The sequence below is a fragment of the Amblyomma maculatum genome, chromosome 1 (assembly GCF_055883805.1).
Source record: "Amblyomma maculatum isolate TAMU_Amacu chromosome 1, ASM5588380v1, whole genome shotgun sequence".
NCBI classification, from domain to species: domain Eukaryota; kingdom Metazoa; phylum Arthropoda; class Arachnida; order Ixodida; family Ixodidae; genus Amblyomma; species Amblyomma maculatum.
In genome coordinates, this window is record NC_139344.1 from 460,434,511 (window position 1) to 460,506,599 (window position 72,089).

At 46.5% G+C, this 72,089-nt stretch overlaps 2 protein-coding genes across 2 annotated transcripts; both read left to right on the top strand.

Moving 5' to 3' along the window:
- The first annotated feature begins 6,586 nt into the window (after positions 1 to 6,586).
- On the top strand, positions 6,587 to 24,543 carry LOC146209778 (4-vinylphenol methyltransferase 2-like). The gene is made up of 3 exons (XM_084581117.1): positions 6,587 to 6,777; positions 16,634 to 16,979; positions 24,272 to 24,543. Exons 1-3 carry the CDS (start codon positions 6,587 to 6,589, stop codon positions 24,305 to 24,307), a joined length of 573 nt encoding a protein of 190 aa, XP_084437243.1. The 3' UTR covers positions 24,308 to 24,543.
- An 18,203-nt stretch (positions 24,544 to 42,746) lies between these two features.
- LOC146209779 (uncharacterized) lies at positions 42,747 to 43,922 on the top strand (the record flags this gene model as incomplete). Its single annotated transcript, XM_084581118.1, has 1 exon — positions 42,747 to 43,922. A coding segment is annotated over one exon (1,176 nt), but the record flags the coding sequence as incomplete, so codon positions are not given.
- Between the last annotated feature and the right edge of the window lie 28,167 nt (positions 43,923 to 72,089).

Consider the following 72,089-nt stretch of genomic DNA (forward strand, 5'->3'; position numbering starts at 1 on the left):
ACAACGCGCCGATGGTGGGAACAGAACCCACGACATACGAATATCGCGTCCGGTGCTCTTATCAACAGAACTACATCGACGGCTGTCCAGAATTATAATTTCTTTGGTATTAATATTGTGTGTACCCGAATTTAGAGCGTGGTCAACACCCCACCCTCCTGCATTACGGCTGATGTGGAACATCCAGTGGTATATACCGCGAGCGTCGCTTGGAAGTTGACAAACAGGGAGGGCGGAAGCTGTGCGAGAACCCTCATGCGCTATGTCTGGCTTCAAGATCGCCTAGACTGATACCCTCGCCAGCTAATAGCTACCAAATTGAAAATGAAATGAGGGCCTCGTCGTGATACACGAAAGAAGAAAGCCAACAGTCGGCTGAGCAAATTAAAGCGATAGAAAAGAGGGGTGCGTTGTTTTTCGATCTACTTTGTATATTTGTGTAAATTTTCTTTCATCGTTAATAGACTAAAGCTTCATTAATAGACTAAAGCTTCAATATAGATATGCAAATAAACAAGACTTATCATCGGTTATCATCCGTGTGTGTTATCCAACTTGTGTTGGAGTATTTGACAGAGTATTGTATATATATACGGGTATTGTATATATATGACAGAGTATTGCATATATATACTCATGGATGGATCACTGCCTTGTCGTTGGGGAGGGGATTGCGAAACTCGATGAAGTCGTGAGCTCTGCTGTGTAGGGCCACCCAAAATAGACAGGTCACGGCAGAGAGTTCTGAAAAAATATGATTCACTGGAGAAGGTAATGGCAACCCACTCCAGTATTTCCTGCCAAGAAAACCCTATGGCCAGTCACAATACAATTAATGATATGGCGCCAGAAGATGAGCCCCCCAGGTTGGAAGGCGTCCCACATGTCACTGGGGATGAAAAAAGCGCGATTCCTAGTAGCTCCAGGACGAATGAAGCGGCTGGGCTAAAGCCAAAAGGACGCTCAGTTGTGGATGTGTCGGGAAGCGACCGGAAAGTCCGATGTTGCAAGGAGATATATCACATAGCAACATGTAATGTAAGATCTATGACGCAAGGTAAACTGGATGTCGTCAAGCGAGAAATGGACAGATTGAACATTGATATCTTGGGCATCAGCGAGCTCAAGTGGACCGGAATGGGAGAATTTAACTCCCGCGACCATTATGTCTTTTATTGTGGGCACGAATCCAAGAGAAGGAATGGGGTCGCTCTCATAGTAAACAGAAGAATGGGCAAAGCAGTGCTAGGGTACAACCCCAAAAACGACCGAAAGGTTTCACATCGGATCCAAGGTCACCCTTTCAAGAAGTCTATGCACCGACCACTACTGCTGAGGAAGCTGACGTTGAGAGATTTTATTCAGACCTACAATGCCTTTTAGACCGCACCCCATCATCAGACGTCGTTTTTCTCATAGCAGACTGGAATGCTAAGGTCGGGAGTGAAGAAATATCCGGAATTATCGGCAAGTTCGGTCTTGGCGATCCAAATGAAGCTGGGCAGAGGCTAGTAGAGTTTTGTAAAGAAAACAACCTGACCGTAGCGAGTACTCATTTTCAACAGCACAAGAGGCGCCTGTACACATGGACTTCACCGGACGGTCTGTACAGGAATCAGATCGATTATATTTTTTGCCGGCAGAGATGGAGAAGTGCTATACAAGCAGTAAAAACAAGGCCTGGGGCCGATTGTGGCACCGATCATCAGCTTCTTGTTGCCAAAATTAAGCTTCGATTGAGGAAAACGCAAAAAACTAGAAGGCCTTTCAGGTATGTTCTGGATCAAATTCCATTAAAATATGCTGTGGAAGTGAGGAATCGATTTCAAGAATTAGACATAGAAGACAGAGAGCCTGAAGAGATGTGGACTGATGTTCGTGATATAATACAAGAAGTTGCTACTAAGGTAGTTCCAAAGCAAAAAAATTTCAAGAAAGCAAACTGGTTATCTGAAGAGGCTTTGCAAATAGCTGAGGAAAGGAGGATGGCAAAAGTTATGGGGGAAAGAGAAAGATACAAGGTTCTCAATGCGGATTTTCAGAAAATAGCAAGGAGAGATAAGAATGCCTACCTGAACATACAGTGCCAAGCAGTTGAGGACAAAAGCCAACTAAAGAACACAAGAGCTCTGTATAAGACAATCAAAGATATCAAATGAAGCTTCTGTGCTAACCTGGGCGTGATAAAGGATAAACGAGGCAAGGACCTCACTGAAGCCTCAGAGATAAAGAAGAGGCGGCAGGAATACACAGAAGAACTGTATAAGCAGGACCCGAATGTGCAAACCCAACCTAAGATGGTTGTGATTACTGATCTCGAGCCAGGCACCCTGAAGAGTGAAGTTGAATGGGCCTTAGCCAGCCTTGCTAAGAAGAAATCTAGCGGAATTATGGCATTCCAGCTGAGTTGCTTCAAAACCTAAACCATGACGCTGTTAACATTCTGCATACATTATGTCAGAAGATTTGGACAACCCTGCAGTGGCCACCGAATTGGAGGAGGTCAGTTTACATCCCCATTCCAAAGAAAGGCAGTGCCAAAGGTTGTTCCAACTACCGCCCGATCGCGCTTATTTCGCATGCTAGAAAGGTGATGTTGAAAATCTTCCAAGGAAGGCTGCAGCAGTATGTGGATCGGGAGCTTCCCAACGTGCAAGCTGGGTTTCGCAAGGGCAGAGGAACTAGAGACCAAATTGCCAAACTTCGCTGGATCATGGAAAAAGCAAGAGTTCCAGAAACCCATCTACTTCTGCTTTATTGATTATGCGAAAGCGTTTGACTGCGTAGATCACAGCAGACTGTGGCAAGCTCTCCAAGAAATGGGAGTTCTAATTCACCTCATCTGTCTCCTCAGGAACCTGTATGAAGGACAAGAGGCCACAGTCAGAACTGGGCATGGTCTTACTGATTGGTTTCCGATTGAGAAAGGAGTGAGGCAAGGCTGCATACTGTCGCCCTGCCTATTTAACCTATATGCAGAGTGCATCATGAGGAAGGCCGGTCTGGACGAGTCTTCAGCTGGAGTGATGATTGTTGGAAAACGTATCAACAACCTTAGATATGCGGATGATACCACTTTAATGGCAGAAAGTGAAGTGGAACTCATGGGACTTCTGATGCGCGTACAAGAAGAGAGTGAGAAGTTTGGGCTTAAACTGAACATTAAAAAGACGAAGATCATGGCGTCTTGCCCTATCAAGTCCTGGAGCATCAATGGACAAGAAGTGGAAGCTGTGACAGATTTTCTCTTCTTGGGCTCCAAGATTACCTCGGAAGGAGACTGTAGCCATGAAATTAGGAGACGCCTGTTTCTGGGAAAGAGAGCAATGGTTAGCCTTGACCACCTACTAAAGAGCAGAGACATTAGTCTGCCAACCAAGATCCGTATAATTCGTGCTATGGTCTTTCCAGTTGTGATGTATGGATGCGAGAATTGGACTGTGAAAAAGGCTGACCGCCGAAGAATTGACGCATTTGAATTGTGGTGCTGGTGAAGACTCTTGAGAGTTCCTTGGACTGCCAGAAGATCAAATCAGTCAATATTGTCGACCATAAACCCTGACTGCTCATTGGAGGGTCAAATTGTAAAGTTAAAGCTCAGTTACTTTGGTCATCTGATGAGAAGAGAGGAGTCGCTGGAGAAAGATTTGATGTTGCGAAAGGTTGAGGGTCGCCGGAGAAGGGGTAGGCAGCGAACGCGATGGTTAGATGGCATCCTCGAGGCACTGCAGATTTATTTGTGTGATGTTAGGAAGATAGTGAGAGACCGGAAAGCGTGGCGTGACATGGTCCATAGGGTCACGAAGAGTCGGACACGACTGAACGACTGAACTGAACTGAATTGCATATATATAGACACCATGCCAAATGCCAGCTGTTGTGCAAGTAACGAAGAAAACAGAGACGGAGAGTAGTATAAGCGCGCAATAAAGACGTGACCGAGAGAAGTGGATAACAACGGCACAGAGAGCATGAAAAGTAAAGTTGAAGTTACGACAAAAAGCGACAACCGTAGTGGATGAAATACGCAATCGTAGCGCAAACATTAATAGGCGTTGACGGATGCGAGGTGGATCATTCCACTCCTCGGTTGCCATTAGACAGGGTGAATATTAAAAGTTGGAGCGGACGAACAAGTAACCTGTTGTGGGTGCCAGTTTGCCAAACGATAGAGACACAGAAGGCACAGAACGTATCTCTGTGTTTGTCTTCTGTGTCGCCCTCGTTTCAAAATTCAAGCTGGCCCCCGCAATAAATATACCATCAAATTCCGAAGAGTGCCATTTTTCGAGCTGTGGACACAATTTGTTAGGGTGATATAATGCCTTGCGACTCTAGATTGTGAAGGTTGTAAAATGTCGGAACGGTTAAGATGTAACTGAAAATGGTTCAGTTCAAAGACTAATGCGATTCTCACTAGTCTTCCGCAGCACTCTAAAGACTTCCTGTTGTTAATTCTTATTGATCAGAAGAGGCTCTTCTTGCCGGTAGCGTTTATACATTTAATAAAGATGGCGTATCTTTGAACTTGTTGAAGGTTGCTTTTGCCTCTCTTGGTGAAAGTGTGCAAAGTTCTCTGCTGTACTGTAATCGAGATCTAAGCGTGTTATAGGAAAGAAGCTTTATTTGGCAGGGGAGTATTTAAGCCTATCTCTTAGTCGGACCAGTTTACGATGAGAGAAGCGCAGTAGTTTTCAATATGGGCGGACCAGTTCAAATGTTCTGTATTAGGAATGCCTAAATATACCTACGATTCAGCACCGGGTCAGGTTTATATAGTATTGGTAAGTAAAAGACGATGTTTTGTTTTTAATGCGCATTAAAACAGTTTTCTCAGGATTCAGTTTCATATCCCAAGTACCCCAACACTTCGAAACAGCATTCAGACCTTTATTAAGCAAGACTGAATCCTTAGTATTATTAACAGCCTTGAATAATAACAAGTCGTGCGCATGCAATCGCATGCAACACTTTATTTTGCGCAGAAGATTAGGTCCTGAAATAAAATAAAAAAGGAGAGGGCCTAGAAGACTACCCTGCGGGACACTGGAATTAAGACAGAGAACTTCGTAATAATTCCCCTCAAAATCCACGGATTAGTGGGCCATGTCGAGATATCACGAGTTATGGCTATATATATGTCACTGTGTTTTCCTCTCTATTTATAGGACGCACTTTTATATAAGACGCACCTAGTTGGGTATACGGCACTATGGGCCTCTGTAAACCCTCATCAAGTGGCATGGAATGGTAGGAAAGAATCGACTACGGAACTTCCAACTAGGCTTTCACCTTCACATGCTTAGAACGTCCTAAGCGTCCTCTATAATTTTGCGATATAAGTTAGTCTTCGTATTCGGTGCAGTTGTAGTCATATACTTATTGTGCTGATAAAGCATTCCAGGAAGGTATTCAAGCCTTTCTCAAAATAATTCGGCAACCATTCCCTCTGCCTTCTTTAGCCGAATATCTGTGGCTTTCTTCCTGTAAACAAAACAAAATTGCGCCCCCAACGTCAATGCTAGGATAGCGACTTACTTTCCTTCACTGTGGCTGCGCACAGCATGAGTACAGGAATTCTTCTGATCGCATCGGTCAATTACATCAAACAAGAATGAGGCAAACAAATTCCGCTGATGAAATGTCATTTCTATGTGTAATTTGATCTGGAACAGCACAACGGCACTGAAGCACATGGTAAGGAGGGGAATCAAATCCGTCCTTATATAGAACCGTATCAAGTGATGTTCGGGCGGCTCACGCAATCTTTGATATTCTTCTGACAACATAAATTATTAGGCTGTTCTGTAGTAGATCAAGTTTTATTATGCAAGTGGCAAAGATTAAGCCCAAGGGCCAAGATCCGATTTTATTGTCAGAGATCACCTGACCATCTGTCGTTCCCGAGATGCCACCTGCAGTCACTATATCTGAAAGCGCCTGAGGTTCATATTCTTTTGCGGCAAAAAAAGTAAGCGATCACAAATAACCCTATAGGGTCGTTTTTAAACGTAAATCTGCCAAAGATGTCTTCTTCCCCGACCTTTTTCACATCCTTTGCAGTTGTGTGATGATGTCAAGCTGAGAATGAAATGAAGCCTAGCTGGCTGATAAATCTGAGAAAACATCATCATGAACCTGCTGAAAGCGAGAAACAAGTTCATGCCGTCTACATTTTGAACTTTTCCAGACTCAGACTGGCAAATTAGCTAATATGTTCGATTTTTACGGCGTTCCTTGCTGTAGTTGGAAGACCTAACTAGCCTAGATCAACTTGCCATCGACGCGCTCCTATCACAATTCAGACCCTCATAAAGGTTCTCTGATTTATTTGTCTCTCCCATATTTAGCTCTTAGAAAGAGCAGTATTTTGCGACGCAAGTTTTCTTTCCGGGTTCTACTGGACAACAGCAACAAGAAACGTATGAGCAATATTACGCCTGCCGAAAGGTAAAGGAAAACAAGCTAGAAAACTCCAACTGAGCAGACTTATTTCCCTTATTCTTCCCAGTGTTTCAGATGGACATGGCGGTCAACCATGATAACTACACCTAATTACTATGCATTGCCTTTTCTGTTGTCCAGAATGCCGCAGCAGACCGACATAGTGCTGCCCGAGCACGACGAAGCCGAATTGTTCGAGGAGCGTTCTGAACGATACGTGGCTGCCAGCGGAGCCATACTGGACACGTTCAAGAATGCGTTCGAGGTTTGCAATGACCAGGAGCAACCGCAGTTTATCGATGTCGGATGCGGACCCGGCGATTTCACGTTCAAGTATGGAGCCATGGGTGGGCTGCATGCGGGGAAGTTTGTGCGCGATTTACGCGAGGGAAACAGTTGAAGCATATAGCGCAGTGTAAAATTGAAGACAAATCGGCGGCATGTCACGGAGTTTGTTTACAACAAGCTCCGACTGAAAATTTAAGTCCCCGGGTTCGTAGTGATATCCGTGGAATCGGGCAAGAAGACGCTTTCAGCTTGGATTTGAAAATATTACTGTACTAGTTTTACAAAAGGCAGTGGCAAGACGAAGGTGACCATGATCTATTTCCCGCCGCTGTCAATGACTGTCCAAAATGTGAGATCTATCAGTGGGTTCCAGATGACGAACTACGATGCCTAAAACTCCAGAATTTCCGAAACAGTATTTCGATCTTTGTGGGCAATTCTGTTAAAAGAACCCCCTATTATGAATCGACCTCCGACCATTCCACATATACATTACCCTCGCCGATCGCTAGATAAATAGCCTCGCTTGTCTACCCGCTGAATTTAGACGTTTTAAAATACAACACGCGTCACCGAGAACGAGACCGCGGTACAAGTAATCAGAAATGCTTAGCAGCAGCCCATAAGTTGTGTACGTAACTGCGCTGGTTATCATTTCCTTTGACCGCGTTAGTATAAGATGACTAGTATTTTAGGATGGATAATTTTAATTATGCTCATTATAAATTATTCTGTCTTCTGTCTGATCGGAACGGTGCAATATTTGTGGGCCTGCCAGCAGACCAGTCGCTCATACCTTGCATCTATCACCTTCGATTCTTTTATTCACATTTATTTGGGATGATTGAAATATAAAAAGGTAACGAGATTACCTTAAGTTGCCGCTTGAAAATTTTCAGGTAAAAAAGGCCAAACTAGGCAATGGCGATGTCGAACCTTCGGAGTGAGCTAACGGCTACAACACGTTGGCGTTGCCTAATCTACGCCCAAATCTGGCCCTCCGAAACTTCAAAGTAGCTTTTGATGTAATCCCGTCGGGGCAACTGTCGCGGCGCCAGGTCTTTCTCGTGCGCTCCGCCCCCATTTTTTGTTCTGTGACAAGCAAAACGTCGTCCTGTATACTCTCGCATCTATCCTCACGCGCGCTATGCGTGCATCCTCCGAATCATGCACAGCACTTTCTGCGCCACTCAATCTCGCTTGCATTTCGGCGTAGCATTTTGTTTTCTTACCTGATTACTGAGCAATTCATGGCTGTGCTCCCACTTCCGTGTCAGGTTCGCTTCTGAGTTGCTATCTTTCGCACATAGAATGAAGGGATTAACAAACAAAAGTACTAACAACGTAATTGTGTGGAAAAAAAGCGGTGGAGGAATACGTAAAACCATTTGCATGTCCTGAAACGAAGTGCTCAGTACATTTTAATACATTCTGATCGATTTCTAAACAAATATATCGCAACCAAATCCACTATTCCGTTGAATCGACCGTATTTACCTAGAAGCGACCTTCGCCCACCCAAATTTAGCTAATGCGCCTTCCCTATCATGCGGCATTTATTGTTTCTATCATAATCCAGTGTAATCATACATATATTCTAGCGATATGTGTACATAACTCTCCGCAGTTCCCAGTAATAAATCTTATCCCAATGTGATCAACCATAATTTCAACTAAACCTTGTAACTCATTCTTAATTCACCATATAATATACAATTTTTAACCTATCCCACAGTAATGCAAATTATGCCGCCAAAATTTGGTTTTGTCTGTTGGTGACCCGTGGCCACGGTGGGTCATCCGGGGTGTAGGCCTCGTCAGGTGGTTGCTTTGCCTTCCTCCTTTGAAATATGGAAATACGGCCAAGTAAAATACTGCCATTACTAATTCACGCTACTGTAACTTGATGCACTATAATCTAATTGCAATCTGTTGCGTTCCGTCACACGTCATCTCATAGGGCTAAGGCCTGCCCGCTTAGACCGATTACCTTGTACGGGCTTCAGCCACGCGTCGATTTAGAATGTGCTTCGTTTTGAAAAGCGGCTGCCGCCATAAAAACGCTGATTGACTTGGCGTAGCTTGGCGAAATATGAATATGCTGCACCAGCTGGACAATATTGGGTCGCACATACTCATTTCATTAGTATTAGTCGCAAAACTAGGCGCAATATATAAGAGATACAGTGCATGGGTATGAAGGCACGCTTTATTTAGGCAAGCAATATTCCTACATGGACGACGAAGCGGTTAATGGCGCGGGCGGAGCGTTCGCGCCAGGGCCGCTGGCCATTACAGCTCATTTCATCGTCATGTCATCACGTGGTTCTATTTCTGTTGTGTCGCCATGTTTCATCGCTTGTCATGTTGCTACCACGTTACACATGGTTGGAGGTGCGGTTCTTCCCTACTCTTTCCTTGGAGTGTCGACGCCAAGCGTGCTCCGGGACCGTCTGTCGAGAACCCGTGGAGATCGCCGCCCAACTCCGCCCCAGCCCTTCCAGCTCAGAACCGACCAGCCGCTCTCCACAGCCCCATTCCCATCCCGTACCAGGACACACGGCAACCAGGAAAAGCTACAATCAGAAACGACCGACCTCACGACAAAAGCGACCTCACGACCACTCGAGCAAAGGCAGTACACCCGCTCAAGCCGTCCGGCGTGTCCATGGGCTTTAGCCTTCGACAAACGGTGAACACTGGACCTGATACTCCGGGGACAAAGATTCATCCCACCTTCGCATTCATTGTGGTCATCATCATCATCATCATCATCATCATCAGCCTGATTATACCCACTGCAGGGCGAAGTCCTCTCTCATATTTCTCCAATTAACCCGGTTCTGTGATAGCTGCATCCACTTGAACCCTGCGAACTTCTTAACCTCATCCGCCCACCTAACTTTCAGCCTCCCCCTGCTTCACTTTCCTTCCCTTGGAATCCAGTTTGTTACCCTAAGCGACCAACGGTTATCCACTCTTCGCACTACATGTCCTGCCCATGCCCATGTCATTGTGGTACAAAGCCAGTTCAGTGCAGTCGATCAGTGGTGTCCGACTCTTCGTGACCCTATGGACCATGTCACGCCACGCTTTCCGGTCTCTCACTATCTTCCTAACATCACATAACTTCATCTGCAGTGCCTCGAGGATGCCATCTAACCATCGCGTTCGCTGCCTACCCCTTCTCCGGTGACCCTCCAATGAGCAGTCAGGGTTTATGGTCGACAATATCGACTGATTTGATCTTGTGGCAGTCCAAGGAACTCTCAAGAGTCTTCGCCAGCACCACAATTCAAACGCGTCAATTCTTCGGCGGTCACACTTTTTCACAGTCCAACTCACGCATCCATACATCACAACTGGAAAGACCATAGCACGAGTTATACGGATCTTGGTTGGCAGACTAATGTCTCTGCTCTTTACTAGGCGGTCAAGGCTAACCATTGCTCTCTTTCCCAGAAACAGGCGTCTCCTAATTTCATGGCTGCAGTCTCCTTCCAAGGTAATCCTGGAGCCCAAGAACAGAAAATCTGTCACAGCTTCCACTTCTTGTCCATTGATGCTCCAGGACTTGATAGGGCAAGACGCCATGATCTTCGTCTTTTAATGTTCAGTTTAAGCCCAAACTTCTCACTCTTCTTGTACGCGCATCAGAAGTCCCATTAGTTCCACTTCACTTTCTGCCATTAAAGTGGCATCATCCGCATATCTAAGGTTGTTGATACGTTTTCCAGCAATCTTCACTCCAGCTGAAGACTCGTCCAGACCGGCCTTCCTCATGATGCACTCTGCATATAGGTTAAATAGGCAAGGCGACAGTATGCAGCTTTGTCTCACTCCTTTCTCAATCAGAAACCAATCAGTAAGACCATGCCCAGTTCTGACTGTGGCCTCTTGTCCTTCATAGAGGTTCCTGAGGAGACAGATGAGCTGAATTGGAACTCCTATCTCTTGGAGAGCTTGCCACAATCTGCTGTGATCTACGCAGTCAAACGCTTTCGCATAATTAATAAAGCAGAAGTAGATACGTTTCTGGAACTCTCTTGCTTTTTCCATGATCCAGCGAAGGTCGGCAATTTGGTCTCTAGTTCATCAGCCCTTGCGAAACCCAACTTGCACGTCCGGAAGCTCCCGATCCACATACTGCTGTAGCCTCCCTTGGAGGATTTTCAACATCACCTTGGTAGCATGCGAAATAAGCGTGTTCGTGCGGTAGTTGGAACAATCTTTGGCACTGCCTTTCTTTGGAATGGGGATGTAAACTGACCTCCTCCAATCCTAGGGCCACTGAAGGGTTGTCCGAATCTTCTTACATAATGTATGCAGAATGTTAACAGCGTCATGGTTGAGGTTTTGAAGCAACTCAGCTGGAATGCCATCGATTCCGCTAGCTTTGTTCTTAGCAAGGCTGGCTAAGGCCCATTCAACTTCACTCTTCAGGATGCCCGGCTCGAGATCAGTAACCACAACCGTCTTATGTTGGGTTTGCACATTCGGGTCCTTCTTGTACAGTTCTTCTGTGTATTCCTGCCACCTCTTGTTTACCTCTGAGGCTTCAGTGAGGTCCTTGCCTCGTTTGTCCTTTATCACGCCCAGCTTAGCACAGAAGCTTCCTTTGATATCTTTGATTGTCTTATTCAGAGCTCCTGTGTTACTTAATTGGCTGTTGTCCTCAACTGCTTGGCACTGTATGTTCAGGAAGGCATTCTTCTCTCTCCTTGCTATTTTCTGAAAATCCGCATTGAGAACCTTGTATCTTTCTCTTTCCCCCATAACTTTTGCCATCCTCCTTTCCTCAGCTATTGGCAAAGCCTCTTCAGATAACCAGCTTGCTTTTTTGCATTTCTTTTGCTTTGGAACTACCTTAGTAGCAACTTCTTGTGTTATATCACGAACATCAGTCCACATCTCTTCGGGCTCTCTGTCTTCTAGATCTAATTCTTGAAATCGATTCCTCACTTCCACAGCATATTCTTATGAAATTTGATCCAGATCATACCTGAAAGGCCATTTATCTCCAAATCGGCTGCCTGTGTTCATCGTCACATCATGCATTGGATATCTGGCAATCGATTGGGATGATCGCTCGTTGACCTCGGGGCATGCTACGAGGACGACGGAGCGAGCAGTGGCTCATGGCGGCGCGAAGCGCTCGCGCCAGGTTCGCTGACCATTAAAGCATTTTTCATCTTCATGTCATTACGTCGTTCTATTTCTGCAGTGTCGCCGTTTTACATCACTTTCTATGTGCCACCACGTAACAATATGAACGTTTCTGTATGTACTACGAGTACACATTCTGACTCGACCAAAGAGTTCCGGTGGATTCTACCTCGTATCACAGTTGAGAGCAATCCAAGCTAGCAGCCCCTGCGAAGACGAAGCAACATCCGACATGAATATTTTTTCACATAGCGGGACCAAACTGTCAAAATAGGAGTATGATGCCCCTTTTTTCATGCAGTACTAAAACACCAGCATAGCAGTGTTGTTGCAGTGGTTCTCACTAGGAATTCAAGTATCCCGGCGGGTTCAGTTCTCGTCTCAAAAGTGCTGCCCAAGCTGGAAGCTCCTACAAGTCGGGTCATAACGTGTCGTCCTATAATGTTACACCAACCGCTGGCACAGACATGGGCGTGGCTCTCTAGGGTCGCTGCTGCTAGAACGAGGAGGCCTCGTCAATTACACACTGGATGAATGCCGAAGCGCAGCCTCTGGTGCCTAATCTCTAGATTCAGCATTTTCAGATACATGGACAGCTCTATACTGCTAGGGCAGTTTTTGTGCAGTCTAGAAATTGAAGGTATGGTATACGGGCGATACAGTCTTGAAATGAGATTGCTTTAAAAGAGGCACCGCTGTGAAAAGCCGTGAGCGACTTAATTCAGCCTACTGGCGGTCTTTCGCTGTAAAGACTTTGCCCACTAAAGTAGCGGCCTGGGTTCAGCCGCGATCAAACACTTTATTTGGATCACAGCAGTGTGCCAAAACTTCACGACAACTTCATTAACAAAATTTGGAAAAACTTGCGGAAACCTAAGCTGCACTTATAAATCTTTATCATAAGCAATAAATGAAAGGCCACCTGACCCAAAGAGCCACTTAATCAAACCTTACGAGTATGCGTGGCTTGAATCAGTATCGTGCCTGACTCATAGTGCTAAGGTTGTAAGAATGGTTCTTGTAGCATCCCCTTCTTCCGAAAGGAGAGGACCTAATCGGGCTGCCGATTCCGCCGTGTGATATGGTCGCGCGACGCTAGACAGCCCTACGTTCAATCACCGCCCAACCATACCAGCTGCAGCTAGAGCCATGTCCATGATATCTCGGTACCAACGCAGACGCCGGCTTTTCAAAAGGACGGTATATTCTACGCTATCGCTTTACAACCGCCATCGCACTGATTATTTATTTGCTTTCACAAAAAAGCAACCATGATATGTGAGTTCCTTCCATGCCCGTGGGTATCAAGGCTTAGGTCCGATGAGTGCAAAACTTGCGTCGCTGCGCGTTTTCTTCAGGGCGATAAAAGAAATCTTTGTGGACCGCAAGGAACGCTTCCACGGGTGAGGCCTGTATTTGTTACAGCGTGTTAGAAGGAAGGGGGGGGGGGGGGGGGGTCACGCCTCATGATCGGATCTTGCTGCACGCGGTGTACTGCTTTGAGTTTCTGTTCCCAGAGGACAACATTGACTGAGGTAGTAAGGCTGAAAGTTGGGCGAGTTGAATATGGTTCATTTTGAAGGTAGCGCAAAAACCAAGGACAAGGTAGAAGGCCCCAACACGCGCGCCTTTTCACAACTTTACAGTTGTGAAAAGGCGCGCGTGGTGGGACTTTCTAAACTTGGTCCTTGTTTTCTGCACTATCTTCAAAATGAATTGACTGAGGTGCTTTTGATAAATTTGCACGTCTCGTGCGTAAGTTTCGAATGATTTATTACAACTAATTGCTTCCTTCGCTGAATTTGCAGATGAATTACGTTGAAAGTAGTATAGGCACGTATATTTTCGGTTTCGGGATTCTTGCTTTAAACGATCCACCATTGTCCAAAGCAGAAGGACTGTGACCCAGAAAGCCCCAACACGTCTCAATTAATCAATTATCAGGGCATTTCTCAGGACCAGTTTTGGTTTCGACCTCTCCGACCACGAGAGCACGATTACGTCAAAGATGCGAGCGCACGCCACACAAGCACCTCTTGCTGGCAAGACTGGCGACTCGTACAGACACAATCTAAAGACGCATATGGGTAGCATTTTTCGTCTACATGCGATCGCACGTGCAAAAATAAAATCGTCGTCGAGCAGCGTTTCAGCGTAGCATAATTAGTTCTCCGATGTTGTTTCACCCGGAGGCGCGGATGTTATTGACATTTCCGAGCACTTTGATTTCGACCCGCTCGCCAGTGACACAAGTGACAAAGTAGGAACCAACAGCAGCCGCGAAAGCTTGGCGTTTGGCGTGCAGGAAATATACGCTGGTCAGACATGTTGAACAAGTATTGTAACGAGTAGAAAGCGGCAAGCACTGAACGCATCAGTTTCTCACACTGCCCTCAGCTTCGTCCTCTTTCTCCTCGGTTCTGAGCGGCACGCGGCAACATACTGACTACTATGAAGATGCTGTTCTCTCTGCCCGCTTTCCGGCGCTGTGAGCTCCAAGCTGGCGTCCGAAAAAGGAATAGTTATAGCCCCAAAAAGAAAAAAAAAAGGAAAACATAGCCCCATCAGACAACGCCACCCACCCTGATTAGCGCGATTCCCATCCTGCCCCAGCCACGCCTGCTCACGCGCTGATTGATCCCGACGCGGCAGGCCTGAGTTGCACCGGCCAAGCATGTGGCGCCATCTGGTGCTGTCAAGACAATCTGGGCACACAAAGCCGTGGCAGGCGCTATCGGCTGCGATAGCTTCCGCTGTCGGTAATCTCGCGCGGATCACTATTTATTCGCATGCGTAACAACTCTCTACAAATGACCATGAATAACAATTTAATTCGGAGGATTGTTTGACCAACACTGAGGTGCTGGTAGAGTGATTACAGCGATGCAAGCGAGCTTTTGTCCACATCCACTTCACTGCTACTGTCCAGGGCGACTCGCCTTACGTCTGCTAGCTCCGCTGCTGAAGGCGTTGCAAATCAAGGATATATCTTTTATGCCATAGGTTTCCCAGTAAAGCGGTCTGAAAGTTCAACTTTTATTACTGCGTTAACCCGCTCCGAAGCGCCGTCCGCTGCCGCTTCGATGTGAAACAAGCTAGGCACAGTGACGTCTAGGGCAGACGGAGAGCGGCGGCACAGTTCACGTCTCCCGTAGTGCCAGCGGGCGGCGCCATTGCCGGAAGCTGTGCGCTTGTGCAGGAATGCTATTCGATCCCGAGTGCAGCAGGCAGCCTTAATACTCAATTTGTTCAAGTTGCACGAGTGCGGTATCACTGAAACGAGCAAATAAATTGCTTCCCGGTTTCGGAATCACATCGGTGTGTCCGTGCGTGCTCACAAAGTATACCCAAGAATTGCGCTTGAAAAACACGCCGACCGCGAAATGGACGCCAAGTGAAGTAATTGTAACCTTAAGCAACAAAGTATGAAAAGCCATTGAGTCAAGCGAACAGAAGCGGACCGCTTTCTCTTGTGTGCCCAGTCGATACACACAGGGCAGACACGGTGAGGTATCGTGTGTCGCCACTGGTCTTTGCTTTGATGACTGCACGTCATAGTTGTTTGACGACGTCATGATGTTTACCTATATACCAGTCTATGTCACAGAGATGTCACTGTCGATTAGTTTTGAAGAACGGAGTCTTTGACTTGCTACTATTTAAAATCAAATTAAAGTCTGCTCGCTGAAAAATGAGAGGTTGGAATTACTTGGGGAGCATCTCTATATAACCAAGAAAGCAATCTTATTCCTTCTGACACTTCACCCCGCCGGGGTGGCGCAGTGGTTACGACGCTCGACTACTGTTCCCAAGGACGCGGGATCGAATCTCGGCCTCGGCGGCAGCTTTTCGGTGGAGGCGAAAAGCAAGGCGTCCGTGTGCTGTGCGATGTCAGTGCACGTTAAAGAACCCCAGGTGGTCGAAATTTCCGGAGTTCTCCACTACGGCGTCTCTCATAGCCTGAGTTGCTTTGGGACGTTAAACCCCACAAACCAACCAACCAACCTTCTGACACTTCAAATATTGGTGTCTATACTCCTTTTAGGCAGAAGCCATGTTTTCTATAGGCTGACAACGCAAACGCGTAATATCATTAAAATGGTAAGGGTCAAAGAAAGTCGTCTAGCGAAGCTTTGTTTGCTTGGTTTTATTTCGGTCAGCTTGAATTACCTTGCTTGCCTACAAGCACATCAATTGCCTTGAATTATATATTACGGCAGAATAATATAATTGAAATGAAAAGCATGCAGTCGCAGATGAAGCCATTGTTAAACGCCGATAAGCTCTCGCTGACGGTCGGCTACTATGGAAGTCATGCGTGCCTCTTTCTGTTTGTATTTTTTCATGTAGTCTATAAGGTAGATATGTCTTGCTGCCCGCCGTTCACGGCACTTGGTGCTGGCTTCTGTTTGACAAATGCCACGAATGACCCCGCTGTTGACGCCGTTCGTACGTAGACGTAAACAAATGCAAAAGTAAGTAGCTAACAAAGAATAAGTCGGAGAAATAGCCTTCTTCCTGCCAGTAGTTTGATTATCCACCGGGTTTTTGTAGCTTTCGTCTTGAAGTGCATCTTTCTTTCAAGTACGTGTTACGGCGCTAATACCTCGCGTTCTTCGCATTGAAAAGCTGGATCTCAGTGCTTTAATTTGGATTTTTTCTAATGAAAGTCGGTTTATGTTGGCACCCGGTTATTTGCTTTCGTGCGATCACTTAGCTCTCTTTCATTTTGCAGGTACTTGCTGCCTCGTCTCCCTCCTTGTCGGCGGCTGGTGGCGTCTGACTATTCCGACAATATGCTTAGGCTTGCCGCCAAGAAGTACCCACACAAGAGGGTCGAGTACATGAAGCTCGACATCGTGGGAGATGCAGATAGATTCGTGCGGGAGCAGGGCCAATTCCAGAGGGTCTACTCATTCTTCATGCTTCAGTGGGTGAGGGACCAACGCCTGGCAATGCAGAACTTCAGGAAACTAATGACACCTGGAGGAGAGTTTTTTACGATTATTCTAACATCTTCGTACTTTTATGATTTGTACAAGCTCATGATCGAGCATCCGCAATGGGGCAAGTACAAAGAGGTAAGTGTTTCTATTTTATTTGAGTGACCAACATAACAGGCACTGAGATGAGCTGAATGGCATCTATCCTTTGCGGGATGATGCGGCGCCGCTGCGTAGGAGGCGGCTTGGAGGTGACCATGACCGATTGTCGACTTTCTTTGATACAGCAGCTGCACAGAGCAACTCCACACACACATATATATATATATATATATATATATATATATATATATATATATATATATATATATATATATATATATATATATATATATATATATATATATATAGGATAAGTAAATAGACGTACTTGGTTGCTAGAGGTTACATAAAAGTGAAAAATTGCTTCATACTGTTTCCAAGTTTATTGTAGCAACCCTATAAGAAGACAAACAAGAATCATGTACCATCAGTCTTGAGAAAGGCAGGGCTCCTGCCGAAACGTCGACTACAAATAAACTTGGAAACAGTATGAAGCAATTTTTCACTTTTATATATATATATATATATATATATATATATATATATATATATATATATATATATCTAGCGTTAACTAGCGTCATATATATATATATATATATATATATATATATATATATATATATGACGCTAGTTAACGCTCATAGGTTTCGGTTAGTCAACGTAAATACTCAAGCAAGCGGACGTTTGGACAGCCGTCGATATAGCTCAGTCCAAGTGCAACGCATTGTACGTCAAGGCTGCCCCCTGTCGCCATTGCTTTTCTGCTTGTATATAGAACCATTTTGTCTGAGTATTATCGAGAGCAGCAGTGTCCGAGCTTTTCGTCTGCATGCAGCAGAGGTCCGCACATTCGCATATGCTGATGACATTGCCGTTTTCTGTGCCGACTACGAAATATTTGCAGTGTTGTCAAATTGGTGAAATACTTTTGTTCTGTGAGTGGTAGTGCGCTTAACTGGGATAAGTGTCTGAGTTTCTGACATGTAGAATAGCCCGCAACCCCTGCGAATTTCGTGGACATGCGCTGGGGAATAACCCCAGTGAAGTATTAAGGAGTGCCACTGAAAAACTACCAAGACAGTTAGTCATATTGAACCAGCAGGTTTTAGAAGTGCATCAGAAGGCCAACAGACTAAAAGGATTCGGTTGGTCTATGTTTGCACGTGCTACGATTTGTAATTTATTTCTTGTTACCAAGATATGGTATGTGTTACAAGTACTGCATTGTTCTCTTGTGAATGTACGGAGATTCCACCGTGTGTTCGCCATTTTCGTGTAGAGAAGTACTTGGGAGCGCACCCGCCGAACGAGCTTGTTTTATCGCGTCTGCTCTGAAGGAGTTGGTTTGGGCGCCAAGTGGTTAACCCGTTTATTTTCTTTAGTGATACGAAGGACCCATTTTTACGAACTGTGTGTCAGGTTAGGTTGAAGAAAGTGCTGCCAGGCTTAGTTGTAAGTTCGGCGAGCATGCAAGGCAGCATTTTTGGAATCCTTAAAGAAATGTACGTCATGTCGTGTATTGCAAGCTCGTTTTTCGTCTGAATATTTATCTACTGTGACGCGAAAAAAATCCTTAAAAGGACTTGTGCGATATCTTTCTTCCGATCCCATTGCACAGATTGTTGTACTGTGCAGATCCATTGAAGTCACTCCCTAAACGTGTAAAAAATAAGGCTGTAGCAGGGGGAGCAAAAACTTTCTTTTTTAAGTTCCATAGCAATATATTAAACGTTAATACTTATTTAGGAATTAAGGGCTTTTTGTACCTTGGGACAATAACTGTTTCACATGCCGCAAACCGGAAATTATCAAACACGTTTCATTAGACTGTTGGGAATACTTTTTCTTTTGGCACCATTCTACAACAAACAATTAAAAAAGACCTACCCGTGGATGCATTCGGAATTCGATATTTACCAATTGAAGATGATGATGGCCTATGATCATGTTATTGGGCCTGCACAGTATTCGGCGATCCAGAATGGCTTTCAGGCATGCAGACGTTGACGAGAGGAATATACTAAACTATTTTTGAAAAGCCGTTGCGAGTGTTATTGATGTTTTCAAGACACAACACGAAGCGCCTGAATGGCTTCCGAGAATGCAAAGTGTAGCTGCAAATGCTTGATTTGTAATGAATCACGAAGCCCAAATCGCGTCGTTTTAGCCCATGATGTGCGTTTGTAGAGTAATGCTGTTTATGTGTAAAATATCTGGTAATAAATTTCACAATAAAGAAAAAGAAGTCGATATAACTCAGTTGTAAGAGCCCTGGACGCGATATTCGGAGGTAGGGGGTTCGACACCCACCATCGGATCGTTACTTTTTCTTCCGCTTTGCATGTATAATTCTTTATAGCGACAATCACCATAACGCTATTTCCGGTCAAATACCAACCACAAAACATAAAAAAAAAATCGCTAACGTTTGCCTTGGAGTCGCAGACTGTCAGCTCCTTTAAACTCTTTACTAACGAGCCCCTCATTTCACTTTCAATTGCTTGCATAATATATATATATATATATATATATATATATATATATATATATATATATATATATATGCGGAAACATTTCAAGCCTGGCCCAATTGCTTTCGCTAATCGTTATTCCGGTTTCCCATCGCATAACTGAATATATTCTATGACAGTATCAAAGCTTAAACTTGGCTTACAAGAGTATACTCTGACTAGATGATAGCGACCACGACAAGTATTAATAACATGAACACGGCCAATGCTATTGTAAACCGTAACCCTTTATAGACATAACTGATTATAAATAACTTCTCTGGAGCACAAGTTAGTAGAGGAAGACGACTTGTGTCTTAACAGGCGCTAGAACAATAACATGTTACTGAGGTTAACTGCGCCTTTTAGCCTTACTTAGGCCGAATGCTATATACGGCTACATTTCTATTACGTCACATTACAATAGTATGTTCCTTTCAGAACAACCGTTGTTCGTATGTACACATTCTTCACCTTAATAAAGCATTTTTAGACATGCAAGGCGAAAAGCCATAACTACTGCCTTTTATGCGAAAGTTCTTTAAGCGTTCACGTAAACACCTTACCCTCATAATATCTAATTATCTCAACTTTTGGTTCCATCGTTTGGCTCTAGGGCTTAGCTCATTGACAGGCATTGGCGCAAAAAGCAGTTGTTGTTTTTTTTAAATACAATTATTGATTACATATGTTGGTTCAGTAGCTAACGGTATATTGATTACAGACAAATTTGTTTTAAAAGTTCAATGCATCCTACCGCGACCCCGAAGCGTGCTTGTGAGGTGATAATGGAAATAGTTCTATTTTAAATTCTTTAAAATGAGTATTTGGGCTGCGGAAACGCAGACAAACCCCAAAAATTATTTGTAGGTGGTATCGAAGTGCGATAGTTATTATTCAATGCAGGCGATACTTCTGGTCCAGTTTTTGGCTTTGCGTATAGCCTTATAAAATTCCTCTCCAATTTAAAGTCTCCCCTTACTAGTTAAAACACGGTAACGCATCAACTGAGGAAACCTTTTCAGCGCATTTTCAGAGTCGCCGTCCACTTCGTCTAGTCAAGAGCTGTGAATCGGAACCTTCCGTTCAATTTCATCTAAGTTACAGATACCCTTTCTCACTTCTCAACCACCACTGCTTAACTGACTATGCGCTGTTTTCAAGCTAGATACACCGCTACAATTCATATTGCTTTTAATGAGGTTTAAGCTCCAAAATTCAACTTGCTCCTATTCCTCCTTTGTTTAATTGAAAGTATATTGCGATGGAGGGACAGCGTAGCAGGGGACGGCAAAAAATTATGGGGCGGATGAGCTTAAGTAATTCGCAGGGGTCAAGTCGACGCAGCTAGCACAGGACCGAGTTGATTGGAGGAATATGGGACAGGCCTTCGCTCTGCAGTGGGTATAGTTAGGCTATTATGATGATGATAATTATCTGTTGTTGCGGAAGTTATTGTGAGTAATATGTGAACTGGGAATCTTCATGAGCTCTAACGGCATTCTTAAGACTAACAGGCAAAAAGATGTAGTACAAGGTTTCGTGCATAAATGTAGCTAGTGCCTTATCGTGTGACATCGAAAAAGTACCAAGTGTTTAGGCTGTCAGCCGATATAAAGTACAGCAATCGGAAGGAAATTCTACCTAGCTTGTATCTGGCTCTCCTCTATGTCATGCCTACATTGAGCGCCAATGCGGATCTGTTAACGATACACATTACGCATGGCAAGAATTTATTGGCGATAAGGGAAGCGCTTGCCTATCCTTAAATAATGTTCAACAGTTCAGTACTTTTTCTGGGCGGCCTGAACGCCATTTCAACCTCGAGATGACTTTTTCCCAGGTGTCACCCGTTAATAATTATGAGGGTATTATTAACGATGCGCCCTTCACGGTGCGCACACTCCCAGACACCCTTAGAGTGAGTGGGGGTAGCTGTTCCGGTCGCAAAGGAGATGCCCTCGACTTGCGTGGCAAGCTCAGCCGGAATTCAACTACCTTGTAGTGACAGAAGGGGGTGGTCGTTTGGTGCCCAGCGGTCGCCGGTTCAAACCACAGTAAGGATCGGAGTCAGAAGTAACAAACAAAACACAATTTGTGCACAGCAAGAGACGATACAAAGGAATACACAAGATCACTTGATATACACAGACGAGAGGTACACAGAATACAAACGCTAAGCATGCGACTACAGAATGATTCAATAACACAGGCTTTACAACAGATCAAACACGAGAGAGACATAAACAAACACCAAATTGTTCACCGGGCACTGTTGCAGTCCGACGCCTCAAGAGTCACGATGTGGCCGCCATACGAGACGAGCGCCGCTCCCTTGAAAGTCCGTGGGCTTGCCAGCAGCGGGTGATCCCCGGGAGTCCAGCCGAATCACAGGCGAACACTTCGCAAGACACTGACGAACTCACTAACTGGCTGACTGACTCAAGAAGCGGCGCGGTCGCTTTAAATAGGGCGCGCCGCGTCTGTTTGTTAACACGCGCCAAAGCTAGCGCGCACACACACATAGCTTCGCTGGTTATAGCTCCCTCTTCTCCTCCCGTCGAGCCGCGCGTCGTCATTGGCCAGGTCCCATAGAACCTTCTCGAAAGGCCTGGCACATTCCAGGCCGATGAACCACCGTCCTCCCCGGGCAATGGAAAAGAGGGTCACGGCAACACGTACAAAGCTACGCGCTCTCCCGCGCGGGGAAGGGGCTTTTCTCTCCATGCCTTCCACGCGACGCCGCGCGGGCCTCGCGCCGTGCCGGCTTGATAAAATTGGGCGCCGATTTCGTGACACCAGGTCTCTGTGCCAGTGGTTTCTTTAGGCGTGAATGATATAGGTTATTTCGTTCTGACACTGCATTCCAAGTTATAAACTTATGTATTACATTTATATCTGTCCAAGACAAACTTTATTTGTGCCATTCCATTAACATACACGTTGATTAAATGGTACTTGAAATTATACTCGCAAAAGTATTTTTTCAACGCTTAGGTGTAAGTGAAAATAATGACCAATTTTATTGAACGTGACATATTTGAAATGCGTGGTGGTACACATAAAAAACACCTAACGCCAATAATAAGTGCCTGCCTAATTCCTCTTGATTTGGCTTTGCTTCAACTGCACTGATATCAAACAGTAATGTAAAGCACTATAGATAAACAAAACAAGCCTTGAGGAGAACAGTGACGAAGCCTTAGCGCACAAATCCTGACTGTCATGCAAGCTAACGTCAATTTGGCTGCAGCAATACCATTTGGAATGGAATATCAAGAGTTTTTCAAGAGTGTCACGGAGCATTTGCCATGATATCATGAATCTGTTTTAACAATTCTTATATACAAAGCGTGGAAATAACCTCCTTGTGACTCCGAGCAAGGATTTTGTGCAAATACCTTCCCTAAAGGTTTTAGAAGATAGGCTCCTTGCGCTTTTGTACTTACGTTCCGCGATTCCATGCCCATGCCCACGTCTCTCTTATTCACAGGCTTTCGAAAAGTTCATGCCTACAATTAGCGCGTAAGAATATTGAGGAAGTACGCCAGAGACCTGGTTGGCTTTGCAGACCTCATTCCGCTGGCCTTTGAGGTTTTGTCATATCCTCCTACGAAGCAGGCGAAAGACGAATTGATCCGTGAGTCTCTGGCAATGGCACATCATAACGGCAGTTACAAAGACCACTGAAAAAACGCTTTACTTTGCGGAATATTTTAACGCTGTTCTCATGCTGATTGCCATTATTTTCGAAAATCTTTGTAGGTAAGAGGGTGGTACTAAAGGCAATAATACGCGCTTTTTTATTGAGCTGTTTTACTTGCTCATATTAACGATGCAGTAGGGACGACCGCCTCAGACTGGCCGGGAGCCTCATTGCGAGATATATTCGAAGGGAGACAACTGATGGCAGGCGTTTTTGTTTTAATAAAGTGAAGTAATTATTGTTTCACATCTACCAAGCCCACAAAACGCCCGCCGTGCTTTACTTGTAGTCGCGGGCACTTGGTTCATATTTTAGGAATACGCACAGAGCTCTTGTGAACGCTTTCCAGATTTCCTAAATATAAAAATTTATAATGGACAAAATATTTACCAGGAACAAGCTCGCAACCTTCCGGGAAATAAATCACAGTAAAACTCTAGTAACTGCATTAGCTAGTTGGCAATTTTTCGCTAATGAACCTTAGTAGCTCTGCAGAGTGTTAGTACCAATAGTGGGTAAATATGTGCCATATTAGCTCATGAAACAAAAACAAAATGCAAAATGTACTTTTGTACAGCCTTGCGGGGCAAGAAAAGCCGATGCTTTGTCTCGTACAAAGTTAACAAGGATCCGTTAGAAGCGTAGGAAGCTCAGTAGAAATGAATGCACAATGTGGCTCTGCTGGTGTATTTGAGGCTCCAAATTTGAAATATATGGGCTATTGTGAACATCAAAACTGCCGTTTTGCTTAACTCCGTCGCGATAGGAAAAGGACAATCATTTCTAACTGCATGTTTGTTTTTAAGAGGACGGGCGGAAAGAAGGCGCACCACTTTAAATGTCCCACGCTCAATAGTATTGACAAATAAATAAATAACCTTGAACTGTACTAATCTGACCCAGTTCCGTTACACCGTTACAAATGGAAAACTTGGAGAAACGGACATTGTGCTTTCAGCACCTCTCACGCATTCAGTAGTTTCCATTGTTGTGATCAATAATTTTCCACACAATGGGGGGGGGGGGGGCTTTAGAGATACCACTTTAAAATGTGGTGTGCAGGTCAAATTGCAAGTAGACGCGCTTACATATCGTGTATTATTTTTCAGGGAATTTTCTGTCCTTCAACGCAGTGTACCCTCTGATGAACGACGAAGAAAAGGAAGAGCTCCGCAGTTTGTGACTGAGTATACAGAGAAGATTTGGGCCGAAACTAATGAGGGACAAGATATGGACCGGAAGGTAGTGGTTATCCACGCACAAAAGCCTCTCGACTAGATTGAATACCTTCTCGTTGTGTCATCAAGAGTCTTTTGCGTTACTTTCAACAGACCACTTCTTTAGAATAAAGCTATGCCATGTTTAACTTTTCCGCATCTCAGAAGGCTTCGTCTGGTGATTTAAAAACTGTCATCCTATATGTGGCCTCTGATCATCCTGTGACGAAATCAAGTTCAACACGACCGTTTGATAGGCGCCCATGTATGGTATTATTACCGAGAAGTCTGCTTTGAAGTGAAACCACAATGCACAGCATGCTGAGTGTTACTGCGCATCTTTCACGTAGTCACAATATTTTTGCAAATGGTAGCTTTAATCATTCATGCCTCACGCTGGGGAGAGCAAGCTGTCGAAAATGGATATAAATAACTCATGTACGGACATGAGTTTTGTTGGATCAGTCCCAAAATCCGTCTTTGAAATTATTTAAGGTGGAAGCTTTTAATGGCTCATCACTACAGTTTGTCCATCTGTGCTTGCGTCGACAGCGAGCGTCCGCGACACCTGTCAAGATAGTAACAATGGTTGACGGGTGCATATGAAGTCAGTGATGATAGTGATATATGACAGTGGGTAGACTAGTAGTTAGCTGAGTAGGTAAGTGTAACCGTCTAATAGGTAATGGTAATTAGACGCTAGGTAATGATAATTAGATAATAAGTAACAATAACTGGATAATTTGTTAACAATGTTTAGTTACTTTGATCATTCCGACAGCGCACCGCTACTGCGCATGCACAACAGTCGGCGAATAGAATCCAAACCGAGGGCAGCGACAAGAGCAGTGAGCGGTTTTCGCCTATTCGGACTTTAGATCGTCAAAAGTGCCCCCCTCAAAAATGTTTAAGCCGTTTCATTCTGAGTTTTAAATAAAGTTTGCGTGATGGTGGAATGGTATGATACCTGATAATATAGTAATTGTCTCCGTACTCACCTTTTCCTTTTCTCACGTTTCGCTAACGTGTTTTCTTGTTACGCGATAGAATATATGGCTCGTTAGGCGGAAAAGCTGTCTTCGTATCCTAGTTGAAAAAGAGCAAGGTTTCGAGAATGAGTCGGAAATGCGTAGGAAAAATACGCACGTGCATTCATATCAAAAGCATTCTTGAGGTATTTAAGTTGGAGGCTATTCTACGATGAGAACTCAGACCGACGAAACGCATACCTCCGACTGCGTGCCATAACCCTAAGTATAGAATCCACTGAGAATTGAGGCAAATACTGCCGCTTCCTTTCCACAAAAGCCAACTTAACGAAAAAAAAAAGTAAAACACGGCGAAATGAAATGATGTCAATGGTGCTATCGCGTCTAAATTTAAGGCGACGCTTGATCGTCTCCTCAATGTTTTATATATCTTGTTTATGTGTTATGCTGTAGGTTCCTAGCATCCCTGGAATAATTGCCTCAAGAATGCTGCAAGGATTTGAAGATTAATAAATAAAGAAGAATAAAAATGTTGGATGTATTGCATGTTTGGATGAGATTACCCTGCTTCACGAAGGCGTGCACTTCGCTGAAAGTTTTGGTGCGATCCATAAACCAGAATCTTACGAGAAATGTCCCCTTTACACTCTTTTCCTGACAACCATTGTGCAGAGCCACGTTGTATTAACGACGAATTGGAGCTTACGTCATGTCGCAAATCCTAGATTGTGCTCGGTATCTCTTAAAACTTTTATATTTCTTCTTTTTTTTTGGTGTTGCACTTTACGTTATTGGCCGTGGCTTGTAGTCAGTTTGTCTCATTCTAGTAGCGACGCTCACTGTAGGCCGTGCTTTGAATATTTCTAAAAATCTGGCTTTTATTCATACTTCATGTTAAAGTAAGAGGTAATGACAAAGCGCTTTAGTTCGGCAACCACGTGGAGATACTGTCTACCACGTGTATACCCTTTTGCCTCCCCAGGCAAGGTTGTTAGGATAAACGTTTGTTCATACAAGTTGGAGAACGCGGGGTTAATGGCCCGCTAGGCTGGGTATCATGCCAGTCCAGAGAATAACTGGAGGCAGCTTCCACATGCGCTAGTTAGACGAAGTTTTTTGGGTCCTGCAGTCTAGAGCAGTTGAGCAAAGTTGCCTGCCAGGTATTTTAGATGGGAGGTTGTGGTTTTCTCTGATATGCCCACATTTTTGAATGCTGATACCAACATTGATAAAATATTTGCGCCTCCTGCACACTTTCGGATCCAATTAGTTTGCAACTTCTGGAGATAACAACATATTGACGCAATATCATCGTACTGGCGCCGCCATGTGGCAAGCTCGGGAGACTGGCACGCGCTCGTCTTGTGCACAGGTGTCGTGTCCACGGTGTGTAGATGGGCGTAGGGGGCAGCCAGAGGCTCTTCGTACATGGGATCTACCCAGCACCTCCACCAAAAATGTCACAGAAGCCAGTGAAACTGGTTCAGCAGGTTTACTTAGGATTAAGTAAAAGCACCGGCAAGATCAGGCACGGAACCGACTGGCGGGCGAGCACCGAGAACGAAGAAGACGAGCGGGTGCCAGTCTCCCGAGTCTCACGTATGCCCACGCCGTTTCATGGCGACAAGTTCGAAGACGTTGAGGACTGGCTGACCGGCTACGACCGGGTCGCTATGTTTAATGCGTGGGACGAAGAGCGAAAATTGCAGAATGTTTATTTCGCACTAGAAGACGCCGCCAAGATGTGGTTCGAAAACCATGAGGCTACCATTTCCACGTGGCAGGATTTCCGGCGGCAGCTGCTTGCAACATTTGGCAATGATGCAAGAAAAGAGATGGCCGAACTCGCTCTACAGTCCCGAGCACAGCGGCCTAATGAAAGCGTCGCTATGTTTGTGGAAGAAATGACTCGGCTTTTTAACCGAGCGGACCCGTCCATGTCGGAGGTAAAGAAGGTGCGCTAGCTTATGCAAGGCGTCAAGGAGCAGCTGTTCGTTGGCCTTGGACGTGATCCTCCACGTACTGTTGCTGATTTTACGAAAGAAGCAACAAGCATCGAGCGTGCCTTGAATCAGCGATTTGTACATTTCGATCGCTCTGCGAACATTGCTGCTGTAGACTTCCGCTTGCCAATGGCCAGAAACGACAGGGAAGCCCTTCGCGAGCTTATCCGAAGCATCGTGCGCGAAGAGCTGCAAAAGCTGCCCTCTCTCGAACAACATCCATGTGTTGGGGGCATCTCGGATATTGTGCGCGAAGAGCTCCGCCAAGCAGTGCCATCAGTGCCATCAGTACCATCACCCCAGCCGCCTGCGCCACAGATCATGACTTACAGCGACGTGTTGCGTACCCCTGCGCCTGAACAATTGGCACCCAGCAACCCTGCTCCTCCCGCACGTCCTCCACCGCAATATGCAGTTTCGACTGGTGTGCCTGAACCTCGACCACCCGTTCGCAAAGCACACGCGTGGCGCACGCCGAACAATCTGCCTTTGTGCTTCCACTGCGGCGAAGCCGGTCACGTTCTGCGCCACTGCCCGTACCGTCGGATGGGCTTGCGCGGATTTTCCCCGGATGCCCCTCTGCCGCGCTATGGCGAACGACCTCGGGATATCGACCAATACCTCAGCGACCACGTCCCACCTGCGTCCCTCCAGCGACGCCAGTCCAGGTCACCACCGCCGAGACAGTTTTCCACCAGCCGCCGTTCTTTCCTCAGGCAGTCCCCAAGTCCGCACCGGGAAAACTGAAGACGGCGACCCTCGGGGGTAGGGCCGCCGTCGATGGACACTACGACCAACATCCTCCGCTCACCGATTCGATCACACAGACCGACCTCCGACCCTTCGCTCCGACCAACAGTCCGACCACTTTTCGACGATCGCCGAAGTTTTCCTCCGACGCCCCCAATCGACGCACCGCACGACCAACGAGTCCGACGACCTCCCGACGATCACAGAAGCTTACCTTCGACGCCGTAATTCGACGCAACGAACGACCCGTCAGCCCGATGATCCCTGACACGCCGCACTTTGTCGACGGTGAGCTACATTCCGCCGAAATACCGATCGTCGTTGATAACCACAACACGACTGCCCTTGTAGATACCGGCGCTGATTTTTGCGTTATGAGTCATGGCCTTGCTACCATTCTGCGAAAAGTCCTGACTCCTTGGCACGGAGCCCCGATAAAGACAGCCGGAGGGCACGTGGTAACGCCGCTCGGAGTGTGCACCGCTCGCGTCGAGATTCACCACGTAACTTTCTCGTGCTGCTTTGTTGTGCTAGCAGAGTGCTCCAAGGACCTGATTCTCGGCCTTGATTTTCTTAGAGAAAACGAAGCAATCATCGACCTCCGTGACTTCATGGTGACGTTTTCCACTCACCGCGCAATTTCCGACGAGCACAGACAGCACAACGACGACTACACAGACAGGCCAGTTTTGCGAGTGTGCGACGACCATGTCACTCTACCTCCACGCACCAGCTTGTTTGTTACAGTGCAGTGCGACAACCCTCCCGCCTTGCAAGGCCTCGCGGAAACGAACGTGAATTTATTGTTGAGTCTACAAGTCTGCGTCACTCGGGGGATCTTTGCCTTGAGAAATAAACGAACTGAACTGCTTTTAACGAACTTTAGTGCCGAATACCGCCATTTACCGCAAGGTACACTATCGCTTATTGTGACGAAGTCAGTGCGCCATCCGCCCATTGCGCCCTTTCGCTGGCCAACGAGAACCCTCCCGAGAGCACTGGACATACTGTTCAAACTGACGTGAACCCAGCTTTGTCTCTTACCCAGAAACGCCGCCTTCAAGCAATTCTGGACACTTACCGTGGCTGCTTTGCCGTCACTTCCAAAGTGAAGCAGACGTCAGTAACGAAACATCGAATTATAGTTGATCCCACCGAGCGCCCTATCCGCCAACACCCCTACCGAGTATCGCCGAAAGAACGAGAGGCTATTCGGGCGCAAGTGGATGAAATGCTCCGCGATGATGTCATCCAGCCGTCCACAAGTCCATGGGCCTCACCAGTTGTGCTGGTCGCTAAAAAGGACGGAGCACTCAGATTCTGCGTCGACTATAGGAGGCTTAACAAAATTACGAAAAAGGACGTCTACCCATTGCCTCGAATCGATGACTCGTTCGACCGACTTCGCCACGCCCGATACTTTTCATCGCTCGATCTACGCAGCGGGTACTGGCAGATCGAAGTCGATGAACGTGATCGAGAGAAAACCGCATTCATTACTCCTGACGGACTGTACGAATTTAAGGTGCTTCCATTCGGTTTGTGTTCCGCTCCCGCAACCTTTCAAAGAATGATGGACACTGTCCTAGCCGGCCTGAAACGGCAGACGTGCCTCGTCTACCTTGACGACGTTGTCATTTTCTCTGCGACTTACGAAGAGCACCTCAAACGATTGACGGCCGTGCTAAATGCCATCCGCGGGGCCGGACTCTCACTAAAACCAGAAAAATGCCACTTTGCATTCCAACAGCTCAAGTTCCTGGGTCACGTCGGGAGTGCTGAGGGAATTAGCCCTGATCCAGAGAAGACGGCTGCCGTAGCTGCTTTCCCGACCCCCACTGATAAAAGTTCCGTGCGTCGGTTTTTGGGCCTCTGTGCATATTACAGGAGATTTGTGCACGACTTCTCCCGCATAGCGGAACCATTGACTCGTCTAACAAAGGACGACCAGCCTTTCATCTGGGCCGACGAGCAGCAAAGGGCCTTCGAGGAGCTTCGCAAGCGCCTTCAAACAACACCCGTACTTGGCCACTTCGACGAGGAGGCCGACACAGAATTGCATACCGACGCCAGTAACGTTGGCCTCGGTGCAGTTCTCGTTCAGTGGCAAGAAGGCGTTGAGCGGGTGATTGCTTACGCCAGCCGCACCCTGTCTCGTTCCGAAGCGAATTATTCTACTACCGAAAAGGAGTGCCTTGCAGTTGTGTGGGCGGTAACAAAATTTCGGCCGTATTTGTATGGTCGGCCGTTTAGAGTGGTCAGCGACCACCACTCACTCTGTTGGTTAGCGAACCTTAAAGATCCTTCAGGCAGGTTAGCCCGCTGGAGTCTCCGCTTACAGGAGTTCGACGTCACTATTGTGTACAAGTCCGGCAAGAAACACAGTGACGCTGACTGCCTATCCCGAAACCCTATCCCGTGCTCTTCAAGTGAAACAGATGACTCCGTCTTTCTCGGCGCTCTCTCGACGCCAGATCTCGCTCAACAGCAGCGAGACGACACCGAACTGCGGCCCCTCATCGATTACCTCGAAGGAACCGCCTCATCGCCGCCTCGCCTTTTCACGCGTGGCCTGTCATCATTCTGCTTGCGTGACGGCGTCCTCTACAAGAAAAACTACTCTTCCACAGACATTCAGTATCTGCTGGTTGTCCCAACGCCGCTCCGTACCGACGTTTTGCAGGCATGCCACGACGAGGTTTCTGCCGGACATCTCGGTTTTTCGCGCACCTTGGCACGAGTACGACAAAAGTACTACTGGCCCAAGCTTGCCGCTATGGTTCAGCGCTATGTTAGGACGTGCCGTGATTGCCAACGTCGGAAGATACCACCTGTCAAGCCGGCCGGCATGCTGCAGCCTATTGTTCCTCCGCGAGTACCTTTTCACCAAGTCGGTATGGACTTGCTCGGGCCATTTCCTACGTCATCATTGGGCAACAGGTACATTATAGTCGCCACAGATTATTTAACCCGCTATTGTGAGACGAAAGCTCTTCCCAGCGGCACGTCTACTGATATTGCGAACTTTTTCATCTTTAATCTGGTCCTTCGTCACGGTGCCCCTGCGATCGTTTTAACTGACAGAGGCACGGCATTTACTTCAGCTCTAACCCAGGAAGTGATGCGGCTCAGTGGCACTTGTCATCGCAGAACAACAGCTTACCACCCTCAGACGAATGGCCTTACTGAGCGACTCAATAAGACCATCGCCGATATGCTTTCTATGTACGTCAACGAAGATCATAAGAACTGGGACCAAATACTACCGTACGCAACATTTGCTTATAACACCGCCGTCCAGGAAACGACCCGCTTTACACCGTTTCCTTTGGTGTACGGTCGCGAAGCTGTTACCATGCTGGATGCAATGCTACTGCCAGATGTTGCCCAACCATCGATTGCCGGTGCCGACCAATTCGTCCAGCATGCCGAGGCCGCTCGCCAGCTGGCTAGACTGAGAGTCCGGACACAGCAAGGTAAAGATGCTCGACGGTATAACCTTCGTCACAGGGAGGTAATTTACAACCCTGGCGATCAGGTTTGGGTGTGGACACCTGTTCGCCAGCGGGGTCGCTCCGAGAAGCTTCTGCGCCGCTACTTCGGCCCGTACGAAGTACAACGCAAACTCAGCGACGTCACCTACGAAGTGACCCCGCAAGGAACTGTTCGCTCATCCCGACGGCAAGCACAATCGGAAGTCGTACATGTCGCCAGGATGAAGCCCTTCTACTCCCGCTAGGTCAAGCTACATGTGTTTTTTTTTCTTTGCTTCCTTTAACTACTTGATGTGAACGCGCATCCTCGCCGACTACGGTTATCCTCAACCTCGCCACTCGGCATCGGGACGATGCCTTTTCCACCGGGAGGGGCAATGCCGCAATATCATCGTACTGGCGCCGCCATGTGGCAAGCTCGGGAGACTGGCACGCGCTCGTCTTCTTCGTTCTCGGTGCTCGCCCGCCAGTCGGTTCCGTGCCTGATCTTGCCGGTGCTTTTACTTAATCCTAAGTAAACCTGCTGAACCAGTTTCACTGGCTTCTGTGACAATATCTGTCTCATCAGCCCTTTTCCAGGCTCTAAGCAGGGTGTAGATATGTGGCGGCCGGCCTGGAGAAAACCGGCGCTACCTGTCTCCGGAGAGGCAGCACACTCTGCTTAGTGAGCTGGGTGGAAAATCCCGGAAGGTCGGCGTTTGTCCGCTGCGTCGACAGTGTAATTATCTAGGCGTGCCTGATGAACAGGAGTTCAAATTGCGCATTTTGGAACGAGATTGCAATCTGAGATACAGTTTTAGCAGTTGACTAGCATGAAGGGCGGACGGAGCTCTCACCCTCTAAATAGCTCTCAAAACACCGGAGTGAGACTGCTTCAGACGGCTCAGGCGGGCGCCGCCGCTCCCCACTTAGATATGAGCGATGGCTTAAATATGTCTAATTTGTTGGTTTCTACTGTGAAAGAAAGAAAAAGGATTCAGTTCTGCCTCCCACGCAGGGAACGCGTGAAGGATGCCCGGGAGGAGACATGCTTGCTTCCTCTATACTGCTCACAAAAGCAACAGGTTCAACGCTTCGCAGCTAGCAACGCAGGGATGGCCTGAATTGTCGCTTCAGGTGTCCGCTGCTGCGATAATGAAACTCAATCCAATCTCCAACGCAGGTGACGCTCGAAAATTGCCCGCGACAGGACGCGGATGCCTCTTTAATTATGGGTTGGCTTTCGTGACAAAAGCACCAGAATTCGCGACCCGAACCAATTAGATTGTAGTGCCCTAACACATGGTGATATAAGTTTATGCTTCTGTTTTTCTTTCACTTTTGTGTATTTCAGTGCCGCGATTTTGTACCAGTCTTCCAGTTATAAGTACGCCGTTGTTATCAGGACATTAACAGCGGATAAACTATTACATGAGGAAGCCTCATTTGCTAAAGCATATACATTACCAGCATATCGGGCGTCAGCTCCGTATTTTGGAGGAAGGGGAGAGGTATCTATTTTTGCATAAATCATTTGTCTGTCGCGGCTTGCGAGCGCGTATGTTCTAAATTTTATTAACCTGTTGTTTCTGATTATTTGAACCTACATGACCTCTTTGGTGCACTGATTTCATTGAATGTATTATTTCCCATGTATTTTTTATTCAAATTTCTTCGTTTGCATAGGGCAGCATTCGTAGCACAGTTATTTAGTAAATTTTCTCGCATTTGGAGAAGGACGGCAGCTGGGGAACGCAAGCGAAAAATATTAGGAAAAATAAAATCATTATTTCATAAGTGAAAAAAATAAATTTAATTTAGGGATGGCACTGGAAATCTTCGGTGTCACCTATAATTTCTATACGCAATAAGGATGCTGTCGATTTCTTGCCCATTGTGCACGAGAACAAACTCACAACTTTGTTCTAGAATAGTCTACCAGAATTCACACTTATTCATCCGCCTAGTCCAATGAATAATTCTATCTTTTCAAATTATTCAAACTTACACAATATCTGTTGCAATCCGATATCAGTCAACGCTGTCCACCTGAAGAATTCCCGATGAATCGGTATCTACCATAATTTAGCTTGATGAAAGGAATCTACCACAGTTTACAATATTCCATGCAAGTCGAATGTAGCAGAATCTACCCTTGATTCAACGTGACACAATATAATGTGTCTTAATCAACTGTGGCTGATACGATTACAACTCTGTCCATTGAAATCCGCTTTTAATTCACTGCAATCCACCCTTTATCCATCGCCATCTACGGAAAACGCTAAATTCAACATGATCGACCGCATTCCACTCTAACGAAATTACTACACTTTTACTCTTCCTGCGTCCGCCCTCAAACACCCTTATTCCAGCGTAATTTATACTTATTCAACTTAAAGGTGCAGCGGTAGCGTCGCGGTAGAACATCCACCTCGCATGCAAGAGGACCGGGGCTCAAATCCCTGTGACGCGCAATTCTCCATCGGATGAAAAAAAAAAAAATCAGCATGTCGATGGAATTGCATAAACAGGTTTTGGGTGCGTCCTGATGCCGGTGAACACCTACGACAACACACTGCCTCAGCAGAACAGGAGTAATTGGCTGCAACCTCCTATGATAAGCTCCATAAAACCCCGGCCCTCAGTCACCAGCGGCTGCGGAACAACTGACCACGGCGGTGGTCAGACCTGTGACGCAACAGGGGGTGCTAAGAATTTCTGGCTCCGCTGCACAGACCGCCATTGGAAATTCACCCTGCAGCAACGTTTAACTCTTGAACCCATGCTAGTTAGGCTAGTTTAGCAGTGCTGTTAGAGGAACTTGAGGGTATGAAATGGGATGGTATAGGACTTAGTGAGGTTAGAAGACCGAAAGAGGCATATAATGTACTGAAGGATGGGCATGTACTGTGTTATTGAGGTTCACCGGAGAGGCGAGAAATGGGAGCAGGGTTCCTTGTCAATAAGTATATAGCGGGTAAAATAGATGAATTCCATAGTATTATTGAGAGGGTGGCAGGCATCGTAATTAGACCTAATAAGCGGTATAATGTGAAGGTTGTACAGACCTATGCACCTACATGTAGTTATCATGACCAGGCAGCTGAAAGCTTCTATGAAGATGTAGAATCGGCAATGAGAACAGTAAAGACGCAGTAAACTGTACTAATGGGCGACTTCATAGCTAAGGTAGGGAAAAAACAGGCAGGAGACCAGGCAGTAGGTGACTATGGCATTGGCTCTAGGAATAGCAGGGGAGATCGAGTTACTGTCTTATGGTGACAAGTGAGCGCAAAAAAAGACAAAAACAAAAGAGGAGACAGGGCAACGCGCTACTGGCAACTGATTCTTTTATTGAAATCCAACACAAAATATAAGGACATCGTCACACCACCTATAGGCTCCGTACATGTCGGAAGGCAGTATTACCTAACAATAAATTCCATGTTTAGCCCATGTGATCTAATCCCGATAAAAACACCTTACTCCTTAAAAACAAATAGACACGTTGTACGTAAAGGACCAAATTACCATAAAAATAAAACAATAAACAATAAATTCCATGTCTAACATAGGGTGGACTAAAACCGATAAAAACACTTCTGAATTTAAAAACAAAATGACGCGTGGTGTAAAGGGCCAAAGTAACATGATGGAATGAATACGAAGTGAGCGGAACTTAATTGCATAAAAAACCAACCCCGAGAAATCATGTAACATCCTAAACCTTCTTCAATGTTTTAAGCACTATAAGCACCTTGTGCCACCCAAAAACAGGCAAACAAAACTTCTATGATGATGGAACCCAGAGTTATGTTGGAAAGTGAAGACGACAGAAAAAGCACGCGAAAACATAAAAACCAGAACAAGAACAAGTACCAGCGTAAGCATTCACCAAAGGTTTCGTATTCTGGATACACACAGCATATTGTAGCACACTTCGTATTCTTGTTCTGTTCAGCCAAATTTTTCCAAAAAACACTCTTCACTCTTATACAGGGAAACCGAGGCATCGCTAACACAATTTTGGTCTTTCTTTCTAATCCAAAAAGCTTCCTTTAGTTCGCGGGCAACACTTTCGCGGCTTTGGCCCAAAACCACCGTTCTTTCTAAAATGGGTTTGCACTGGCGATCACAGTCCTTGCAATGCAGCGGCAGATCAGACCCCGTTGCAGTGTTCATTGAACGTTCATGATCATTTAACCTTTCATTCAAACAGCGCTCCGTTTGCCCAACGTACGTCTTACCACAAGTGAGAGGAACCTGATATTTAACCCCTTCATTGCACTCTACGTACCTGGGCCCATGCTTTGTTCCACATGTTCTATCTTTCTGTTTCTCTGAAGTTATACGCCAGCTTACAGGGGGCAGAGAAAGGTACTGGTACCTTAAACTTGGAGGCTACTTTTTAGAGTTATGGGCTACCCGATGGCTATAATGAACAACCACTGGTCTATTTATTTCGGTTTCAGGATTCGACTGTTTCTTTTCTTTCCTTTTACTTTTTGAAGAAGCGACTCCACTACACCCGTCATGACTGACTGAGGGAAGCCTGAATTCTCAAGCCTGGCTACCTGTTGCTGGAAACTTGCTTGCATAGTATGGGAACATGACTTTACAATGGCTGCCTCTAGGGCTGATGTTGCAATGGCTCGCTTCACTGTCTTTGAGTGAGCTGATTCATAGCAGAAAAATCTTTTCTGCGCACGTGGGTGGTGCATGCAGCATAACATATCACCTGCTATAGATAGCTGTAGGTCTAAAAACTGAAACTTATTGCCTTCAGGATGCTCTTGGGTAAATTGTGATCCTTCTCCAAGCTTACAAAATATTTCAACACTATCATTAACTGTGCTTAGGTAGGACCACTTATCCTGCTTACTTAAAATGATCAACAAAATCGTCTACAAACTTGGAAACCTTCAAGACTTTTTCTTTATCTGAATGCTCTTCCCCCTGCGATCAATCATTGAAACAAAAATGTTACTCAGAGCAGGCGCAACGCAGGAGCCAACACATATCCCTTTCTTCTGATTGAAAAACCAGCCTTCAAACTATACAAGTTAGCGTTTAGGTAAAATTGTAGCAGTGACATAAAACGTTCAAGCGAAACACCGGCTGCGTTTTGAAAGGGCGCGATCCCGTTCTCTTCTATGCATTCGCGAACGGCTAAGAACAATTATCTATGGGGGAATGGAATAAAAACGTTCCTTGGCATCAACAGAAAAGCAATGCCCAACTTGCTGATTGTTTTGAAGAAACGTAATTATTTCCGATAAGTTTCTTGTGGCAAAAGGATCCCTAACCACATGCTGGTTAAGACGCTTCAAAAGGTTCTGACTTACAAGGCGCTGCCAAGGCCGTCGCTCGCTTACGATGCAACGAAAAGACACACCTTCTTTATGAGTCTTCGCCGTAAAAAAATATGCTAAGACGCTTGCTCTTGCAGTCACTTATAGACTTTGCTAACCTTGATAGATCCAGCTCGTCGCAGAAGGCGACGGCTCTTGACTTCGCCCTGGCAGGTTTGAGCTTGGAAGGCTCGAAGTTTTTCTCCTCTGCACAACAGGCATCATAAATTCCCGTTGGTACCACGACGAAACCTCCTTCCTTGTCTGCTTGCAGCAATCGCACACCGTTGTCCTTGAAGTACTTGAACACGGTGTTGACTGTTGAGTCAAAGACAGTCCTTCGCTTGGACACTGTTCTCAAGAGCACATCCACTCCATCCAACAAGCGACGCTCCTGATTTTCCTTTGGTGCCTTTCTCGCCATTCTTCTATTGAGAGACAAGAGCTCATGGGCGACTGTTGACAGCTCGAGACTGAACTGTCGACCTTTAGCCAACACCATGCTCACTTTGTCCGGCAGATGAGCCTCGCCGAGTACCTTGACAGCTGCACTCTTTGCCTTTTGCCTTTCTGGTGGCCTTGGTAGTTTGCCAAGAACGTGATGCCACCAAAATTCTGTCGTCTGCGCCTCCAGCTTCCTGTACTCGCGGAATTTTCTTACAGGTACCCGTTCAGGGTACCGGCAAATGATAATGATATTTAGTTCACAGGAAGGGAAAGGCGCAGTATCTGTCACGCTCTGTAGACACCTGAACCGCGCCGTAAGGGAAGGTAGGGGGGTGGGAGTGAAGGTGGATAGAGAGAAGGGGGACCCGTAGTGGAGGGCTACGGAGTAATTTCGACCACCTGGGGATCTTTAACGTGCGCGGACATCGCACAGCACACGGACGCCACTTCGTTTCGCCTCCATCGAAACGCAGCCGCCGAGGTCGGGTTCGAACCCGGGAACTCCGGACAGTGGTCGGGCGTCTTACCACTGCGCCACCCCGGCGGAGCTACCGGCAAAGGCAGAATACACGCAGCCAGTCATAAAGAAGACGCACTCTTTTCCATAGCTCAGACCAAAAATTCTGCACAGACGCTTAACGTGGCCATAGGTAGGACGGACCGGCAAAGGCAGAATACACGCAGCCAGTCATAAAGAAGACGGACTCCTTTCCATAGCTCAGACCGCAAAATTCTGCACAGATGCTTAACGTGGCCATAGGTAGGACGGACTGCGCTGAACAGAGCGTTGACCTCCTCTGGTATCAGACCCTTCTTGATGCAAAACGTGATGCGCCTGGCGCTGCAGGAAGCCCATGAAATGGGGCTAACGATGACCGACGCTTGTGACGAATGCGAAGACACACAAAGAAAAGGGCCCACAGCATGGGAAAGATACTGAAGTAAAACTTGTTGCTGAGCTAGTTGGCTCATGGTCGTAAGGGAAAAGTAAGCGCAAAAAAAAAGACAAATACAAGAGAGGAGACAGGACAACGCGCTACTGACAACTGATTCTTTTATTGAAATCCCCACACACTATATAGGGACATCTTCACACCACCTATCGGCTCCGTACACGTCACAAGGCAATATTATCTAACAATAAATTCCATGTTTAACCTATGTGATCTAATCCCGATAAAAACACCTTACTATTAAAAACAAATAGACACGTGGTACGTAAAGGGCCAAATTAACATAAAAAATAAAACAATAAATTCTATGTCTAACATAGGGTGGACTAAAACCGATAAAAACACTTCTGACTTTAAAAACAAAATGACACGTGGTGTAAAGGGCCAAAGTAACATGATGGAATGAATACGAAGTGAGCAGAACTTAACGGCATAAAAGCCAACCTCGAGCAATCATGTGACATCCTAAACCTTCTTCAATGTTTTAAGCGCTATAAGCACCGTGTGCCACCCAAAAACAGGCCAACAAAACTCCTATGATCATGGAACCCAGTGATATGTTGAACAGTGAAGACGACATAAAAAGTATGCGAAAACATAAAAACCAGAACAAGCACATGTACCAGCGCAAGCATTCACCAATTATTTCGTGTTCGAATACACACAGCATATAGTAGCACGCCTGTTACTCTTGTTCTTTGTTCAGCCAAAAGTTTGCAAAAACCTTTCTTCACTCTTATACAGGGAAACCGAGACATCTCTTACACAATTTTGGCTCTTCTTTCTAATCCAAAAAATTTCCTTTAGTTCGCGGGCAACACGTTCGCGGCTTTGATTCAAAACCACCGTACTTTCTAAAATGGTTTCGCACTGGCGATCACAGTCCTTGCAATGCAGCGGCAGATTAGACCTCGTTCCAGTGTTAATTGAGCGTTCATGCTCCCTTAACTTGTCATTCAATAAAAGGATCAGTTGCCAACTAGTAGCGCGTTGTCCTGTCTCCTCGCTTGTGTTTGTCTTTTTTGCGCTTACGTTTCCCCGCACGATCATGAACCAACTAGCCTAGCAACAAGTTTTACGGGGAGTTACTAGTTGAGTTTGCAGAGCGTAATAAGTCAAGAATCATGAATACTTTCTTCACCAAACGGAAGAGCCGGAAATGGATATGCAAAAGTCCTAATGGGGAGGCTAAAAATGAAATTGACTTCATACTGTGTTCAATCCGCGCTATTGTGCAAGATGTAGAGGTAATCGGGAAAATGCCATGCAGTCAACGCCGGATGTTGAGGTCCCGAATTACCCTAAATCTGAAAAAGGAACGCAACAGACTAGTAGAAAGAAACCCACCAACGAATTAGCGGCGAGAGTGAGCAAAGAAGAGTTCAGGATCTCACTACAGAATAGATATTCAGCTTTAACCAAGGATGACAACATTACCCTAGAAGCAAAGAACAATAATTTCAGAGATATCATTACTGAGTGCGTTGTAGAAGTAGGCGGTAGGATAGTTAGAGAGGATACCGGCAAACTGTCTAAGGAGACGAAAGATTTGATTACAGAAATGCCAGAGTATGAAAGCTTCCAATCCAACATTCTAGATAGAAATGGCCGAGATATCAAAGCTAATCAATAAGCGCGTGGCGGCCGATATAGGGAAGTATAACATGGAGAAAATTGAGCATACTGTAAAGAACGGGGGAAGCCTTAAAGCGGTAAAGATGAAATTTGGCATAGGCAAAAAGCAGATGCATGTGATAAGGGACAAGGCGGGCAGGTCATCACGAAAATGGACAAGATATTCAAAGTAGCTGATGAGTTCCATACGGATCTCTTCAGTATTCGGGAATGTAATGAGATTGGCGGTAGGGAAAAGTAGTCAGACGTTCCACCAGTGACGAAGGATGAGGTTAAGAAAGCATTAGAAACTATGAAAAGGGGGAAATCAGCTGGCGAGGATTAGATAAGTACAGATTTCTTGAAGGACGGAAAGATATCGCGCTAGAAAAACTGGTCACCCTGTATACGTAGTGACTGGTGTCATCGGCGGTACCGGAACCATGGAAGAACGCAAACCTTATCCTCATTCATAAGAAAGGGGACTCTAAGGACCTTAAAAATTTCAGTCTAGTCAGCTTACTGTTGTTAGGTATTACGTAATTACTGAGGTAATCGCTAATAGAATCAGGACAATCTTAGACTGCAGTCAAGCAAAGGATCAAGCAGGTCTTCGGAAATGGTACTCTACTATTGATCATATCCATACCATCAACCAGGTGATAGAAAAATACTTGGAATATAACCAGCACATATATATAACATTCATTTGTTACAAAAATCATTTGACTCAGTTGAAACCACGGTGGTGATGAAGCATTGTGAAATCAGGGTGTAGGCTAGCCGTACGTGGAAGTGCTGGAAGATAAATATAGTGGCTGCACAGCTACCGTAGTTCTGCATAAAGAAAGTAACAAAATTCCCATAAAGAAAGGTGTTAGGCAGGTGTTAGGAGGGTGAACTGCAAATAATGATTGATGACCTAGACAGGAAAAGTAGAAAGGTAGGCTTAAAATCAATATGCAGAAGACTAAGCTAATCCTCAACAGCCTCGGGAAGGAACAGCAGTTTACGTTAGGTAGCGGAGCACTGGAAGTAGTCGGCAAATATGTCTACTTAGGACAGGTAGTAACCGCAGATCTGGACCATGAAAAGGAAATAACACGAAGAATAAGATTGGGATGGAGCGCATTTGGCAAGCACTCGCAGATTATGTCTGGCAGCTTACCGGTATCGCTCAAGAGCAAAGTACTCAACAGTTGCATCTTACCTGTACTCACCTATGGGGCTGAAACATGGAGGCTAACCAAGAGGGTTCTACTTAAGTTGAGGACAACTCAGAGAGCTATGGAACGAAAAATGGTGGGGGTAAAATTAAGAGATAGGAAGCGTGCAAATTGCTTCAAAGTTACTGACTCAAGCTACTGACATTTTAGTGGAAATCAAGAAGAAGAAATGGGCATAGGCAGGAGATGTAGTGCAAAGAGAGGATAACCGATAGTCGCTTAGGGTAACAAACTGGATTCCAAGGGAAGGAAAGCATAGTAGGGGGCGGAGAAAGTTAGGTGGGCGGATGAGGTTAAGAAGTTCGCAGGGGCAAGTGGATGCAGCTAGCACAGAACTGGGTTAATTAGAGAAAAATGAGAGAGGCCTTCACCCTGCAGCCGGTATTGTCAGGCTGATGATGAAGAACTTCAAGCGCTGAAATCCTAAACGAAAAGAATAATCTAACGTAACAAAATGTAAAATGTTGTGTATATTTCTATAACAGCCGTTTTAATTCAGAAAGCAGGAACAGAGCGTTCTTCTTGCAGTGCGTTTATAATCCCTGTGTCAAATCAATATAGCTGCAGCAGTGAATGTACATCACAGACGAGATACAGCTGAAGCAGCTTCCCGTTCGCATTTCTCATGATCGAGTTTGCAGATCATCGCGTCTGGCATGGATTGATGCCTGATTTAAGATTTAACATCGGCACAACGCTTTGGTCCATGACACTTTTCCTAGCATTTCGCCGGAGAAGAGCCGAGAATTAGGTAGGGGGATTATTATGCCCATTGAAAACCGGTGGGTACTGACGGCACCAGGGATCGAACCTGGCACCTCCCAAATACGGGGCGGATGCTCTACAGGGCTACCGCTTCTTTTTTCTTTATTGCGAAATGCACATAATGAAACAATATAGAGTAAAAAAATTTATGCAAGCTTTGCAGGCCACTTTCCGGCCATGAAGAATGGATTCGTTTCATTTGTGCAAGATTTCTAAACACCACCTAGATTTGAGCATCACATTCTGTATCTTTAAAACATCATGTATTTTCACAATACTCTCGACAAATTATTCATACACGGATCTTGCAACAGTGTCACCGTGACGATAGTCCGTAGCACTGAGCCACACAAAATGCAGGTCCATCAGAAATATGGCATCGTACCGTACTGCATCGTCGTGAAATATGGCAGAAACCTGATACCTTGTGGTGTAAGAGGAAGATCCTTTTGAATGGTACTTTTCAACACATCCCAAACGAAGACAGCGTTGTTACACTCAAGGAACATATTGCCATCTGACCATCTTCTGGCGCCACCAAGTGGCCGAATGTCTTGGCACGTGGCTAAGCGTCATCCTCTTCGCTCTCTCGAGTTTCCGCTGGAACTCGACGACCGCCACCAGGAGACGGACGCCACTTTGTTTCGCTCCGCAAAAGTTCATCTGCGAATGCAGTATTTAACTTCTCACCTTCTATCCTGTGTTACCAACGGATGCCTGAACCTTGAAACACCACGAGGACACCGGACTTTCGACGGTAGGCCCAATTTTCTGGATTTTATGAGTCTAAAAATTTCTGACCACGGCAAAGGACAAGAGCAAAGGACCAGTCAGTGCCCCTCAGAAGGGCGTTAAGGCACCCGTAAGCACGACCGGCAAGAAATCTACCAAGGAAACCCCGGCGAACAAGACCCAGGAGCGTAGCATTGCGCCCAGAGACGACAACAAGCAGCAGCAACCACGGACGGCAAGGCCTGACCGGGCGGTGAAGTTTGCACCACCCAGTGGTCGGGAGAACCAGCAAGACTTCGAAGAGCGCAAGAACAGGCGGAACAGAGACGAGCGCATTCCAACGGGAGGCTCGGAGAACAGATATGAATATGGCAGCAGGGACCGTGGAGATGGTGAGGTGAGGAGAGGCGGCCGCGGAGGTGGTCTTGGCGGCAGGGGTGGCTTCCGCGGCAGGGGCCGTGGCAGTTTTGCTGGTGGACCTGACGGAGGCCGGCCAGGGTTTGCTGGTCGGGGAGGCTATGACGGACGCGGCAAGCGGGAGTTCGAACGGCAGAGTGGCAGCGATCGGAGCGGAATCAAGCCTGTGGACAAGAAGGGTGGCGAAGGGGCCTACAACTGGGGCACGGTCAACGACGACTTGGAAGTCCAGCTGAGTCCCTTTGGTGAAGAGAATGCAACAGAGACAGCGGACAAAAGTGGTGATGAAACAACGCTCGGGGAGACTGCTGCGGACACAAGCAAGGACAGCAGCGGCGCAGCGGGTGAGGAGGGTGCCGCTGGAGAGAATGCTGCTGACGATGCGCGGGAGATGACCTTGGACGAGTACAAACGGGAGCAGGAGCAGAAGCGGTCGCGTGCCAGCTTCAACATCCGCAAGCCTGGCGAAGGTGGTGAGGAGAAGGCCGAGTGGAAAAAGATGTACGTCCTCAAGAAGAAGGTCACTGACGAGGATGGCGAGGAAGAGGAGGAGGAAGAGAGTGAGGAAGAGGACGAGTACATGCGTCGTGGTCGCCAACGCCAACTGGTAGATATTGAGATCAACTTTGCTGACCAGCGACGGGGCCGTGGTGGACGCGGTGGCCGAGGCATGGGTCGTGGCGGGCCTGGCCGAGGTGGTGGTTTCGGTGGTCCGCGGGGCCCACCGCGCGAAGGTGGCTCGACTCCGAAGCCTCGCTGGGCGCTAGGCGTTAACCGAAGAGGCTGGGAGCAGCGTCGCGACTTGAGACGAGCAAGATGATGGAAACCGTGGAGGAAAGAGACGCTTCCGCCCGCGATATTTTGAACGGACAATGGTTCATCAGAAAGAGAAACCGAAACGTGGCAGTCAACAACGCCCAAGCCGATAACGTTGGAACGCTGAGCCTACACAAGCCCAAGCCCCCTCAAGGGAGGAAGCTGGCCGAAAAATCGATTGAGCGACAGCAGGAGCGAATTCCCAGCACCGCTAACAAGATCATCATTCGCCCCAGAGGCGCAATTAACAGTATTATCAACATTGTAGGGAGATTAAACTTGTCTCGAGTTATCATCCAAGCCGCCGGCCTGGATCTGACGACCACGAAGGGTGACATCATCTCCCCAAACTGTACTCAGCAATCAATACTGGTCGCTACCACGGATACCGAGAGAACATACAAGTATGCAGCAATTCAAGGTCAGAAGATTGGACCCAACATAATTGAAGCCAAGTCATACATCGCCATGCCGGAAGACGGAGGCAAAGGCGTCGTTCACGACGTACCACTCGAATATTCAGCGGAGGAAATTAAAGAAATGATAGAATGGAGTGGGACTAATCCGCAAATCTCCGGTATTAGAAGATTGGGAGCGGCATCCAAAACCATTCTGATACTTTTCGAAGACTGGGTTGTGCCGAAATGGCTCAATTTTTAGGGAATCAATATGAGGTGCTATTTGTATAAGAAGAAGTACGAAGTCTGCACAACATGCGGCAGGCTGGGACACAGAGCCGATGTATGCCCAGACCCGACCAACGTGAAGTGTCGCGGCTGTGGCTTGGAACATCCAGGCGCTGGACACACATGTGAACCTAAGTGTCTACTCTGCGGCAAAGACCGTGTCCTAGGAGACAACAAATGCCGCAAAATATACAGGATGCCCTACCTCTCAAAGAAGAAAATGTGGGAGAAAAGGCTAGAAAAACAACAACTGCAATCAACTTCTGAAAGCCAGGGATCCATCCTCTACTCTTCGGAACAAGAGTACCGGGGACGAGAACCCCGAGGAAGGAACCGCGGAAACACGGATTCACGGTCGGGGACCCGATCGAGATCAAGATCAAGCTCGAGAACCAGAGAGACCTCGAAATCCCGGCACACGAGCCAGGGACGAGGACCTGGCCTGCCTCCCAGAGATCCCAAGAATTCATGGGGCCAACTCAAGTCAGCAGACAACAAGACGGTAAGCTTCGTTAGCGAGACCTCCCAGGCTGAAAATCGAGAGATGGAAAAACTCAGAGGGGAAAACGCAGAACATAGAGAGATGATCAAACAAATGAGTCGCGAAATTCAAGAACTTAAATCTAAATTCACCGAAAAGCCCATGGCTAACAGCCCGCCTGCAAATCAATCACATGAGGTACCAAAAACCACAAATTCAATTACCACTAATTCTACTTCAGAGGAATCAAACTGTATGAACTATGAATTCACCCGGCCGCCACCCCAGAAGCGTAAAGGGGGAGAGACCGATCCATTTATAACCCTTAACAGAAAATTTGAACAACGTAATGACAAATTTGATAAGCAACTCGAGAATATTAACACGCTAATCCAGCAACTTCTAGGGGCTCAGGGACAGATGCAAGTGCAGATTCAAAATCTCACTAAACAAATGCAGGAAGCATCACTGGCCTTCTCTGAATCCAGTAACAGAATCGCAAAACTAGAAGAAACAATGGGTAACAATCATGGGCAAAAGCCATAATCAGAAAGACAACTCCACGATCTGGCCGTGGAACTGCCGAGGGTACCAGAGAAAGCGAGCGCTATTGCAACAATACATAGAACAAACTGCCGACAAACCCATAGCTATCATGATACAGGAGACTGGGAAAAACCCAACCAAATTGTTTGGATATCAAAGCCATAGCAGCGATAGGGGCAAAAAATTCAAAGTGACGACTTTTATCCAGAGAAACATAGCCGCTACTAATCACGAGATCACATCTCGGGATATAGAAGCAGTTTTAATTAAAATCATCACTGGAAAAAAGACCGAAAGAGTATCTTTCTCTTGAACATATATAGCACTCCGAAGCAAAAGAAAGTTAGGTTTCAAGCCCTATTCCGAAAAGCCCTAAAGATCGCAGGAAATAACCCGCTTATCATAGCCGGTGACTTTAATGCTGCCCATCAGGAATGGGGGTACAATCGGCAGGATCCTAAGGGCAGACAATTGTGGGAAGACATGTAAACACTAGGACTCACCCTGCACACTGATCCAAATGCACCCACACGCACAGGTAATAGCGTCAGCAGGGACACCATCCCCGACCTGATCTTAAGCAAGAATGTAAGTACAGCGGACTGGAAAAACACCGAGCAAAACCTAGGTAGTGACCACTTCATTATTGCACTCACATTAGGAAAAGGAATCAAAATTGGAAAACCCAAACAACCCAAAATCACGGAATGAGAAAGATTTAGGCAAATACGAGAGACCGAGGGATTTGAGAAAACCGACGATATCGATAAATGGTCACAAACGCTAAAGAAACATGTGGAGGAAACAACAGTCACTCTAGAAGACGAAGATGCACTGCCGAGTATCGATAGCAAAATCCTAAACATGTGGAACAAGAAACAGGACTAGAGAAAAGCCTAAAAACACAAAGATGGAACCGTAATATTAGGAGAGCACTATCTCGACATAATAAAGAGATGGAGACATACGCCATCAAACTAAATGAACAAAACTGGTGTAGCAGATGTGATGAAATGGAACAAGGCATGAGCCTCTCCAAAACATGGAACATTCTACGACACATGCTCGATCCGGAAAAATCTAAAGCACAAGCCAACGTAAATCAAACTAAAGTTAAGCATGCCTTCGAAGGCTCGGACGAACAATTCATGAGTAAATTAATCGAAATCTACATTGGACAAACGGAAACCGAAACGTTACCAGCATATGAGTTGAAACCTAACCTAGACTTAGATGCCCCCATTACCAGGGCTGAAGTCCGAGCTGAGATTATTGGATTAAAGACAAAATCAGCCCCAGGACCTGACGGTGTCACGAACACTATTATCAGAAATCTAGACGACGATTCAATCACAGCCCTGACAGGATACATGAATAAGGTATGGGAGACTGGACAACTACCGCAGGCATGGAAAAATGCCAGTATAGTCCTCATACCCAAACCGGGGAAGCCGCCAAAACTAGAAAGCCTAAGACCCATATCACTGACCTCGTGCGTGGGAAAGCTAATGGAACGCGTTATTCAGACGAGACTTACCAAATACATGGAGCAAGAGAACCTCTGGCCACGCGAAATGGTGGGCTTCAGGCCGGGGCTAAGCACACAGGACGTCATGCTCAGACTTAGATACGATATCATAACACATGAATCTTCAGATACAAAGATTATTCTCGGACTTGATCTAACCAAAGCCTTCGACAATGTCAAGCATAAGGCAGTGCTCGAAGGTCTCCAAGAAGTTGGGGTTGGAATCAGAACCTATAACTATATTAAAGATTTTCTCACTAACAGAGAGGTCACCATGAGCTTTCAAAGCGCCAAATCACACACAATCACCTTGGGTTGCAAGGGAACGCCACAAGGCTATGTCTTGTCTCCCTTTCTATTTAACATTGCTATGAGGGGGCTACCAGCACAACTAAAGCAAATACCGGACTTAAAATTTAGCATGTACGCAGATGACATAAATCTCTGGATAAATAAAGTTAGCGACGCAGAAATAGAGAGCAAACTCCAGGCTGCCGCAAATAAGGTGGTTGAGTACGCTGCAGAACGCGGTCTATCCTGCTCGCCGCAAAAGTCAGAACTATTCATCTACAACCCCAAATACAAGAAGAATAAAGCAGACATAAAGATAAATGTTGAAAACTACCCGGTCCCACAAGTAGAGGAAATTAGAATCCTAGGAATGATCCTCCAAGCAAGAGGGCAGAACACAAACACCATCAAAAAATTGGAGAACTACGCAGCCCAAGTTACGGGCATATTCAGAAGAGTAGCGCTTAGAGGCCACAGTCTCAAGGAACCTAGTCTACTCAAAATGACACACGCCTACATCATCAGTCGCATATGTTATGCCACACCTTTTCTCAATCTCAAAAAGACAGAACGTGAAAAAATCGACGTCATAATTCGAAAATGCGTCAAACGCGCACTAGGCCTCCCTGTCTCCACATCAAAAGAGAAGCTGGAGAAAATGGGGATTCATAATACATGGCAAGAGCTCACTGAAGCTGTCAGTATCTCTCAACTGAAAAGACTAAGTCAGACGGAGACAGGCAGAGCCATCCTAGACTGGGTCGGACTCCAATCAGACGGGGGCCCACAGACGAAAACATCTATCCCACCCAACATAAGGGAACACATACTGATACCACCCTTACCTCGAAACATGCACCCAGACTACAACAAAGAACGCAGAAAACATAGAGCCAAAGCCATCGCTAGAAGGATGAACCGCAAAGCAGTCGATGAAGTTGCTTATGTAGACGCATCATGCGGACGACATGGAGCAGCTGTCTCGGCAGTTGTAAATGGAGAAGGTGCACCTAAAATTGCGGCCTCAACACGCACCCGTGACAATAGTACAGCTGAAGAGGTCGCAATTGCGCTCGCATGCACTGGTACACAGGCCAAAACTATAATCAGCGACAGCAAAACGGCTGTCTGGAATTTTGCAAAAGGACGGATCTCAGAGGAGGCCAAAAAGATTCTTCTCACAAATCCCATTACTAGAACCAAATCCATTATATGGATACCAGCACACGAATCGGTCCCTGGCAACGAAGCTGCGCACCTGCTGGCCCGAGATCTCTACCACCGGGCAGTGGTAGAACAGCCTGAATGCAAGGGAATTAAAGATTGCGCTATCACATACACTGAGATCACAGAATCTTACAAATTAGATCGGAAAGTATACCCTCCCCCAGATCGGTCTCTCACTAACAATGAAGCACGCATCTGGAGGAGATTACAAGCCGATAACTACATCTGTCCTGTCTGGGTTTTTTTAACACAGACCGGGGAGGAAGAAGATTCTAAATGTAAAAACTGCGGACAAAAAGGCACGCTAGATCATATAATATGGCAATGCGCCGATTCCCCAGGCGCCGGCATTAACATTGATAGTAGAGAAGCCTGGGAGGTTTGGCTGTGGAGCGGAGATCCCACCGTTCAGCGGCACAAGACCCGCCTGGCGGCTGAGGCCGTGAAGAGTGCTTGTAACCTCACCTGACCTCAGCCTGCGGGGCCCTCCTGCGTGCCGGGGGCGGGAGATGAAGGGCTCCTTTTCGGTGGAAATAATGTTATCATTAATTCATTCATTCGATTAAAAAGGGCCAGATCAGTTGTTGTGCTGCTTGCTACGTGTGTTGGTGACATTTGGTGGATTGTGCAGGATAAGATCCCATGTACGTTGCCCCCGAAGACGTCAGTGACGCTGCTCATCAACGCGTGGACGCGACTCCTGTCCATAAAGCCAGCCGTCGCCTGCGAGGCAACAACCTGAGTTTGAACCGCTGTCTACCCCGCTACGAACCATGACACCCACGACGAACAGCCAGACAAGTCAGCCTTCCAGCAACGCCCCACCGTTCGTCCTTCTCGCACCGCGATCACCGCCATCATTTCATGGTGACCGGTTAGAGGAAGCGGAAGACTGGTTGGCCAGTTTTGACCGTGTGGCTGCATTTAACCAATGGGACGACGAGCGGAAGCTAATGAATGTGTACTTCGCACTGCAAGACTCGGCCAAGACGTGGTTTGAGAACCACGAGGCGTCCTTTGTCAACTGGGCAGCCTTTCGCCGTGAGTTACTTACAACATTAAGCTCGAGTGCACGCAAAGAAAATGCAGAGATTGCAATTCGTTCAAGGTCTCAACAGTCAAATAAGAGTGTGGCCATGTTTGTCGAGGACATCATGCGACTTTTCAATCGGGCCGACCCTACCATGCCTGAGGCAACGAAGGTACGGCACCTCATGCGCGGGGTGAAGCAGCAGTTCGCTGGCCTCATGCGCGACCCCTCAAGAACTTTCGCAGATTTCGCGAGAGAAGCTACCAGCATGGAACGTTCCCTGCAGGAACGGAGTACGCAATACAGCCGCCAGGCAAGCGTTGTGGCCCCACCCTACGGTGCATCCGTGCCAGCAGCCAGGGACGAGGCATTGCGGGAGCTTGTGAGGAGCATTGTCCGCGAAGAGCTGCAAAACCTCCACTTGAATGCTCCCTTTGCACAGAATTATTCTACCGTGGATGTCATCCGTGATAAAATTCGGCGAGCGGTGCAGCCACCACCACCACCAGCACCACAACCGGAGCCATGCATCATGACTTATAGTGATGTCTTACGTCGACCTGCTCCCGGGCCAGATCCATTCCGTCCCGTTGTCGGAACACCGCCTCGCTACATGCGCCCCGTCGAGCAGCAACAAGATCTGCGCGCCGTCGAGCCGCAGCAATACCAGCGTCCCGCTATTAGCAAGGCGCACTTGTGGCACACGCCCAACAGACGGCCGCTCTGTTATCACTGCGGCGAACCTGGTCACATTCTTCGCAACTGCCCATACCGGAGAATAGGCTTGAGAGGATTTCGACCAAACGCGCCTCGATCTCGCTATGGCGAAAGACCACAGGAGATTGAGGAGTACCTGGCTGCTAACGAAATGCAGCCAACGTCACCACAAAGGCGGTCGCGATCGACATCTCCGAAACGTTTTGCTTCGCCCAGTCGGTACTCTTCCTCTGGGCAATTCAGAGGCACGTCCCTTCACCGGGAAAACTAAACACGGCGACCTCCGGGGATGGAGCCGCTGCTACGTTTCAGATTAAACAGCCTCCACCCGACGATTTGACGCGACGGCCCGAGCGGCGACGAAACGATCCGATGAACTTACCGACGTGCTGCGAACGCATTGTTTCCGGGGAAATTTTTGTAACCGCCGACAGTTGTGATATGACCGCGCTTGTAGATACCGGCGCCGATTTCTCCGTCATGAGCAGACAGCTAGCCACGACACTCCGTAAGGTTCTGACGCCTTGATCTGAGCCAGTGATGCGTACCGCCGGTGGTCATGTAATGATGCCGATTGGCATGTGCACTTGCCGCATAGAGATCTGCGGTTTTACTTTTACTGGCACATTTGCCGTATTACAAGAGTGCTGCAAAGATCTGATTCTCGGCATGGATTTTCTTCAAGAGTATGGTGCTGTTATAGACCTTCGGGAGCAGCTCATTGGTATTGTTTTCAACCAAGCGAGCCGTTGATAGCAACACGGACTTCCGGGAAACGATGTCGCGCGTCCGTGACGACCACATAACGATCCCTCCGCGTGCGAGCAAGTTCGTCACAGTCGAATGTGGTCACAGCACCGGCACGCGTGGCATTGCTGAAGCTAACATGTCACTGCTTCTAACTCGACAAGTTTGTGTAGCTCGGGGCCTTGTCGAACTTGTCCGTGGCCCAACAAAAGTGCTAGTGACAAACTTCACATGTGAACCCCAACATTTGACGGCGAACACGACGGTCGCTTATTTTGAAAAACTTGGAGAATGTACAGGCCAGTACGCTTGATCCAACACGACAGACCTCGACAATGCGACGCCTACAGCCATTCAGACTGATGTGAACCCGTACCTCTCGCCCAGTGAGAAACGCTGCATAGAGAATCTTGTAAATTCGTTCCGCGACTGTTTTGCATCAACCTCCAAGGTCCGACAGACGCCACTAACGAAGTACCGAATAAATAGTTGCTGATGACCAACGTCCACTATGTCAGCGTCCTTACCGGGTTTCTTCAAAAGAACGTGATGCCATCCGCCGCCAAGTAACAGAAATGCTCCAGGACGACGTTATCCAACCGTCGAGGAGCCCCTGGTCTTCCCCTGTTGTCCTCGTCGCAAAGAAGGATGGAACCTTGAGGTTTCGCGTGGATTACAGACGCCTCAACAACGTCACGAAAAAAGATGCGTACCCCCTGCCACGCATAGACGATTCCCTCGATCGCCTTCACCATGCCACTTACTTTTCGTCCCTTGACCTCCGCAGTGGATATTAGCAAATAGAGGTTGACGAGCGAGACAGTCAGAAGACCGCTTTTATTACGCCAGACGGTTCGTATGAATTTAAAGTGCTCCCGTTTGGTCTGTGTTCGGCCCCTGCCACATTTCAGCGAATGACAGACACTGTACTCTCTGGTCTGAAGTGGCAGTCATGCCTCGTATATCTCGGCGACGTTGTGATTTTCTCGGACACGTTCGGCGAGACCTGAAACGTTTGCGCGCTGTCTTCGAGGCCATCTGATCCTCCGGTCTCTCTCTAAAACCCGAAAAATGCCACTTTCCTTTGAACGAGCTGAAATTTCTCGGCCACATTGTCAGCGCTCGAGGTGTTAGCCCAGATCCAGAGACGACGGCCGCTGTCTCTTCATTCCCCAATCCAGCGGATAAACTAAGCTTGCGTCGATTTCTAGACCTCTGCGCGTACTATGGTCGCTTTGTTAACAATTTCTCCAAGATCGCTGAGCCTCTGACCCGCCTGACAAAAGACGCCGAGCCGTTCTTTTGGGGCCCCGACCAGGAAAACGCTTTCACGGAACTCAAGTCCCATCTCCAATGTACGCCAGCACTTGGCCACTTCGACGAAGAGGCCGACACGGAACTGCACACGGATGCCATGTAATGTTGGCCTCGGTGCGGTCCTTGTTCAGTGGCAGGACGGTGCAGAACGTGTCATTGCTTACGCCAGTCGCACTTTGTCCTGTTCCGAAGTTAATTATTCAACTACCGAAAAGGAGTGCCTCGCTGTTGTGTGGGCAGTCATGAAATTTCATCCGTACCTGTATGGTCGTCCGCTTCGTGTCGTGAGCGACAATCACTCTCTGTGTTGGCTGGCAAACCTGAAAGATCTATCGGATCGGCTTGCTTGATGGAGCCTTCGTTTGCAAGAATTTGACGTTACAATCGCGCATATGTACGGCAAGAAACACAGTGATGCTGACTGTCTGTCCCACGCCCCTACTCCCTGTCACGCGGACGGCTCCGACGAGGATTCCGTTTTCCTTGGTGTTATCGCGACGTCCACTTTATTCCGAAAGCAGCGGGCTGACTCTGAACTTTTGCCCCTCATTGAATACCTCGAGGGAACCGTGTCATCTCCTTCAGAGCTCTTCTGTCGTCATTTTGCCAGCGCGATGGTGTGCTCTACAAGAAGAACTACGGTCTAACAGAAACTGCTTATCTACTTGTAGTATCTACAACGCTACATGACGAAGTTCTACGTGCGTGCCACGATGACCGTTTTTCCGGCCATCGCGGGTTTTCTAGCACATTGGCTCGGATACTCCGAAAGTACTACTGGCCCAGGCTAGCTGCCTTTGTGCACCGTTACGTCCGTACCTGCCGTGAGTGCCAGCGGCGGAAAACACCACCCATTAAACCAGCTGGGCTCTTACAGCCTATCGATCCCCCTAAATTCCCATTTCAACAGGTCGGCATGGACTTACTGGGCCCATTTCCGAAATCCTCCATGGGTAACAGGTATATAGCGGTTCCCACTGACTACCTTAGCCGCTACTGTGAGACCAAGGCCATTCCCCGTGGTACCGCAGATGAAGTTACCCAGTTCTTCATTGACAGCATTGTACTCCGTCATGGTGCGCCAACAGTCGTCTTAACTAACAGAGGAACCTCGTTTACGTCGGCACTCACGAGTGAGGTACTTCGACTCAGTGGCACCACCCACCGCAAGATAACAGCCTTTCATTTTCAAACTAATGGAATGACTGAGCGGCTTAACAAGACAATTGCCGATATGATTCTATGTATGTAGACGACGATCATGGGAACTGGGACCGAATTCTGCCGTACATCACGTTCGCATACAACACTGCACTCCAGGAAACAACACGCTTCACTCCATTTCATTTGGTTCATGGACGCGAACCCTTGACTATGCTGGATGCCATGCTTCTTCCAGATTCTGCTCCCTCCACTGTCGTGGGGGCTGACCAATTTATTCGTGACGCAGAAGCTGCACGCCAGCTTGCCCGACAGCGAATTCGGCACCAACAAGTACACGACGCCAAGCGCTACATCCTGCGACACCGAGAGGCGACTTACACGCCCGGCGACAAAGTCTGGATATGGAGACCAATACGGTTGCGAGGGCGCTCTGAAAAGCTTCTGCGGCGATACTTTGGACCTTACGAGGTGCTCCGCCGCCTCAGCGCGGTGAACTACGAGGTGCTACCACAAGGCACTGTACGCTCCTCTCGGCAGCCGAAATCTGAAATAGTTCACGTTGCCTGAATGAAGCCCTATTACAATCGGTAAACCATTTCAGGGTCCAAACCAGAGCCAGAGACTTTCCCGTATAACTTGCCCCGCTTTTCTACTATTCCCCTACGCTTGCGGCATCGGGTCGATGCCCCTTGGAAGGGGGGCAATGCCACACCGCTGACCATCTTCTGGCGCCACCAAGTGGCCGAATGTCTTGGCACGTGGCTAAGCGTCATCCTCTTCTCTCTCTCGAGTTTCCGCTTGATTAAAAAGGGCCAGCTCGGTTGTTGTGCTGCTTGCTACGTGTGTTGGTGACAATATTGTCACGCGGTGGTGATTAGGTCGATGACACAAATGAGGCGTCAGTGATTGCGCTGAAGAAATTGCGGCGATAAAAACAAACGTGCTCGTCGATGGTCGAACTAGGAATGCCCGTCACACCAGTCAACGCTCAATTCAACAGCTGCCCAGAACAATCTAGATAACGTCGCTAACTACTGCTAGCACAACCTAGAACATTCTAGAAACACGTGCGAGTGATCTGAATCTTCGAGACAGATCTCGGTGCATCTTGCGCGATAACGAAACTAATAAAGGTACATCGTGTGACATCGAGCATTAACAAACAAAGAATACATAACAGATACGCGATCCAGAATCAGTGATAAGGCCGCATCACGGCGGGTGCCAAAAAAACAACAAATATAATTTTGTACGTTTCGCGGCATTACTCCCCCTTAAAAAACATCGCCTCGATGTCCAAAAATAAACAAAGCAACGTATATAAAAACATCACAAAGTTTAAACATCAGGGATTCTTTAACGTGCGTAATACGGCTTTAGAGGAACAAAATGCACGATTTCTGGGCGCGCGCGTCGCCGTTGTGATTCTGTCGTACCATCGGGAATGACTTCATAGTCGAGTTGTCCAGCGCGGCGAAGGATTTGTATGGCCGAAAGTATAGACGCAGCAGCTTTTCACTTAGTCTATGGCGGCGAATTGGAGTCCAAACCCACACTTGGACTCGTGCATTGCACTGTGCGTGACGTCGATGTAAGTTGTATAGTTGTGTGTCGGTGCGCTGTTGCTCTTTAATACTAAGCCGTGTGTCTTCGGGCCTCCTCTACACGCTGCAGGTAGGCAGTGACGTCAAAGTTGTCCTCGTTGGTTACGAGCGTCCGCATTGCGTCGAGCGTCGTCTTGGGCTGCCTGCCGCACAAAAGCTTGAACGGAGTCGCTCTGGTCATCTCCTGGACAGCCGTGTTATAAGCAAAGATCACGTATGGCAAGATGGCGTCCCAGGTCTTGTGCTCAGGATCGACGTACATTGAGATCATGTTCGCGATCGTTTTGTTCAGGCGCTCCGTAAGGCCATTGGTCTGGGGATGGTACGCAGTTGTTCGTCGATGGCTTGTGTGACTGTATTCCAGGACGGCTTGCGTCAACTCTGCCATAAACGCCGTTCCCCTGTCCGTGATGAGCACTTCTGGGGCGCCGTGTCGCAAGAGAATTTGTTCGACAAAAAATTTGGCGACTTCTGCCGCGGTACCATTTGGCAGTGCTCTTGCTTCGGCATAACGGGTAAGTTAGTCAGCGGCCACGATGACCCACCTGTTACCCATAGACGAAGACTGAAAGGGGCCGAGTAGATCCATCCCAATTTGTTGAAATGACAGGCTTGTGGGCGGAATCAGGTTCAGTAGTCCCACTGGTCTGAACGCCGGCGTCGTGCGTCGTTCGCACTCCCGACGCGTTCTCTCGTAGCGGGCAACTTCGGCAGGCAGTCGCAGCCAGTAGTAATTATCCTAGATTCGAAGCAACGTGTGTGCAAACCCGAGATTGCCTACTGTGGGCTCATCGTGCAACGCCTGTAGAACTTCTTGCCGAGGTTTTTGGTACAACAAGAAGCTGCGCGGTCCTGTTGGGTGCGAAGTTCTTCACGAGGAGGTCATTGCTTAACGTGAATGATAAATGTCTCCTGAACATGGCAGGAGGGGAAGCGGTTTTTCCTTCTAAGCAATCGGCTAGCGCTTTCTACTCAGGGTCTGATCGCTGTGGTTCTGCGAATCTGCTGGCATTTACCGGTTCAAAAAAGGCGTCTTCATCGCCTTCTTTCACCGGTGCATCAACGGGGGCTCGTGACAAGCAGTCTGCATCGGAGTGTTTGCGGCCTGACTTGTAGATGACTGTGATGTCGAATTCTTGAAGACGTAAGCTCCATCGGGCAAGGCTGCAGGAGGGGTCTTTCAAGTTTGCCAGCCAGCAAAGCGCGTGGTGATCGCTCACCACCTTGAGTGGTCGGCCGTATAAGTATGGGCGGAACTTTGAAGTGGCTCAGATGTTTGCAAGGCACTTCTTCTCAGTGGTCGAGTAATTGGCTTCGGCTTTTGAGAGCGGCCTGCTAGTGTAGGGGATTACTTTTTCCTGTCCCGCATCTTCAGAATCAGAACGGTGCCTAGGCCTACACTGCTCGTGTCGGTATCTATCTCAGTCTTGGAATTCTCATCAAAGTGGCCTAGCACAGGAGGGGACTATAGACGGAGCTCAAGTTTCTTGAAGGCTTCCGCTTGCAGTGCTTCCCATCAAAATGGCATGCCCGCCTTTATAAGCTGCGTCAAAGGTTCGGGAAGGCATGAAAAGTTCTTGACGAATCGTCGGTAATATGCACACAGTTCGAAGAATCGGCGCGCAGCTTCCTTGTCACCGGGTTGTGGAAACTGTGCGATCGCAGCTGTTTTCTGCGGTTCGGGGTGCACTCCCGCCTTTCTTACGATATGATCAAGAAGCAACCTCTCTTTGTAGGCGAAGTAACACTTTTCTGCTTTCAACGTTAAACCTGAGGACTTGATTGCGTCAAGTATTCGAAGCCTTCTCAGATGGTCTTCAAAGTTTGATGAGAACACAAAGACGTAGTCGAAATATACCAAACAAATCCGCCACTTTAAGCCCGCCAGTACAGTCTTCATTACTCGTTGAAACGTGGCTGGTGCGAGGCACAAGCCAAATGGCATTACCTGAATTTGAAAAGGCTGTCCGGGGTTATGAACGCCGTCTTCTCGCGGCCTCTTTCGTCGATCTCAATATGCCAGTACCCGCTCTTTAGGCCCTTCGGTGAGAAGTACTTAGCGTTACAGAGCCTCTCCTGTGTGTCGTCGATGCAGGGAAGCGGGTAGACATCATTCTTAGTTATGCTACTCAACGGTGGTAATCAACGCAGAAGCGAAGTGTGCCTTCGTTCTTCCTCACCAAAACGAGTGGTGTCGCCCAGGGGATCTTCGATGGCTGGATCACGTCATCACGGAGCATTTGATGGTGTATGGCTTGGCGTTCTAGTGGCGATACACGGTAGGGGCTTTGACGTAGTGGTCGAGTGTTTTCGTCCATGATAATGCGATGCTTTGTCAACGGAGTTTGCCGCGCCTTCAACACTGAAGAAAAGCACTCGCTGTAGTTCTCAAGGAGAGTGTGAATCCGGTCATGGGGTTCTGTTTCGGGGTAGGGCTGGGTTATTGTCGAAATTGGGCTTCTTGGCTCGGTTGGGTGCATCGTCTTCAAGTTGGCTGTGGATTGCGAAGACTTCTCGAGTGTCCGTTAGCTCTTCAAGAGAAGCAGTCGTTATGCCCTAGATCAGGGGCCGGCATTCGTCGCTGAAGTTTGTTACGAGCACATGAACTTGACCATTACGGAAGCGGACTATGCCTCTTGCGATGCCAAGTCCTCTATCTAGTAACAAAAATTCCTTCGACAAAATTTCTACTTCGTTTGTAACCACAGGGACAATGACGCTTGATCGGGGAAGTATGGTCAACTCTCCGTCGAGGACGTTGAGAGCGACGTGATGCGTCGAAGTTCTCGTAGCAGGTATTACACTGTCGGTCGAGAGCTTAATGAGTTTGGATCAGAGGTCGATGATCGCTCGATGTTATTTCAGAAAATCCATGCCCAAATTCACGCGGCGGGAACTGTACTGTAGGACGACGAAGCTGGTAGGGTAGGTAGGTCCATTTACTGCAACCCTTGCGGTGCATCGCCCCTGCCTGTGGCAACGTTACTAGAACAAACAGTTTCACAGACCCCATACCGCCCAGCGGAGGAGCGTGTCCCAAGTGGCGGTCGCGAGAATTAGCGGCGCTGCGGCCGACTCTTGCACGTGGCTACCGGAAACGGATGGACTGGCGACAGCGGGATCTTCCGAAACGTCAAATAGATGAGTTCTTTCTTTTGTTAACTTTATTTCGTTTTCAGCTAGTTAGGTTAGGTGCAGCCTAAGAATAGATTTCAGCTCTTGGTCCTAGCGGCCTGGTTTTTCGTGCAGGCAGCTAGGTTTTCTTGGCGTTCATTCTTTAACTATCTTGTTTAGATAAATACTTGTTTTTTGGCTATTGGTATTCGCAGAATTGGTTTTTAACGCGTGTTTGCTAATCGTTTCTTGTGTCTTCTTTTGGCAATTTGTATATTCTGAAAATTCGTAATAGATATAGTTCAGTAGACGAGCGCTTAAGATGTGCAATCAAAAGAAGGTAAAGTGTACTCAGTGTGAGGCGCAGGTTAATCTCAAGAAAACGCGTTTTGACTCTGTAGGTGAAGCGGAAGGCAGCGACTTTTTGTGTCGGTGTTGCGTACTGAACGCGCGTCTAGATAGATTTGATCAAGAAAGGGGCAGTTCAGTGTCTGGTGTGGATGATTTAGAAAATGAAGTATGTTTGTTAAGGGCGGAAAATCAGAAACTGCTTGGACAGCTTCCTCAAATTGAAAAACAAGGGGCCGACTTGATCCTTGGAACCAACGAGGACGAACATTCCAATGCGTGCCACGTGGCTGGGGCAAGCACTGGCATGGACGGCGTAAGCAAAGTAGGTCAGGCGGATTCGAACCGTCAGAGTTATTTAGAAACAGCTAAGAAGCCGGATAAAAAGGAAGAAGTAAGGAAGAATGAAAACCCCAGAGATAAGGACACAGATAAGCGAAAGCAGGAGCCAAAAGTTTTGAGAGGGAGAGAGAAGGCCCAGGTGCTTATCGCCGGAGATTCTAACATGAACAGGTGCAAGCGAGATATCTTGGAACGTGTAAAGGGTGATAAGAGTGTTTTGGTTGGAGCCTTCCCAGGGAGAACAATGATGGCAGTGCTAAAAGACAGTAAAAATAGGCTGTTGAAGAATTCCGCAGAGCGCAGTATGGTAATAGTAGCCGCGGGACTAAACGTTGGCCTAAATGGTGACGCTGCAGGAGTGGTGCAAAGTTTAGCTAAGGAGTTGACAAGATCAGGGAGATAGCACAGCTGACGCAGATAGTTGTATGCACAGTACTAGAGGTGCTAGGATTGAACGGAAAGCTGGAAAAGGACGTGGTGACAGTTAATCAGGACATAAGAAAGTTAAGCCTGGAGAAGCGTTTCGAAGTGATTGAGGTAAACAGGGAGGTACATAAAGCAGGTTTTGGTAGGGCTTTTTAGCGAGATGTCATTCATTTTAACAGAAGGGTGGGAGCAGAGATCGGCTGGCGCCTGGCAGGCAGGGCTGTAGCTTTTTTATGGGGTCCGCGAGGACTCCGGGCACAGAAGTAGTTAGAAGTGAAGCAGAAGAAAGTGTAATAATGGAGGCTGAGCCGCGAAAAATGGCAAGGAGTAGGTCGAGAAAGAAAAGTTCCAAAAAGAAATTTAACACTAGGATCAGCTACATAAACATGCAAGAAGGTAGAAAAAGAGCGAAATGGCTAGAGATAAAACAGTAGTTTAAGGATGACAATGTAAGTGTGTACGCTCTTTACGAGACTCATCTCAGGGATCTAGAAGATCCGCCGTTTATAGAAGGCTACGTCTGGGGAGGGTGCAACAGAACGAGAACGGAAAAAAGGGGGGAGGGGTGGGTATGTTGATACACCAGGGAACAAATTGGTAAAGAATTAAACCATCTTGTAAAGAACATATCTGGGTTTCAGGAACAATTGCCGGCATAAGGACATGGCTAGGGGTAGTTTATTTCGGAACAGGACATCAATGCAGGCAAGAAAACAAGGATCTTGTTGAATGTCTCAGTGACGATATAAGCCAGTTTGGAAACGGGGCCATATTATTCTACTGGGGGACATGAACGGCCACATCGACGATCTGGATGGATACACGGATTGAAACGGGAAGCTAATGCTAGATTTCTGTGAGCGACACGGCCTAGTTATAGTAAATAGAGAAGCAAAATGTGAAGGCCAAATCAGGTGGGAATTCCGGAACAGGCAGACGACCATTGAATATTGTCTAACGTCGCAGGAAATTTATAGCAAGGTCACAAAAATGGAAATGGACGAAAAAGGGGAGTGTAGTCTGGGAAGTGATCATAAGCGTATGTCTGCAGATGGGGCCCTTGATGAAAAGATAAATGAAACTTAGACAAAACGTAAACTCAAAATTAAACGACGATCAAATAGCGCAGATAGCAGCAGACATAGAGGAAGCAATAGAGAAAAGCCACATGGAAGACTGGGATTATGAACAGGTAGAACTGCTCATAAGGAGAAAAATTCAGGAGGTTAAAGTAGCAAACTGCTGGAATGGAAAGAGGAAGCCACGGAGCTGGTGTAATGAGGAAATCAGGGAAGCTATTGAACAACGACGGGCTGCTTTAAGGGAACACCGAATGGCGAAGAAAGCACAGGTATCTCAGGAGGAAATCGACCAAAAATGGGGATCATATCGACAAAAGATACTTCAGGTGCAGGCCGTCGTCGAAAGTAAAATAAGGCAGTCCACCGATCGCTGGATGGCTGACACACGATGCCTCTAGAGGCGGAGCAAGAAAATTCTGGAACCATATAAGCTGGCTAGGGAAGAAGAATCAAAGAAAGCAGGATCGGATTCAAGATAACGAGGGAAATTGTTTAAAGGGAGACAACGCAGTGAACTACATTGCATCAGTTATAGCCGAGTCATTTAAGAGCGACGATAGCGTAATATCCGCACATCAGGAAGCAACACAAAGTAGCAGAATACAAAGCAGCTTAGAACTGACGAATGTAAACTGGAAAAAGTCAGAACAAAATATTCCTAAAAGCACATCTACAGGAATAGATGGAATTCCGATCAAGTTGATTAATGAACTCGACCCAAAAAGTAAGGAAACGTTGTTAAAAGCTCTGGAAACCGTCATAACGAATAAGCAAATTCCGGACAGCTGGCGGCAGAGTAAAATGAATTTGATTTATAAAGGAAAAGGAGACAGGATGCACATAAAATGCTACAGGCCGATTACCATAACATCTTTAATGTACAGGTTAGTCATGCAGGCGGTGAAATTAAAGGTGCAAGCATGGGTACAAAGTAACAAGATACTCGGAGAACTTCAGAACGGCTTTAGAAATGGTAGGCGCTTAGATGATAGCCTGTTCGTGCTTACCCAATGCATCGAAATATCTAGAGTGGAAAATAGACCTTTGTATTTGGCCTTCCTGGACATAAACGGGGCGTACGACAACGTAAGCAGGGAACTCCTGTGGAACATATTAAAAGAAGAAGGTATCGGTTATGACATAATAGAGTTCCTACAGGAAATATACCGGATAACAAAGTCGAAATTACGTGGGAAGGGATAAGAAGTACGGAGGATGTCAAAGTATGCAAAGGATTAAGACAAGGCTGTGTTCTATCACCGGTGCTGCTCATGCTTTATATGATAAACCTGAAACGGAGGATACAAGACAGTAACCTAGGTTTTAACCTGTCATATAGATTAGGTTGAGAGGCGGTAGAGCAGCGCCTCCCCGGTTTGATGTATGCAGACGATATTGTGCTGCTATCTGAGAGTCTGGAAGAATTGCAAACTCTAGTTAGGTATAGCGGAGACGAAGGGGACGCTCTAGGCTTCAGTTTCAGCGCAGTTAAGTCGGATCTGATGATTTTCAAAGGCTCAACTGATCAGGGTCTTAAAATACAAGGCCATGCAATACCTAGAGTAGCAGAATATAAATATCTGGAGGTATGGGTAAACGAAGGATTGGCATACATTGGAAAGCATAAGCAATCACTTGAGGCCCAAGGGCGAAGGAATGCCGGGATAATGAAGCATAAGGCATTGTGGGGATACAATAGGTATAAAGTTTTGAGGGGTATTTGGAAAGGAATTATGGTGCCCGGACTAACTTTCGGAAATGCAGTTTTGTGCCCAAAATCAGAGGTATAGTCGACATTAGAAATAAATCAGAAATGCGTTGGACGATTAGCACTATGTGCCCACGGCAAAACTAGAAATGAGGCGGTACAGGGAGATATGGGCTAGGCATCTTTTGAAGTACGGGAAGCTCAGAGTAAAATATTATATGAGGAACGCCTCAGGAAATTGAACAGTAACAGATGGGCGGCTAAAGTATTTAAATACCTGTACTTAAAAAGCGTTCACTCACAATGGAGGAAAAGAACTAGGAAACTAACTAGTAAGTATGCTAGTCACAAGGACGGAGAAATAAAGAGCATTAAGCAACACGTGAGAAACACAGAAGGTAAAAATTAGATAAATTCGATGTAAAAGAAACAGAGTGTGGAATTATACCGAAAGTGGTAAATGCAGATCAGGAAGGAAGATTTCTTTGATAACTCAAGAGGCAGTGCCCTACTTTTTGAAGCTAGATCAGGGTGCCTTAGAACACGCAGCTACAAAAAGAAATTTAACAATGGAGATGACGCATGTGCTGTATGTGGAAACTCCAGTGAAACAATTGACCATATTATACTCGAATGTGATGGTATTCATCCGGAAGTCGATGCGGTCGCAATCACTGTTCCTGAAGCTCTGGGGTTTAGTGATAACAGTGGCCGGGTGAATAAACCGGCGGTGTAAAGTAGCAAAAAACGACTGGAAGACTGGTGGCCTAAAAGCAGAGAAGTGACATAATGTTAGTGTTGTAGGAACATAAATTTAATAAATAGAATGATGGTTTAGTTAACCATTTTAAATCAATAATTAAGATACAGGGAGAAAAATGAGCACGATAGCTACTGCTACCACCCGGTTTCAAAGGGGACGCTCCTATATTCCATCCATCCATCCTCCTTCCCGGCGCGTCGGCGCTCCATGCTCCTTCCCGGAGCATGGAGCGGCTAGAGCACAAATAGTTTTAGCGAACTGCGGTTATGCTCTACATGGCTGCAGTAAAATTATAACTAAATTATGAAAGCTTCGGCTTCGAAGCTAAGTGTTACCTGGGAGAGCGCGTTTATGAGCTGCGAAATTTCCTCATTAATGTCATGAAACAAATCTGACAACGCCGTCGACTTGCTCACCAACGCTGTTTGTTGCTTTGCCCACTGGCTTCTGTTTTGTAGCGTGTACTCCAGTACTGATTAGACGAAGATTCAATGCCAGCAAACGGCCTACGTCGTTGTCTAATCAGAACGTCTGTTCTTCGTGTCCTATTTTTGAGGTCTGACGCAGAATAACGATCCGTTAGCATTTAAAAAACGTTTTGTTCTTTTACAAGAACATAGGATGGGGTGGAGTTATTTAGCGCATCAACTTAGAAAGGTTTCAGCGAGAATGGACATAAGCAGAGCAAAATCAAATAACTGAACAACCCCCCCCCCGAGTCCCTCTCTCTAAAAAAATCATTTATAGCAAGCTATCACAGGTAGTTGGGATTTTATTCGCACAATGGCCTTGAGAAATCCCCCCCCCCCACACACACACAGAAAAAAAAAGAAATAACGACACTAGTTTATTGCTTGCAGAGGTAATTGTGTAGAAATTCAACTGGTAACGCAACTAAAGAAAAATGACCAAAATGCAGTAATTGTCAACAACAGTAATGTGCAGGTGAAGTGCTGTAAATAACAAGAACGTGATTTCCTCAACGTTAATAAAAAATTGTAAGAATCGACAGCAATTCAAAGAACAACACTGCTTCCTCTTTGGCAAATATTTGCTATACAGCACAACCTATTATTTTGTTTGAGGGAGAATGAGCATTTAGACATAGATTAATCGGCAGTGATACGGCGAATATGATTGCACACATTCTTATATATATATATATATATATATATATATATATATATATATATATATATATATATATATATATATATATATATATACACACATCACAATCCACGTATATATATATAATTATTTCACGTGCTGCTGTCCTGTTCGTGCTGCTCTGATACGGAGTCGTGTAGGTTCGCTTCCGACACCACGGTCGAAACGCATGTGAAAGCACGATCTATTGGTGATTTTCTTTTCGGTCTAGAATGCTTCGGTTTTGAAATGTGTGCTGGAAATGAAAGTAAAACCCTTGGTAGAGCTTGCTGCCAACATCCATTTCCCTCTATCCAAAATTACTTCCTTACCTTGAATTATATGCCGATAGGTCTTTAGGACGTCTTTCTCTTCGAAGTGCACGTCAGAAACCTTGCATTTCGAAGTCAGTTTTTGATCTTTTCTGTAAAGGGCTTGCTCCCATCTTTTAAATCCGATAGGATCTTTCGGTGGCGCGAAGAAATGACGGCCTTTCGAGTTTTCATTTCAATACCCACTTTTTCACCCTTGCACAAAGCAGGTCGGCATGGAAAGTTCCGATGTCGCAAAATAAAAATAAAAAGCAAGAATTAAGCCAAAAGCAGCCGACGCGCACTGACAGGCGCGGGCACGTGTTTAAGAAGACCGCTGCGGGGCAGAGAGTGGCGGCGAGGGAGCAAGAGTAGTTATAATTTTGCTACAGCCATGTAAGTGCAACGGCAACACGTTGATGGGTTATGTGATACCTTGAGGCGCGGAGCCTTATGCAGCCAAACCTCCCCCATCTGACAACGTCATGGCAACACGTAACAGCTACGTGTGCGCCGGCCGCTTCATGCTTCCGCGCCACGTGTAGCAGACGACGCGCCCGGCAAGGAGCAACAGTCGACTGTAGCGCCGCTAGTTCTCGCGACCGCCACTTGGGACACCTCTCCGGGCGGAACTGTGAAACTGATTTTGTTCTAGTAACGTTGGCCAGCGGTGAGGATTAGCGGGCTGTCCCAAGTGGCCGTCACCTTCATGAGCTGGGCGGCAAAAGGTCCAGTGATGACACAGTAGTCGGCTCCGGTGTCCACTAGGGCGATAACCATGCGTCCGTCGACAGCAACCTCAAGGTCGCTTGTTCGTGTCCTAGTATTGCACGTTGCTTTGTCTCGTGCTGGGGTCGCGGCCGGGGCACATTATCGTGCCGTCGCTGGGCGTCGATGTCAACTGGTCGCGACCTCGTCGACGTTGTAGTCTTGTGAATCGGCGATTTAATGGCTGGGTCATCATGACTCGTCGTCAGCGATGGAGGATCTTCGTGTTTCCGCCCTGAAGCAACCTCAACTCCAAAGGTTGCTCTATTTAATTCCCCTGCGCAGGCTTGGGTACCTTCCGCGCACACTGTCATCGTATGTATGGCCTGGCGATGCAATGCGTGCCCTGTATGGCGAGGGTAGCATGATACATGAATTGGCGACGAGTGCTCTCCTCCCACCCCCAGCTTGAAGTCGTAGATTCCTTGTGGTCGCTCGCCAGGACGGGGCCGTGGGGCATCGATGGCGAAGCCCCGAAGGCCGATGCGCCTGTAAGGGCAGTTGCGTAGACCATGGACGACCTCACTGCAGAGGAAGCGTAATGGCCGGTTGTTCGCAGTCTTCCAGGCGTCGCACATTCATGGGCTTGGAGGTCGCTGGTAGGCTTGACGGGCGGGGGCCAAGGGGCGACTTTCAGGAACAGAATGGTAGCGGCGGCGGCTTGGAAAGTCACGTCAGGACGCAGGACGACGCAATGCAACAGCATAGTTCATTGCTGCTACTTCTTGCACTGGAGCAGTTGGAGCCGTCACTTGAACACCGATGCCTGCTTGACTTCTTCATGTACGACGTCCTCAAGCGTCGCCACCTGGGGCTGTTGGGATGGTGGCAGCAACCGGCTGAGCTCCTCTCGCACGATCTCACGGATGAGGTCCCCAAGGCTCTCTCTGCTCACAGATGCGCTGCTGTAGAGGCTTGCGTAGACCGGATTTAGTGGTCGTTCGTAGTGGCGCATCGGGGTGTTTATCGTCCACACGATGGTCGACGCTAGACTGTCAAATTCCTCCACGGGTTTTGGCGGATTTTTGACTATCCCTGCAAAAAAAGGCTCTTTGACGCCTGGCATCGAAAATTTCAATGTTAGGGTCGGCGCGGCGAAAGAGGCGCTTCATTTCCTCAGCGTGACAACGAAACTGACAAAGGTCCGTTTCGCAACATCGAGCATTAATAAAGAATACAGACCTGATACGCGATCCAGAATCACAGTGATAAGGCTGCATTCCGGCGGCTGCCGAAAAACAAAAAAATACAATTTTGTAGGTTTCGCGGCAATATGTTTGATTGTTTCTGTATTGCTACAAAGAAAACGGTTTGTCCCCCATGGTAAGCCCGTTATACCTAGTGGCACGGGCAGAGGCACATTATTTTATGTTGTTTTTTTGGGTAGCCTCACCATAATGTATGTCCCCCATGGTATATATATGCCTTCTCGACGTACCCAAGCTTTAAAAGGTAGGATACCAGTATGTAGATGAAAAATAAGGTCTTGGTTACGGGCATGACCCACATCATTCTCACCATCTTTAACACATCTTGACCAGCAGTAGCTTCGAAAATTTGTCGCTAGAAGGGAACTGGAAACATCATGGCGATCATATTTTTCGTTAGGTGCTTTCTTTTCACTGTGCGCAAGGACAACGCATACATGCAAGGTCTGTGACTAATATGCGATTTGAAAGGACGCGCAATTTCACGCCGAGTGATATACCTGATATATCGAGGCATTCAACGGCAGAATAATTTCTGAAAGCACCATGTAGCGTATGATTTTGCGCCCTATTGTAGACTTAAAATTGTATATCATGAACAAGATCAATGAGTGTGTTGTATATAAATCCCGGTCGCATAACGTCTCATACAACAATCTGCGAACCTGTAAATCAGAGGCTGAACACTAGTATTTATTTTCGTTATGGATATATTAAATAAACGACCCATCATCCCAAACTCGAAAACTAGCCTTATCAATTCATTTGGGCGCGAAGAGGCACGAGCGCCGCCTTTAAAACTTCTAAACTACAAAAGATCAACGTGAAAAGGAGCATGCCATCATTTATGCATACTCTCGTGTTGTCATTAAAAGGATGTCTTCAGTAGATCAGCCCTTGAGTGAATCAGACACAAGGTCTATTCACGGGAAAATTGAAGTAGGGACTTAGAGGCCATAGTGGGATCGTGAATGCTCGGTCTATAACGCCGTTGAGTGTAGTATAATTCGAAACGTAAAGATTTGCGCTTCCATAAAAACAATCGACACTTTACTGAGCAGACTTTAAGGTTTTCAGTTTGAAAGCTTTATTAACACTGAAATAATTCACGCGCTATCGCTAAAGTTACAGGACTCTACTGCTGAACGCAGTGATGTGGTCTCAATCCTGGGGGTGATATGTACGCTAAATTTCAAATTCAAGTTTCCATGTATTCAAATGTCTTTGATTCAGGTGACTCCGCGGTTGACTCCGGGGGGGGTATTACATTTTCTTAGCCGAGTCTGAAGCCTTGCGGGCGCACTGCTACGACGGTGACAATCGTGCGCTGACTGCTGCACATGTTCGAACAGAGCCGTCATTTCCAACAAAAATCTCCCTCAAGTCCCCATTTACCCAAGCACAAGGGATGGCATGTTGGACGTTTGCAGATGTTTGATGGGCGATGATAGGTCGTTGGGTAATATGTGGCTCTAAGGCAGGGCATGTTTTGGAGCTATATTCCCTCTCATATCTGATATTTGCAATCCTCGCTATAATGGCAGCTTTTCAACGGAGGCGAAAAGGAAGGCTTTCGTGGAAATATGTGATTGCTGCAAGTTAAGGAACCCCCATTGACCAAATTTTCTGGAACCCACGAGCCTTTCTTTTAAAGGATGAGTTGCTTTCGGAATGTCATCATGTCCTCCAGGCGAGCTATACCCGCTGCAGGGAGAAGGACTCCTTCCTATCTCTCCAATAAACCCTGTCCAGAACCATCCATTCGACATCTGCAAACTTCCTGACCTCATCCGCTCACCTGAAGTTTTAACGATCCTAGTGTAATTGTTTCTCTCTTGGAATCAAGTATGCCACGCCATAGAGTTTCTTGCTTTGCAGAACTAATGTTGCCCATGCCCATTTATCATTCCCAATTTTTATTAGAATATCGTTTTTCCCTGACCCTGTCGGCAAGGTTTTGGTCTCTACAAACTTACATCTCTCTTTCTTTGTTCAAATATTTAGGGGAATCCTAAAAGATGAAGTAGATTTGTAAAAAGGGAGTAATCACTCATTGACATTCATCAAGCGCAGCCAAACGTCTACAAAGGTAAGCTATAAAGTTTTCTCAGAAATTTCGTAGTTAAAGAAAAATTCTTCCTGGTCCGAAGAGGGAACCCGGGACCACCGTCTCTCCGAAGCAGTCGCTCTAGGTGGGTGTCAATGAGTAAATTATCCCTTATTTCAACTCTACTCCACCTTCGTGGATTCCAGTAAATATTTGACCCCCACCTTTCTCACTTCGAGTTGTAGATCAATTCACTCTCAACCTACCATCTGTTCTGCTCAGTTGGTAGACCGACAGGCCCGAAAAGGTGATGCTACGCGGTTCGATCTCCGGACCAGGACGAATATTCCTTTAACTAGAAAGTATCTGCGACAGCTGTTTAGCTTCTCTTTTAGCCGTATGACAACGCTTATGTGGATGTCAATGTGTAATTACTCCCTTATTGCTATTGTTATTTAAATAGCTCTCAGCGCGGCCCTGAACTTATGATGAACTCTCACTATTTGGCCCATAGGTGAGCACCGGTAAGATAGAGCTTGTACTTTCCTGTTGAGAAACGGTTGTAACCTACCGTTTATGATTTGAATTTGTGCTTACCGTATGTGCACTAGCTCAATACGAGTCTTCTATTCCCCATCCGTAATCTGTACCTGTGGCTATTACCGGTTTTAAGTAAATGCATTCCTAAACTATTTTACAGCTCTTTGCTACCTAGCGCATTCCCTATAAAAGCGAAATGCGCACCATGTAGAAGCGAGAAACAAAACTATAAACTAGGAAATTTCATACGACAAAGATCAGCAGACAGCCGCGCGCTTGTCACTACAGTTTATTCAGAAAAGAGAAGTATATAAATAAATGTATGGCCAAGCTCTGGTCATTGCAATTGGATAGACCTTATAATACACCGAACTTGGTCAAAACGCTCTCTATCTTAATTTCTCGCTTATTTGCATGTCCTCCACTGTATCTATGACAGAAAATTTTGCGCACTAGTTTTCGCCAACCGCTTGATTGCGAAAAGTCTAAATAAATTTTGCCTTTTCTGAAACGTGACTAATAAAGGTGCGAATCTAAAACAAATATGTTACACAGTTCAGTGTAATTACACTTTTTGAATACGTTGCCCTGGTCATGCACTTGAAATCGATTATTGTGCTCCTTTTTTCTTATTAGGCCAGATTTGTCACTGTGACCTGCACTTGCTATATTGTTCCTGCCAAGTGCAGCTCCATAGTGACACCATGTTAAACAACTGAATACATGGCAAAACGTGACCAAATTGTCGCTCTCCTTACCATAGTCTGAACCGAAAATTATTTCTTTCTTGCCTACACCGCATAAATGCACGTGCTCCAAACGATGCACTTTGATCGTGCTCGAGCTCTTATAATTGTTGAACTCACAGGGATTAACTGTGCTTTGTTCATTCGCACAATTTTCTTAAAAAGACTTCGCTGCCTGAAAAATGTTTTGAAGTATTCTGTTTATGCCGTTTAAATTACATTGAAAAGTCGAGTGAAAAGTCGTCAGTGTTTCACTTTTAATGCTCGAATGATGGCGACTTCTGGCTGGAGTCTTGAACTTGGAAATCATCATCATCATCATCATCATCATCATCATCATCATCATCATCATCATCATCAGCCTGACTTTGCCCACTGCAGGGCGAAGGTCTCTTCCATAATTCTCCAATTAACCCGGTTCTGTGCTAGCTGCATCCACGTGGCCCCTGTGAACTTCTTAACCTCATCCGCTCACCTAACTTTCCGCCGCCCCCTGCTACGCTTTCCTTCACTTGGAATCCAATTTGTTACCCTAAGCCACCATCGGTTATCCTCTCTTCGGACTACATGTTCTGCCCATGCCCATTCTTCTTGATTTCCACTAGAATGTCAGTAACTTGAGTTATTTCACTGAACCAATCTGACGTTACGGTAAGGATTTAATCGCGAAAGGTAAACGAAACTGGGAAAGATATGAAATGAAATAATCAATGAATGAAATGAAATAAAAATTACTGCTCTTTCTTGCTGGGACCTTCTTGACTCCTATTTTTACCGAATGGCTGTGATACAGGCAAAGGTCTTATAATGTTTACTCCATTTCTTCTAAGAAATGCTCTCTTTGTTGCGGTAAAATGGAAAACCAAATCGTACGCAAAATCACAAAAAAGGTCGACATAATTACAGAGTATAACGAGCTACACAGGCACACACAAGAAAAAAGACACCACGGGCGCTTTCTTGTGTGTTCCCGTGTTGCGCTACATACCCTAAAATTATGTCTGACAACGAACTAACTTAGCAGCTAATTCTCTTAGAATCGAGATTATCGTAAGACTGTACAATAGGTCAGCTTAATTAATGATGGATAACGCGGTCCTGAATTAGTGCCCAGAGAAGCAAAAGCAAAAAGAAACGTTAACTGTCGCGTTTTTAATGTCTGGAAGAATTTGTATTTCTTAAGCACTTTCGAAGCACCCGAAGGCACTACAACATGCTACTCATTTATTTTAGTTTCTTACACTCCCTGCAGACCATGTCATCGCACTGCGGTACTCCCTGTCTAGCTAGATCACGCTGCATTCAATGTTGCATCAAGTGAACGTGGCCTACGAATGTATTTCTAGAGGGGGCGTTGGCTGTTGAATTACAAAAAAAAATGTATAATCAAGAGAAAGATGCGCACTGGGGTGGGAGAGCAACCAGTAGTGGCATGCCATTTACCCTGCTCAACATGTATAGCTTACACAATATCCCTGCAGCAAAAGCGAACACAGCTGTTCGAAGCAGAGCCAGCTCTTTTTAGCTGTACCGGCAGTAGTTATGACAATAGCGCTTGATAACCCAGCCAACGCTCATAATTTTATTTTAATAAACACGACTTATTAGGCTGACGATCGCAATCTTTGGGGTCATATGATTGTAATGGGCCGCTACAGAAAGCATTTTTGTTCGTACTTATTTAAAGCAGCTTATAAAAATTTTCCTATTTAGCATAGGCCATGGGTGCTCCGAATTCATAAGAAATTCCAACTGCCTCACGTCTTGAAACCACTGTCAGATAGCTGATAGGTACAAATGTAATCTGTTTGCAAATCTTTGATGTGCATAGCGATATATATCTTTTGGGCAGTTTGCCATCAGTATTTTTGCCAGAACTATTATCGAAGCATCATTAGGCCTAAAGAGCAAATATGGGTTTCTAACCCCTTCTTAGCCAGCTTGCCTGCCTTGCCTGCCTTGCCCGTCTTGTCTGTTTTGCCTGCCTTGCCTTGTCTTGCCTGCCTTGCCTGACTCTAGTGTGTAAAAATCAGGATATTCACAGGAAATAAACGAGGCAGACGCTAGATACGAAATTTTAAACTTATAATTCAGCATCCCGCATGCAGGCTAGCTTTATTTTCGGAACACCGCGTATTACGCACGTAGGTATCTTCGTTGATGATCATGATTTTCCCAGCCTAACGAAAATGACGAAAGTGACTTTCATTGGTGTTCCTGTGGCACTCACGAAACGGAGAGCTCGAATTTGAATACTCGTCCTAGTGGGGTGCTTACGGTG

Coding starts and splice junctions, on each gene's coding strand:
- LOC146209778 (XM_084581117.1), top strand. CDS start 6,587: ATGCCGCAGCAGACCGACATAGTGCTGCCCGAGCACGACGAAGCCGAA. Junction 6,778..16,633: donor CCCGGCGATTTCACGTTCAA/GTATGGAGCCAT, acceptor TTCATTTTGCAG/GTACTTGCTGCCTCGTCTCC. Junction 16,980..24,271: donor AATGGGGCAAGTACAAAGAG/GTAAGTGTTTCT, acceptor ATTATTTTTCAG/GGAATTTTCTGTCCTTCAAC.